This window comes from Brassica napus, chromosome C3, assembly GCF_020379485.1.
Source record: "Brassica napus cultivar Da-Ae chromosome C3, Da-Ae, whole genome shotgun sequence".
Lineage (NCBI taxonomy): Eukaryota > Viridiplantae > Streptophyta > Magnoliopsida > Brassicales > Brassicaceae > Brassica > Brassica napus.
Genome location: NC_063446.1, coordinates 70,532,524 through 70,593,625, shown reverse-complemented (window position 1 = coordinate 70,593,625; position 61,102 = coordinate 70,532,524). Strand labels below are relative to the sequence as shown.

The 61,102-nt window shown below is 37.7% G+C and overlaps 9 protein-coding genes and 1 pseudogene across 11 annotated transcripts; 4 read left to right on the top strand and 6 right to left on the bottom strand.

Moving 5' to 3' along the window:
- Positions 1–743: 743 nt before the first annotated feature.
- Positions 744–1,979, bottom strand: LOC106386350 (phospholipase A2-gamma). Its single transcript, XM_013826203.3, has 5 exons — positions 1,836–1,979; positions 1,715–1,754; positions 1,509–1,628; positions 1,203–1,376; positions 744–1,093 (listed from the first exon to the last, which is right to left on the bottom strand). The coding sequence occupies exons 1-5, from the start codon at positions 1,911–1,913 to the stop codon at positions 945–947; spliced, it is 561 nt and encodes a 186-aa protein (XP_013681657.2). The 5' UTR covers positions 1,914–1,979; the 3' UTR covers positions 744–944.
- Positions 1,980–2,277: 298 nt separating this feature from the next.
- Positions 2,278–3,436, bottom strand: LOC106386270. Its single transcript, XM_013826140.3, has 3 exons — positions 3,295–3,436; positions 2,797–2,994; positions 2,278–2,627 (listed from the first exon to the last, which is right to left on the bottom strand). Exons 2-3 carry the CDS (start codon positions 2,976–2,978, stop codon positions 2,441–2,443), a joined length of 369 nt encoding a protein of 122 aa, XP_013681594.2. The 5' UTR covers positions 2,979–2,994; positions 3,295–3,436; the 3' UTR covers positions 2,278–2,440.
- A 912-nt stretch (positions 3,437–4,348) lies between these two features.
- LOC106390084 lies at positions 4,349–5,597 on the top strand (annotated as a pseudogene).
- LOC106390085 lies at positions 5,487–7,471 on the bottom strand. Its single transcript, XM_048749964.1, has 8 exons — positions 7,393–7,471; positions 6,892–7,301; positions 6,695–6,805; positions 6,556–6,624; positions 6,344–6,475; positions 6,179–6,256; positions 5,946–6,095; positions 5,487–5,854 (listed from the first exon to the last, which is right to left on the bottom strand). The coding sequence occupies exons 1-8, from the start codon at positions 7,469–7,471 to the stop codon at positions 5,681–5,683; spliced, it is 1,203 nt and encodes a 400-aa protein (XP_048605921.1). The 3' UTR covers positions 5,487–5,680.
- A 1,393-nt stretch (positions 7,472–8,864) lies between these two features.
- On the top strand, positions 8,865–9,961 carry LOC125583497. Its single transcript, XM_048750508.1, has 2 exons — positions 8,865–9,457; positions 9,533–9,961. Exons 1-2 carry the CDS (start codon positions 8,882–8,884, stop codon positions 9,728–9,730), a joined length of 774 nt encoding a protein of 257 aa, XP_048606465.1. The 5' UTR covers positions 8,865–8,881; the 3' UTR covers positions 9,731–9,961.
- LOC106385604 (uncharacterized protein At1g43920, Chloroplastic-like) lies at positions 9,792–10,818 on the bottom strand. The gene is made up of 2 exons (XM_048750509.1): positions 10,469–10,818; positions 9,792–10,359 (listed from the first exon to the last, which is right to left on the bottom strand). Exons 1-2 carry the CDS (start codon positions 10,721–10,723, stop codon positions 10,072–10,074), a joined length of 543 nt encoding a protein of 180 aa, XP_048606466.1. The 5' UTR covers positions 10,724–10,818; the 3' UTR covers positions 9,792–10,071.
- A 10,861-nt stretch (positions 10,819–21,679) lies between these two features.
- Positions 21,680–23,848, top strand: LOC106390083 (probable acyl-[acyl-carrier-protein]--UDP-N-acetylglucosamine O-acyltransferase, mitochondrial). 2 transcript variants are annotated; one of them, XM_013830475.3, is made up of 10 exons: positions 21,680–21,934; positions 22,042–22,121; positions 22,257–22,381; positions 22,474–22,582; positions 22,669–22,761; positions 22,845–22,961; positions 23,031–23,111; positions 23,176–23,280; positions 23,364–23,444; positions 23,539–23,848. In XM_013830475.3, the coding sequence occupies exons 1-10, from the start codon at positions 21,847–21,849 to the stop codon at positions 23,656–23,658; spliced, it is 999 nt and encodes a 332-aa protein (XP_013685929.2). In that variant the 5' UTR covers positions 21,680–21,846; the 3' UTR covers positions 23,659–23,848. The 2 variants fall into 2 exon arrangements, with proteins under 2 accessions (XP_013685929.2, XP_013685928.2); XM_013830474.3 differs by having other exon boundaries at positions 21,685–21,934; positions 23,031–23,114.
- On the bottom strand, positions 23,797–26,115 carry LOC106390082. Its single transcript, XM_013830472.3, has 2 exons — positions 25,821–26,115; positions 23,797–25,735 (listed from the first exon to the last, which is right to left on the bottom strand). Exons 1-2 carry the CDS (start codon positions 26,030–26,032, stop codon positions 24,448–24,450), a joined length of 1,500 nt encoding a protein of 499 aa, XP_013685926.2. The 5' UTR covers positions 26,033–26,115; the 3' UTR covers positions 23,797–24,447.
- Positions 26,116–26,201: 86 nt separating this feature from the next.
- On the top strand, positions 26,202–27,823 carry LOC106386268 (venom phosphodiesterase 2-like). Of its 2 annotated transcripts, XM_048750507.1 has the most exons (2): positions 26,202–26,789; positions 26,976–27,823. In XM_048750507.1, exons 1-2 carry the CDS (start codon positions 26,298–26,300, stop codon positions 27,636–27,638), a joined length of 1,155 nt encoding a protein of 384 aa, XP_048606464.1. In that variant the 5' UTR covers positions 26,202–26,297; the 3' UTR covers positions 27,639–27,823. The 2 variants fall into 2 exon arrangements, with proteins under 2 accessions (XP_048606464.1, XP_013681591.2); XM_013826137.3 differs by having other exon boundaries at positions 26,202–27,823.
- Positions 27,824–42,918: 15,095 nt separating this feature from the next.
- Positions 42,919–49,567, bottom strand: LOC125583495 (venom phosphodiesterase 2-like). The gene is made up of 3 exons (XM_048750506.1): positions 49,154–49,567; positions 44,711–44,712; positions 42,919–43,873 (listed from the first exon to the last, which is right to left on the bottom strand). Exons 1-3 carry the CDS (start codon positions 49,547–49,549, stop codon positions 43,075–43,077), a joined length of 1,197 nt encoding a protein of 398 aa, XP_048606463.1. The 5' UTR covers positions 49,550–49,567; the 3' UTR covers positions 42,919–43,074.
- Between the last annotated feature and the right edge of the window lie 11,535 nt (positions 49,568–61,102).

Genomic DNA, 61,102 nt, shown 5'->3' with positions numbered 1-61,102 from the left:
AGTTTGTCTAGAAAATAAAAACGTCATGCATTTTATCCTCTCGAAAGTTTTAAACGAGATAAGAGAGAGTCTTGAGGAAGAAGTTTCGGAACTCAACTTCCCTCGATCTCCGCGAGATTCTCGCCTACGTGCAGCAACTGTTGCGGGAAGTGGGTCTTCTCCGTCTCTTTAAATTTCGCCTCTCCTCTTCCTTCATTTCTTAACTTTTTCCGCATCGAAACCAACAGCAAAAATCCCTTAGCGTAAGTCGTAAATACGAGAGTGTTTCGTAGAGTTTATAGTTCGATAGGGCGATTCACGAGTGAAGCGTGATCGTCTGCCATGGTTGTATCCTGGGACTCGATATTCGTACAGTACCGTCTCACTAACGGAGAAAATATTTAGAGTTAATGAAAGAGATTATATCTCGACTCCATGTTTATTTGCGAATACGATTTCTTATCGTTCTTGTATTCGCTTTACAAATCGTCAATTTCCTTAACATGTTATTTTGTTATATCGTCAGTCTGGTTATCCGACTTCTACAATATATATGCACTCTCTAATAACCTTTTTGATTTGTGCCATGTAGTCGGGTTACGTTGTAATCAGAATTCCGGATGAAATCTTGGACCTTGAAGAAGCAATTAAATATACAAAAGTTATTGGTTTATTTAATCGAAGAGCTTAATCTAGCTCATGGCAAGAGGCTCAAGTGTCAAAGAGTTTAACAAAACTTCGAATCCATAGAACATGGCATCATATAAGTAACATTTCATTTTCTCTATTGTTATATGACTGTGTTAGACATCCCACATCTAAATAAGAAGAGTATTAAAAATAACATACAACATACATATGTCACTCACTCCATTAATTATCAATTAGTGTAACTTGGAAAGCTCATAGTCCTGAAGTTACATAAATATACTAAGTTGGGAGAGAGTTAAGGCCAATGGTTTATCTTAATTTAAAGAGGCAGAGACTTTGGAGCCTTCCTTTTTCTGAATGTCAACTTTTGTTCCAAGACCACCCTTTGTGTCCGCACCACTCTGAGCAAGATTGACCTCCACAACAGGGCCCTTTCCCGGCGCCGGAGGTTCAAGGATATTACCTGCGCAAACAATGTAACAAAGAGAGAGTCATATGGTTTCCCGGATTGACAAGTGATTCGCATTAACAGTTCAATGGCATATTGACAGGTTCAGAGCTTAGTGAGTTACCGATGCCACTGAAGAAAATGCCGTAATCCATTCCATTGTACATGGTTGGTATCACCACCGAATAAGGGCATTGGGTGGAGAATCCAACCTTTGTGCCATTAGATTGTTTGACTGATCTGCTTACCTTGTTTAAACAACGCTTGAATTGCTTATGGCAGTTAACATAAGTCATACCTGCAAATAAATAAAAACCATATTAATACAAAAGTTACATGCTCAAGTCTAGTTTTCATTAAAAAGATCATGTCAAATATTGGCAATAAGGAGCAGATATTCTTATTTTTTTAATTTTTTTATTTGGAGTACCTTTTAAATCAACACAATTGTCATGTGTCAGGCAACAAGCATCAAGACTATCACAAGGTGGCTCTCCACGGCATCCAGTGTATCCTATCCCACAATACTTCCCATAGCGAATGCCGATAGCTGATGGAACAGAGTATTATATAAGAGAATTATCCAAATCCAAAGGGATGCAAGAGAAAAAAGAAGAAGAAGAAACACAATCTTACTAGTGCAGTCCTGCGCAATGCAGGTTTTGCTGCATGGCTTCTGTCATCACATTTTAATTCAACACATCAGAAAAAAGGCTAACAAAATGCACAATAAACTGTTAGTTTGTGTTTATATGACCTGGCTGCGAACAATGGTGAGGAGGAGGAAGGTGGCGACGCTGAAAGTAAAACGTGTCAAAGCACCACCGTTCATCATCTTTCTCTCTCTCACCTCCGGTTGAAGTTTCTTATTTTTGTTGTGGTTTATGTTCTCTTCAAGTTTGAGGCTTCTTTGAACTTGTAAGATCTCATTGTCGTTGGTTCTCCTACTTTTTCGTTCTCTTCTTCTCTTATGTACCATAGACTTAAAAAAAGAATTGAGTTATTTATGTTACCTCAAGGAACCAACGAACACGATTAATTAAACAGAGGATACACAACGGCTAATGCCTTTTTTTTTTTTTTGGTTACAAATAGATTGCAAATAAACTTGGTTCTAGTTTTATATCATTTTAAGACGGACTAATGCTTGTGCGTTACAAAAAAAAAGTAAGACTAATGCTTTTTTTTCTTCAAATAGATTGCAAATAAAATTGGTTCTAATTTGATCAATCTTATCTCAGAGTTTAGCAAAATGTATGTTCTCAGCTCCAAATCTTCAGGAAAAGAAGTGGAAATTTTTTTTGATTCAGAGAATCATGGAAACCACAAAATGTTGTTTCAAGTTATAATAGTTGGTCTCTTTCAAGGGTAATAGCCGGTGAAGGTGAAGCCTCTGCCAGTGATTTCTCCTGCGCAGTACCAGGCAAAGCATTCAAGACCAAACAAAGCAGCGATTCCAGCATCTTCTACCTTCAGATCGCTTCTGTTCTTCCATAAGTTCTTTGCGTAGTCTAGTTCCTTCCAGAAGGTTTCATAGCGTTTTGGAATGCTGTAAAATAAGAGGTAGAAGAGTATCAGATACCACACATAAATGCTTATGCACACTGCCCAAAACCTCTTCAATTCATAGTAATGGACAGTGAAAAGATTAAAAGCCACATGAACGTATAACTCTGAGACTTGGACAAAATATTGAAGGGAGAAGAGAGGGTAAGGACCTAGCAAGACGGGTGTAGAGAAGCTGCTTAGACAACTCTTGGCACTTGTCCACAGTGGCGGGTTCTTGGATAAAGTGATTGTTCTTCTCAAGCAACTGCCTGTAGTAAGAAGTGCCATGCTTCGCCACAAACTTTGAAGCCTCGCATGCCTTTGATTGAACTTGTATCAACTTCGACGCCATCTTCAGAAACAGAATCCTTCAAAAAAAATACATTAAACCCATATGATCACTTAACTCACTCCTTCTTATAGTATCAGATTACATTCAAAGACAGAGACTTTTTCACAAAATTCACACAAATCGAGTTTAAAGACCTAAACTTTAATAAGCCCTCAATTCCAGAGCAGCAGATCGAATGAGCAAATCAAAACTCGAAATCTCTATCGAAAGCAGGTACAGATCAGTGGATATAGGTCTAAAAGTCAATCACGAGATAAACCCAGATCAAAGCGAGAAACTCTCGCGAAGATTAGCGATAGCGAGAAGCTCGCCGTACCTTTTTTGTGCAGTAGAAGTGCGGCGGCGCTGGTGAAGAAGATGAGTTGATTTGCGATTCGAGCTACTCTCTCTCTCTCTCTCTCTCTCTCTCTGAGGAACTGAAACGACGCCAACTCTTACCACGATGTCGTTTCATCTTCTACTCTCGAAAACGACAGCGTTTATGGTATTTCGCGCAATAGTGACGTTTAGTGAACCGCTGAACCGGAAGGATAAAATCTTACCGGTTTGGTATATATAGATTGAAACCGAACCCCTACCGCAGAAGAAACGAGAGCCCCACCTATCCAGACTTCTACTCGCAAAGACCAAAGACTTCCGAGTTCAATAATAAATGCTTGTGTACTTTCCAAAAACCCTAACCTCTACTCTTCGTCTCTAATCTCTATCATCAAACCTCTTCTTTCTCTCTTTGCTCCGTTACTTCTCTCTCTTCCCTCGTGTGTCAAACGTAAGACAAACAATGACTAACAACGGAGACGAAGTTGCACAAGATGAATCAATGTGCGACGCCGGAGAGAGCACCAATGCCTACTTCGATTCCTACTCTCACTTCGGTAACTTCCCTTTGTCATTTTTTTCCAGTTCATGTTGATGTTTTTCTGAAAGCTCAAAATTTTGACTCTGTTTCAACTTTTATCTGTTTTTGCAGGAATTCACGAAGTAAGTATCGAAAAGACAATACTGTTTCTGTTGTTATTACCAGACGGTCCTGGAGACAAAACTTGTTGAATATATTTAAAGTCAATGTGTTTTTCTTTTGGTATCTGTTACAGGAGATGTAATTTACCAACTGGAATCTCGTCTCTCTTCTGTGCCAAGGCTGGAGCCTCTCATGTCTACGCTGTAACGTTCATTACTTTAAGTTTCTTTTCATAAGTTGGAAACTTTGTTCAATATGTATTAATTTGGATGTTCTTTTAACAGGTTGAGTGTTCTGAAATGGCTGATATGGCTAAGGAGATTGTTAAAGCCAATGGATAAAATCTGATGGTTAGTTTATCTTCTTCACTATGAGTTTATATTCAGAATAAAACATCTGTTGTGTAACGATGTTTGTTTTTATCGTTGTAGTGATAACGGTTTTGAAAGGGAAGATTGAGGAGATAGAGCTTTCTATTCCTAAAGTGGATGTGATTATATCTGAATGGATGGGTTACTTTTTGTTGTTTGAGAATATGTTGGACAGTGTCTTATACGCTCGCAATAAGTGGCTTGTAAGTTACACCTCTCCACTTTGTTTATAGTAGTTAAACCGATGAGAGCCTATGGTTGTTATATAAACTTCTTGCTCCTTTGGTGTCTAGGTTGATGGCGGAGGTGTGCTACCAGACAAAGCCTCTCTGTTCCTTACAGCCATAGAGGATTCTGAGTATAAAGAAAACAAAATTGAATGTAAGCACGTATGATTTTACAACGTGTATCTTAGTTTCTATTGAGATTTGCATTTGCTAATTGCGTTTCGTGTGTTTGTGCTTGCACAGTTTGGAACAGTGTGTATGGTTTTGACATGTCATGCATCAAGAAAAAGGCTATGATGGAGCCGCTTGTTGACACCGTCGACCCAAAACTGATAGTAGGCTACTTAAGGTAATAAGATATACACACTGACGATGATTACTAGTATCTCTCTTTTACATGTGGCTTATGCCTCATTTCATTTAATCAGACGATGGATATCTCGAAGATGTCTTCTGGTGATGCTTCCTTCACAGCTCCCTTCAAACTAGTTGCACAACGCAATGACTACATCCACGCTCTTGTTGCCTACTTTGATGTTTCGTTTACCATGTGCCACAAGCTTCTCGGTTTCTCAACAGGTGCAGTTTCTTGCTAGTTCTGAATATGATCTTATGTTACTGAATCACTTTGGTCTGAAACTCTCGCTGAACAACCATGGTGTTATGAAACGCAGGACCGAAGTCGCGGGCCACACACTGGAAACAAACAGTCATGTACCTTGAAGATGTCTTAACCATATGCGAGGGTGAGACAATCACTGGAAGCATGTCTGTTTCGTATAACAACAAGAAGAATCCTCGAGATGTTGACATAAAGCTAAGCTATTCTTTGGATGGTCAGCACTCCAAGATCTCAAGGACTCAACACTACAAAATGCGCTGAATTTCTCGCATATTGTTGTGATTTTACTTTTTTTCCTCCTTTCTAGGTTTGCATCATTCTCTTTGATTCACACGGCAACATTTGTTTTTTATTTATCCAAGTTGAATTCATGATTTTTCTCTAAACCATCACATTATATGTATTGTTCCCCTGTGTTACAGCACTTTCTCTTGAAAAGATAGATAGAACCTAGACAGCTACAATGAAAGCAAGTGTAAAGAAGAAAAGTGCATTAGAACAGACCAATTCACAATCTGTTTCTACAGCTCAGACTTTCCGGATTTAGATTTCTTTGAACTAACTCCTTTCCACCATCTCCGGACCCGGTTGGACACTTTCTGTGCATGTCCCCTCAGAGCTTCACTTTTCTTCTTAAGTAACTTAGTGACTGTCTTCTTCCATTCTTCCTTTTTTGTCTCTTTCAAGACTTTCCCCTGAAACCAACAAAACCATAAAAGTGTTTAGAGAAAAAGAGTAGAACCATCTTGGTTCCTTATTAATGAAAGTTTAAGCTTCTTATGTTACCAAGTTCTTGGGGAACTTGTCATCCTCTTCCTCATCTTCATCATCGTCGTCACCATCTTCATCTTCAGTACCGAACTTTTCCGGGTTTGCTTTGTACTTCTCTAAATCTTCCCTAGAGTATACCTTCATGCCAGGTGCTCCTGGTATCCCCTGATGAAACAAAAACAAAGAGTTAGCTTAAGATGATTACATGGTACATTGATGCTTTCCTTTTAAGTCTCATCACAACTCACCTGCATAGATCTCATCATCTTGTCCATTTCAGCATCTTTTGATGGTTTTGCCACAAATGGTTCTCCACGAACTCGATCCTACACAAAAGATGGAGAGACACACTTATCTCTCACACAAAGTTTCTGTCTTTTCATCAAACACCAAAGGATCGTTTAGGAAGATACCTTTGGAACGGGAGGAGGGTTCTTGGTACAAGCATCGGTCAGGTCTTTGCATAGATGGTTAACAAGTGAAGCAAGATCAGGCTTAGACTTGTATATATACTCGGCAACGTCAGTGTCTGAGTAACCAATTACCTGTAAACAAACATATTAAAAACCACATTCCCCCTAACACCAATTCTACTAGTAGTCGAAAGACCACCAATGTTACTCACCTTTTGACAAGCAGCCTCGATGGTCTTGCACTCAGAATTGCACATCCCTTCTTCTTCTTGTTCAACCAGCTACGAACAAACACTTCTGAGTCAATCATAGTTCTTGCATTGGATCAAACAAGTGAGAGAGATCTATTACCTGTAGCTTATCACCTTTCTCAACAATATCAATCTTAAGCATCCAATCAGCTTCCTCTTTCTTCAAGTTGCACACATTCTCAGCAATCTCAATGATCTCATACTCCGAGATCTAAACATCGCACGCTACCACTTAGACCATAAACATAAAACTAGAAAAAAAACAGCGTTACTAATATCACAACAACACAATCTTACCTTCTTGGGAGAGATCTCTACTTGCTTCTCCTTCACTAGCTGATGCAACCTCGACGCTAGCTTCTCGCACACCTGGCACTTGATATACGGAACATCCTCCTTTCTCGGAGCCGACGACAAGGGCTTCTTCGCGCCCACAGGTAATAACGCCGACGAAGCTACGAGAGCTAATGCTACTACAGCTATCAGAAGAACTCGATTCATCTTCTCCACTGTTGAATGAATGAAAAGACAGAGACTTTCTCGTAAAGCTTGAGACTTTAAGCAGGTTCTAGCACGGATCGTGTATATATAAAGATCATGGGTTTTGCGATCTCTTTGCCGATAAATCTGGGGTTTTGAGTTTTCTTTACTGTGCCGTGTTGTTGAAGTGGAACCGATGTTACGCTTGTTAACGTGTTTCCTGCAATCTTATTGGTTGTTGTAGTGCTGACACGAAGTGGGGACCCACTGGCTCAACCAATAGCATCTGTTGATAATGGGCTTGATTAAGAATATTACTCGGTATTTCACGTACATGTGTAGGTGGAGTTTGCTGAAAGCCACTTAACTGGCCCCTGAGGCGATACACTAGGCCCATTATTTAATCTTAATCTATTTAGGGATGAATAAGGGTAATTTTGTCTTTGTGACGAACAGTTATAGGAAAATGAGCAACAAATAGAATGTATAATGAGAAATCGGCCAAAAAAACACTGAACTTTGCGGGAATTGCCAAAAAAAACCTGTACTCGAACCTGACCAATAAAACCCTGATCTTTTGTTGACTTTTTTAGTTAATTCACAAACTTACGGTTGACTAACCAGATTAACACACCGTTAACCGACAGTTAAAACAGTGTTAGCTCACCGTTAATTATTGCCGTGTAGTGAAACTACGTCGTTTCATTCAGTTGTTTTGTTAAACACAAAATCTCAAGACGACGTCGTTTTGCTTAATTAAAATTGTTGTTGCCTGGACTCGAACCCGTGCACTCGTGGTCCTAAGGGGGTTTTGCCACTGAGCTAGTGGACTTTTCGGAAGATTATCACACATATTTATTTTTATTGATCAAAAGATGTGTTTGATTTCAATCAAACAAAATGAAACCCGTGTTTGAACGTAACCCTAATTTCTCAAATCGATTTGGGGATTTCTCTTGTAATGGTGAGGAGATGGTAAAGACGAAGTTCACAAGGAATGGAAGGGAGGTAATGATTTTCGGAGCGATGAGGAATTTCGATTACGGGAGTGACGAAGCGGTTCAAGAGTCGAAGAAGGGTGGAGAACGCGATGCTTCTGTGAGTTTGTCATCACCGGAGAGATCGAGGATTCGTAAAAGCATTGAAGGGATATCGATGTTGGCATCTACAGAGGTGTCGAAGGCGTCGAAGACAAGGTGGGGAACTTCATATGGGTCGCATGCGTCATCTCCGGAGAAGACCACGAGGAGGGGAACTTCATATGGGTCGCCATCTCCGGTGAAGGCCACGAGGTGTGGTTCAACTCTGTCTCCTAGAGTTTCGAAGAAGCAGAAGGTAAATGTGGCTCCTTCTGGTGATGACAGAGAAGAATGGCCAGAGACTGAGATGTTGGCATCAACATCTGATCTTGTAGGGATTAGTAAAGGCAGTTCATACCCTCCTTCCAAAAGCTGAGCATAGACAGTGTTGTCGCCATATTTACGAGAACTGGAGGAAATGTGGAAAAGATCTAAGGTTACAGAGGTTCTTTTGGTTCATTGCAAGGAGCTACACTCCTGGTATGTTCAACTACAACATGGACGAGCTTAAGAACTATGATCCTGGCTCACATGCATCTCTGATAAAGACAAAGCCAGAGACTTGGTCTAGAGCTTTCTTCAAGATAGGCTCCTACTGCAATGATAATCTGAACAACTTGTGTGAGTCCTTCAACAAGACCATCAGGGAGCCTAGGAAGAAACCTGTGCTAGACATGTTAGAGGAGATAAGGCGCCAATGTATGACTAGGAACTACAATAGGTCTAAGATGGCTAGGGACAGGAAGACTAGGTTCACCCCGAAGACACATAAAGAGTTAGACAGGGTTGAGAAGAAGTCAAAAGAATGTAGTCTGCGTTGGGCATTTGGGCCAGAGACTGAGGTGGATGATAGAGACCAGTCATATGTGGTGAATTTGGAGAATGAGACTTGTGCATGTCGAAGCTGGCAAATGAATGGTATTCCATGCATCCATGCTGCTAAGGTCATCCTTGGCGTGGGAAGAAAACTCTCTAAATTTGTTGCTCCTTTCTACACAACCTCTAAGTGGCGTGAAACCTACAGTTTTGGGATCAGACCTGTAAATGGGATGATAGAGTGGCCTCGGACCAATAGATTAGGTGTGATTCCACCACCTAATCGAAATGGCAAGCCTGGTAGGCCTAAAAACCATGATCGAAAGAAGGGAACCAATGAGACAGTGTCTACTACCAAGCTGAGTCGTGCGAACAGGGTAATGACATGCTCTAATTGCAAAGAAGAAGGGCACTACAAGAATACATGTCAGAAGGTTTTTGTTGAGAGCCCACCTAAGAAACCAAGAGGCAGACCAAGGAAATATCAGGTTAGGGTCTTAGTTTCTATCTCATTGTTTTTTAGCTCTCGGTAATGTGTCTAACAATTCATTTATATGTTGCAGGGACTACACTTTGGCGAGTCACAAGCTCAATCCTCAGAAGCTCAAACCTCACAAAATCAATCCTCACAAGCTCAAGCATCACCATGGGAAGTTCCTCAATCTTCAGAAGGTCAATCCTCACAAGCTCAACCATCACGATGGGAAGTTCCTCAATCCTCACAAGCTGAAGCAGCAGCGTGGGGAAGATGGTTTTTTTAGATTCTTGTGTGTTGTTTATGATGGTCTCTGTCTGAATGCTTTCGTTGTCTGTTGTTTATGATGGTGTCTCTGTCTGAATGTTTTTGGAACAAGAACTACCTTTTTCTTTCTTCTCTTCCTGCTGTTTTAATTTGAAACTCTCAATGAAGATAGTGTTGGTTATTATCTTTGTGTTTTCATCATGTTGTTTATCTTGATGGTCTGTTCATTGGTGTGTTCATTTGTCCTTCTATAAACAATCAAGAAGTATAACATAAACATTACTGAAACATTGTCTTAAAACATAGCCTTACATGAACCATGATTCTTACATAAACATAGCTTTACATAAACAGAGTCTCCTAGTAGCTATTCATAGACAACCCATCTGCTTTGTCAAACATGATCAACACAAGACATATCACAACGCCTAAACAAACCACCGAAAAACCCACTTTCATGATCACATTCAGCTTCTTAAGCTCATTGCTCGCCTTCCTGACATCTTCTTTCAAATCTTCCTCCACGGTTTTCATGCTTTCGATCTCCATTTTAATTTTCATAACATCTGATGCAAAGCACTCAACTTTTGGCAATGCATCTTGAACCTCTTCGTAGACAGCTTCATCTACCCATTTATACAAGTGATCCTAGACACAAATCATGAACACAATCTTTATATTCAAACAATTTCTCACTGACTACCTAGCCATTGAATCTTATGTTCTTTTCTTAAACACAATCAAATTAAACACTTACATTTTGAAACGTTGGGCATCTAAAGAAAGTTTTTCCTGGATTGACCTTCGTTTTTGATGTGTATATCCCAGTTCTTCGACCACAGCCGCATTGCTCCGGGATACCACGAATTCCCATCGTATTCACAGACGAATCCTCACAACCCGAACTCATCATGCGATACTCGAAGAAGGAGAGATGAGAATCGAGATTCTTAAGGACGAGATCGAAGAGAATCGAGCTTGAATCGCGAACTGGATTTATGATTTCGCCCATTTAGGGTTTATACCAATCGGAGGAGAAAACGTCGTCGTTTCTTTTTTATTCATTTAACTCGGATTCAAAGAGAATAAAAGAAACTGTGTTCGTATATCCATTGCAAAGTCCACTAGCTCAGTGGCAAAAACCCCTACCATTAAACCCGAGTGCACGAGTTCGAGTCGATGGAACCCCATCTTTGTAATAAAAAAGTTAATGTAAAACGCGTCGTTCCATTAATTTGTCTTTAACTCGGTTTTGAAGAATAAAAGAAATTGTGTTCGTAAATCTATTGCAAAGTCCACTAGCTCAGTGGCAAAAACTCCTACCATTAAACCCGAGTACACGAGTTCGAGCCGTTGAAAACTCATATTTTTAATAACACAGCTATATAAACGACGTCGTTTGTCTTTAATCAGACAAAGTGATGAAACGACGTCGTATACTTTAACACCCAAAATTAACGTCCGCTTAATTAACAGTTAACTCGGTTAACGGTGTGTTTATCTGGTCAGTCAATCGTAAGTTTCTTAATAAACCCGAAAAGTCAACAAAAGTTCAGGATTTTATTGGCTAGCCCATATGTCCAGGTTTCTTTTGGCAATTCCCGCAAAGTTCAGTGTTTTTTTGGCCGATTTCCCAATGTATAATCGTTTTAAACACTAGATAGAATTTGACTCAGCTAAAAGCGCGAAAGATTTTAGGATACACAATTTTACTAATAACGTTACAAATGTTTTGTTAATTTTTAAGGCTTTTGTCGATTTAAATTTTTTTTTTTTTACATTTTAACCAGATTTTAAAACCCAATCCAAACCCACAATCGACCTATAACTGCGACCGAACTGGTAAATCCAGTAACCCGAATCCAGTTAGAGTTTAAAAAAATATTCATTAATTAAAATTCCGATAAACTTGCAAAAATAGTTAAAATCCGAGGTTATCAGTTTCACTGAAGAATGATCGTTATGTAATGCAATTTGATTTAGCTTGTTATTTTAAAATTTAATTTCAAAGTTTGCATTATTTAAATACTATTTTATCTTATTATATTTTTATTATATGTGGTAACTCCAACTTGTTACAAAAACTGTTTAAATGTTTTTTTATATTTATGTAAACGGATAATAAAGAAAAAAATTTAAAAATTTACGACAATCAGCGTAATTTTTCTTGTATTTCTAATATTGAGATATATATATAATTATATATTAAATTGATTTTTGTGTCATCAATTATATATTAAATTGATTAAACTATTGACATATGGTTTACTCGCATTGAACTCAATAACCTAATGACCGAAAATAGTATGGTTCAATGTCTCGATAAAGTTTTAAAACATTGATTTAAACATATTTTCTTTTTATAATATACATTTTTATTAATTTTTTCCAAAATAATATATGATTTTATATACTAATTCTATGTATGCTGATCATATATCTTGAAAGCTAATATAATTTATTGGTTGTTTGTGATTGTAATATAATTTGAAGACATTAGACATTGAGCAATAATTTTTGATGAATGCGTTTGTGTATCTGTTAATTTTAGTAGTTATATAGGATATTGTTTGTAACCTATAAGACTTCTTGTATGATTATGTGTAATCTTGTGAAATATTTGGTAGTTACCAATTTCTTTTACAGATTATTGACTATACTAAAATTTATCAATTAGTTTTTACGTGTCATGTTAATAGGAAAATAGAATCAAGCAGTATACCAAACTTTCCATATCAATAGTAAACAAACATGGGTTCTTTAAAAAATGAATCAAAATTTTAAGTCAAACACAAAAATAATATATGTTTTTTTTGAAACTTTTTTTTGTCCTATTCACCCTAGAAGTTCTACTTATTCACGAAAATGCTATTATTTTTTCTCTCGAAAATAAGGCTTTTACCTTACCATCCTCGTCTTCACCAAATATTTACAACTTTGTCATTGACATCAATACCTCAACCACCATGAACTACCAAACTAAGAGTGTTAATGCCCTAAAGTTTCGATTTTTTCTCATCCTTTCTCATTTTCTATCCGCACAAACCACATATCTTACACTTTCTCTCAAAATTCATCAAAAAAACTGAAGATTTTGATTACAAATTATGTAAGGTTCATAAGCTCACGATTCTTGGTGTTTAACGAGTAGGTAGCTGTTGTGGTGAAGTTCTGGGTGATTGGAGAAACCACGCAAGTCATCTCACGAGTTCAAGGTATGAAATCGCGAACTACATTTTATTTTTCAGATCTGTTCGATGAAGAAGACTTCTACTTCATCGAGAAGACTTCTTTAGAAGTCTTCTGGTCAATGCATAGGTTAGTTTTGAAATTGACCTTTTGTGTGTGTTTTAATAGAAGACTTCCCTAGAAGTCTTCTAACTTTCCTTTGTAAACAAAAATTTCGAAATTCCCAGAGTTCGTCAGAAATTTGACTTTTTGTAGAAGACTTCTAAGAAAGTCTTCCTGGAGAAAACTTCTACAGAAGTCTTCTGAAAGTCTTCCCTAAGTCTTCTCAATGCCGGAAGATGTCTGCGTAGGTTACTTTTGCAATTGAAAAATAATAGTAAAACATTTAATATCAATGAGAAAACATTTAATATCAATAGTAAAATTTCGAAATTCCCAGACTTCTTTAGAAGTCTTCTCGAGTTTAATTCTGGGTTTTGGTCAAACCTTTGCGCGCGAAAGAAGACTTCTACAGAAGTCATCCGACGGAAGACTTCTCTCGAAAAGTCAAATATAGTCAATTGCAAAAGTAACCCAGCAGACTTCTTGCGACATTGAGAAGACTTCTTTTGAAGTATTCTCCAGGTAGACTTCCCTAGAAGTCTTCTACAAAAAGTCTAAATTCTGACTAACTTCGGTCAAATTCAAAAGTAACCTGTTTATCAGAGAAGACTTATCAGAGAATACTTCTTTACAAAGGAAGACTTCTCTGGAAATTTAAAAAAAAATTCAATTTCAAAAGTAAAGCAATATTTACAAAGGAATACTTCCAAAGATGTCTTCTGTAGAGTAGACTTCTTAAGAAGTCTTCCTTCGTAAATTTGCAATTGCAAAAATGACCTAAATAGAAGACTTATTTTGAAGTATACACAGAGTAGACTTCTTTTGAAGTCTTCCGTGGATGACTTCAAAAGAAGTCTTCTATGTAAATCTTTATTAAACTTCATATTTATCTAAACTTAAAATGAATTTTTAATATCTTCTTGCTAATTCATGTTTATTAGTCAATATTGGGACTACTGAGTCGAATTTATAACTTAATTGGTGATAATTATGAAGTTACAAACATTGATGTTTAATAATGTTTCTAGCTAAACGGAGAAGTCTTCTGTAAGTATTCCTCATAGAAGACTTGTAGAAGACTTCATAAGAAGTCTTCTCCGATGATTTTGTTTTATTAAGTTGATGTTCTGTGTTTGTGTTGTCTTCCTCATAAGATACAATTTTTAACTTCCATGAGATTTTAAATTTCAACTTTCACTTAAAATTCAATTTTGATCTTTTGTGAATTTGACTAAGGTTTCTTGAGAAGTCTTCTCTCCTAGTTTTAGCAAATTTTACTAAGTTGTTGTGTTGTTGTGCTTTGTTATGTATGGGTAGAATGATTAAAATATTTGTTGGTATGTTGCATCAATAACTTTAATGAAGTCAAGTACTTTTGGCAAAACATGAACATATTTACTATTCTTTTGATTAACATCTCTTAAAGTTTACAAAATAATTCACAACTAAAATATTACACATACAAATTATAAAAAAAACCATAAATAAAATTATTACACATCTAGATATTATTCCTCAACATAGATAAGCTTGGACTCCACTTCACATCATCTCTTTGTACCACTTTGGGCAGAAGAGTTTGGAAGACTTTCTGAAGACTTCCTGGGAAGTATTCTAGCATAAAATACATTAGTTTCCCAAGAAGTCTTCCGAGAGTCTTTCGAGAGTATTTCGACAGTCTTCCAAGAATTATCCCAGAAGTCTTCCAAAATCTGTCTCAGATCTGAAAAATCTGCATATTCAAAAGCATTCAAATGACTTCAAAATAGAGAATACTTTAAAAATAAATTTTTAGATAATAAACAAAACAGTCACATTAGGTTGGATCTATAATTTTTTAGAATCTAATATATAAAACACACAAAATACATATCCAAAATACATACCACTTTAGGCAGAAGACTTCGGAAGACTTCGTGGGAAGACTTCGGAAGACTTCGTGGGAAGTCTTCTAGCATAAAATGCATTAGAAGACTTTTTAAGAAGGCTTCTGAGAAGTCTTCCGAGAGTCTTCTGAGAAGTCTTTCAAAGTCTCCCAGATCTGAAAAAACCTGCAAATTCAAAAACATTCAAATGACTTCAAAACAGAGAAAAACTTCAAAAATGAAAATTTCATGCTTACAAAATAAACAAAACAGACACACTATGTTGAATCTATAGATTTTTAGAATCTAACATATAAACACACACATAAATTCATATCCAAAATTTAGAGATTTATCTTTGAAAAAGTGAAAGATGAGAATCATGTAATGAAAAACTTGCAAAAACAAGATAAATTAGTGAGAAGACATAAGAAAAAGTGAGAAATTGATATAAAGTTTGGCTTTTTGATGTTCAAAGAGATTAGAGAGAGGTTGGAGAGTTTTATAGTGAGAAACATTACATTTTTGTTGCAGTCATTTGAGAGGAAAAAAGAGAATGTGTAAATTTTCTTTATATATGGAGACAAAATTTTCAATTAGGTTAAATATTTTCGACCCAGAAGACTTCTGGAAGACTCATGAAAGACTTATGTAAGATTCATGGAAAACTTATGGAAGACTTTGATTTAGGTGGGAAACCTAAATTATTCCAAAATTTAGGCGGGAACCCTAAATTTTACTTAAATTTAGGCGGGATGTGTCGGAAGACTTCTTTTTAAGTTTTCTGTGAGTCTTCTAGACCCTAAAATCAAATAACTATGCAAAAAACATTTTTAAACTTAAAAAAACTTAGAAAGTGTTTAAATCAAATTATTAGATAGTTACTAAACATATATAGGTCAATTTGAAAAATGAAAAAACTGAAGATAAGATTTCAATTCTAACCCTAAAGATACCAACAATACTATAACATATGTTACCAAACCCTAAACCAATGACTCATGAACCAATCTACATTCACTCATCTATGTTGAAAATAATTCAATTTCAAATAAACTAAAATTTACATCATTGAAAAATGTTTATTATTACATGATTTCAAATTTTAACCCATGAAAATATTTTTTATAAAAAAAATTAAATTATTTTTAAGATCTAGTCCATGAGAAGACTTTCTCTGGAAGACTTATGGAAGAATTCTGGAAGTCTTATGGAAGACTTTAATTTAGGCGGAAAACCTAAATTATTCCAAAATTTAGGTGGGAACCATAAATTCTACTAAAAATTAGGCGGGATGTGTCTGAAAACTTCTTTTTAAGTCTTATGTTAGTCTTTCAGACCCTAAAATCAATTAAATATGCAAAAAAACACTTTCTTAAACTTAAAAAAAAAAAACTTAGAAAGTACAAGTTATTGATAGTTACTAAACATATATGGATCAATTTGAAAAAGAAAAAAAAATGAAGGTAAAATTCCAGAATCTAACCCTAAAGATACATACAATACTATAACATATGTTACCAAACCCTAAACCAATGACTCATGAGCCAATATACATTCACTCATCTATGTTGAAAATAATTCAATTTCAGATGAATTAAATTTACATCATTGTGAAATGTTTATTATTACATGATTTTAATTTTTTACCTATCAATTTTTTTTTTAAATTATAAAATTTTTTTTAAGATATACTGAACGAGAAAATTTACAAAGAAGTCACCATAGAGAAGACTTACAAAGAAGTCTTCTCTAACGGAGAGTTATAATGGTAAAATTGAATGCATGTTTTTTGTTTGTTCATAAGGAGGCTGTTGTAATTTCACTAGGCTTTTGGGTTACTTTTGCATTTGATTGAATTTGAAGTACAATTTTGTATTCAAAATCAAGTTCTGAGTCATTTTTGGAAAATTCCCCTGGTAAATATTTGTTTCTTTGCTCAATTTAAATAATTACCATAATATTTGTTTTTATAATTAAATAGCAGTTGCAATCCTGTAAAAACTTACAAAAACAAAGGAGACCTCCAAAATAATATTTTAATTTTAATAGTATAGATTTATTATCTTTATCTGATTCAGTGAAATGTAATTTAGAAATGAATAAGGGTACATACGATGGTTCTACTTACATCAGAATCATATTAGGCATTGCCATATGATCTCCATTAACTACTGAAGATCTTTATATATATAATAGGCTTTGATTCTCTCCCAGGGTGTCCACCTCAGCTGCCAGCGCATAAATTCGAGCTCTATGGTGTCGACATGTGTCCTGAAAATACAAAACGTAACACTTCATCGAGGCTTCTTCGCTGCACACCGTTTCATTTAATCGCTTTTTATGTTTGTTGGGCTTATTCATTTGTCCGTGTATCTTTTACATTTTTATCCCAATGGGCCCGGTGGACCATTATCGATCGTCAACCCTAATTGTTCTTACGGGAGGAATCTAGGATCAAGTCCGTCTCTCATTCTCTCTCCTCTTCTGTTCTGCTTCCCCGATCTCTGAAACGGCCCGATGGCTTCTGTGATTAATTCCATTAACTCGATCGGCCATGATGGGGTCTCTTAAATGTGTGGTTCACGTCGGCAGGCCGGTGTGTGTTTACGGTATAAATAGTACTTTAGCTCTTCGAATCATCTTTTCTCTCATCTCTTCTAGTACCAAGTAAATTACTCTAATTGAAACGGCCTTTATATATATATAGGCTTATAGTTTTATAGATTCTATTGAAACAGTCTTTTATATATATATGTGCTTAGAGAGTTTTATTGATAGATATTGTTTTATCCATATGATGTACTAATAGCGGTTATCTTCTCACAGATGTTATAGAAATTACTGCAGTAAAAATTATTGGTGAAGCGGCCTTACGACCACTGCCGTTCAGTGTGAAGCGGACTTCATCGGAAGTGTATGGCGAAGATTATCTGGGAGGAGATGGAGTTGAGATGAGGATGAGAGCTCCTACTTCTCTTTGAAGAAATTGATCGACAACTCAAGACTATTACTCGGTTAGCGCCGGTGCTCATGTCGAAGGAGCTTTCGTGATGTTTGGTATGCTCGCTGGCGGCTTTAAAGAAGTTCTATTTTTCGGCACCGTTTGTGACTTATGTGTTATCCCGAGTTGGTAACACGTGTTTTAAGAGGTGGCTTCATTTTGCTAAGCCTTATCAACTTCTGATGGGTTTCTTTTAGGCGTACGTAGTTGGGTTTCAACATCAACATTTGTAATCGAAAAGGCGACAAAAACGTATATCTTCTCACCTGAATGCAGTGCCCGACTAATCTCTCTCAATCTATATGACTATCTCTCAATCTCTCTATATGATTATCTCTCAACCTCTTTCCCTTTAACTCCATCAATGTCTGCTTTTGTAGGAAACCCATCACTTAATCTAATTGAAAACTGAAAAGATAAGTTTTTAACATCTCCTCCAATTCTCCAATCAAAAGAAAGCATGGTTTATTTTCCTCTGTTATGAAAACTGGGTTATTAAATCATCTATGTTTTAACAAGATAGTGGAAGACTCCTCTCTTTATCTCCCTCTTGAAAGTTGGTCAAACTATTAACTTATTACAAAAAATTCCATTGTAAAGAAGACAGAATGGTGTTTCAAAACTAAAAAAGACAGAATGAGAAGATGACTCGAGACGCCCATTGGTATACCACCACTAGAACCGATACACATCCAATCTTGGATCTTTTCGATTTTGAAACAAAAAAACTCGCCCAAAAGTTCCTACATACACTAGGAGCAGTGCCGTGCGAAGGCTATTAGGGGCCTAGAGCAAAAATAATTTATTTTATATCAAATATGCGTATTAATTTTTTTTAATACGAACCAGAAAATAAATTGTTTTCTTATCTTATATTTTAAAATTATTTTTAAGAAAAATTAATCTTATGAAAATTAATGGCAAAAGTTATATTTTGGTTACAACTGAAAATTGTATATACAAACTCAAATTATATGCAGGAAAATGTTTTATCAAAATGTACTAATGTGAGAGGGGGCCTGGGGCCAATGCCCCAAAATTGATAAGGTGAGCACGGCTCTGATTAGGAGACGAATCAGAGCCGAACACCTGATAATTTTTAAAATGATTCTACCATGGAAATTATTTTATCAAAACCTTAACAGCCTCTTGGATAAAAGAAAAATAATGACCATTCCAAAGATCTCATGTAATTTTGGTATATCTAAATTCGGGAACTAATGTTTCTTGGTATACCTTACAAGAATGATAAGCAAAACAACACATGCCCTCTCAACTCTAGAAAACGATTACCTGTCCGATGATGTTTGGGTTTTCTTTTTTCTTTTGTCAACCTCATATGTTTGGGTTTCCAAACGTAGATTACATGAACATTTTAAAATATTAATCTTACAACAAACAAATGAAAAATAATACAATAGAAAGGAGAGACTACCACAAAATTGTTTACTTACAAAAAGAAAGAAAAAAAACATTGAATTAAAGCATAAAGAAAATACATAAAAATTGAGAGTGAAACATGGCAGCATTAAGTTACAGATAATTTATTAAATGTTTGACTCAAGTTTAAGTTAGTTTTTATGAGTTACGTGATGTTTCGGATTGTGCCTGAAATAAACGATTATTGGGCTATGCATCTATCAACCTAATCTTTACTTTCTACTGGAGACTCAGACGTTCCAGTTTTAAGATCATCGCCAGCAAAGTGGTTACTCTTAATACCACTACCATAAAATCTCAGAGGGTGCTTTGTTTAGTGACTGTTTTTTGACATATCCCGGTGAACCATAGCATATGTGTATTATCCCATGTATTATGCCATTTACTGACTGTTTTCTATAGATTACATTAATTTATATATTTTTTATTTTGAAAATTTGCATGTTCATTCTACTTTAATTATATTGATAAGTAAAATAAAATAAGAGTTCGGCAAAAATATGTTAAAACATAAATGATGGATTAGTTATCGGCTTTATACATTTATAATAGTTATGATAAAAGTTCACTAGAAACTTCATACACATTGTCTTACCAATACTACGAGGCAAGAGAGATGTGTTAGGCAACATGTATTAATGTTAGGCAACATGTATTAATGCCGGTACATTTTGAAGAAAAACATATATTAGCTTTACACTAATCAGTTTGTTATTAGGGTATGAATAAAAAAGTTTAAATGCAGCCGACTAAAGTATTGTAAAAGATGATTAACCGAAATAATACTCGCAGACCCACCCACTCTTACTAATATGTTAATTCATAGTACTTCTCAAATTTAAACTAATATGTTTTTAATAAACAAACTAGAGTTTATCCCGCACATAGTGCGGGTATATTTTCATTTTATAAATATTTAATTTTAATATTATTATATAAATTTAAATATACAATTTATATTTTAGTGTTTAGTATTTTATAACTTTTTAATTTTATTGTTTAAGTTTCTTATTACTTTATTAATATAGGGGTTTGTTTTATACATTTTACCTTTTTTATTACGTTTTCGAGTTTTCATAATTTGAAATCATCAAATAAAAAATATTCTTCAACATATGATTTTTGAAAATATATAGCTGTAGAAATAAATTTTTAACATATGTTAATAACTTCATTTGTATAAAACAAATCTGACATGATTAACAAATTTGAACCCGTTTTAGTGGTAGATGATAATTTATTTAAATGAAAGCATTATATTATTTAATTACGAAATTAATTAAACAAATATTAAATAAAAATTATTTAAAATTTTAGTAGGATTTTGTTAGATTTTTCTCAACAGATTTTGTTATAACTGAAAATAAAATTCAAATCTATAGTTAAAATTAATTTATTATTAATATTCCTATTAATTATTATATCATATTATGTGATTAATGAAATGGTCCTAGTAGACTTCTAAATAGTAGATAAAAATGGTACTTCTCTTTTAATAGAGAAGATACACTAATAACAAATTAAGGTGACCAGTTTTTTGTAAACTTAATTAATCTCACTATCTTTCGGACTCACTCAGACCAAAATAAATTACTCCCTCATTTGGTCCAACAACAATCAACTTATGTGAATGAAGTTTTCAAAACCTAAGAACATTTACATGATCAATAAATTCAAATACAAACAAAAAATCTTCCAAAAGTATATTTTAAACAAAAATATACATCACATTCTGCGCGTAGCGCGGACCGACCCTAGTTTTATGTAAACTATTTGCATTATGTTAAAGATATTTGTAAGCTTTTCTATCAATTTTCATAACCAATAATTAATGTTTTTTTTAGAATTTTAATTCCAGACTCTTTTTAATTTAGGAGAATTAATAACTCCTAATTGAATCAACAATTTTTATAATTTATAATAAAATAAAATTTGAGAAACAGATTTTACCAAAATTAGTATAAACTAGGGCAAATTTTCGAAAAAGATCCAAAATGTTTTTTTTTGGATAAAGAGTACACAAGGTTAAAATACGTTTATTAAAAATGCAAATGTAAATTATAAATTTCAAACTTTTTTCAATTTTTTGAAATCTTATTTTGAAATATGAATTTATTTTTTTTTCAAATTTGTTTTTCAAATTATTATTTTAAAATTTTATATATTGAATCTTAAAATTTTAATCCTAAACTTCACTCCCAACTTAAATAATAAAGTCTAGATTAGTTAATACTTTGGATATAAATATTTTTAGTTTTTTTGATGGAATCTATTTCGATGATTTTGATGTTTAGAAGCTATTTTGTGATAACACAAATTTTATAGTTATAAGTTATCCTAGGATATTTTTTTATAAATTATAACGATATTTTTCTATAAATTATAAACTAAGGGGAGTTGAAATAACGGGCTCAACTGGGCGCGTGCGTGCGATTTCATCCCACTGCGTTTATTTGTTCTCTGAGGCATTTCGTCGAACACAACGGCATGTATGCAACCGAACTGGTTTGTCTTTGCTCTACTTAGACCCCCGCCATGATTTCTCTCCTCAAAGCTCGCGAGAGGCTTCTCTCTCCTCTCCTCAGCTCCTCTATACGCCGTCGTCTCTCCTCTAACCCCTCCTGTAAACCCCTCTCCCTCTCTCTATCTATCTCTTCTCGCTTGTGCTTTATGTGATTAACGTACTTTAGTATCTCTACCTTCTGTGACTAACTATGTGGTTTGGAACAGATTCTTGTGAAGACACGAGAGGTCCTGACGTCTTTATACACCCAAGTGCTGTCGTCCACCCAGATGCAGTGATTGGAAAGGTTTGATTTTTACCCAAAAGTAGTCATTTTGAAATGTGGAATAGTGGGTTTACTTGGAACCTGGCCAAAGTGTGATGTTTTAGTTTGAGACATTGGTCATAATCAGACAAATGGTGTTTCCAATTCTTCTTACAGGGAGTTTCAGTTGGTCCATACTGTACAGTTGGCTCTTCAGTGAAGCTGGGCAATGGCTGCAAACTCTATCCTTCTAGTCATATCTTTGGAAACACAGAGTTGGGGGAATCTTGTGTCCTCATGACGTAACTCCCTTTGATCTCTTAGATTATATTCAGTACTTATACAATCCTTGACTGATCTTTGTTGTGTCTGCCTTGATTTTTTTGTCAGCCAGTGGTGCTGTTGTTGGCGATGAGCTTCCTGGTTCTACAGTCATAGGAGGCAATAACATAATAGGTCACCACGCTGTGGTTGGTGTTAAATGTCAAGACTTGAAGTACAAGGTGTGTGTGCGCGTCTGAGACTCTCATCACTTCTTTGGATTGTTCTAGTCTTAATCTTAGTCATGTGGTTTGTTTTCTTGTTTTAGGATGGGGATGAATGCTTTCTTTGCATCGGTAACAACAACGAGATCAGGGAGTTCTGTTCTATTCACAGGTCATCAAAGGCTAGTGATAAAACGGTATGCCATTGACCAATATGATTAAAAGGTTTTGGGATGTTTTCTTGTGTGTTTGAGCTCTGTCTTTTGTTGGTTTTGAACAGGTGATTGGTGACAATAATCTAATCATGGGCTCTTGTCATATCGCACATGATTGCAAGATTGGTGACCGCAACATATTTGCCAACAATACGCTTCTTGCTGGCCATGTGATTGTAGAAGTAATATCTTCCTTGTGTCTATACTTCAAACCTGGATTTTTCAGCATGGTTTCATTTGGTTTAATGCAGGACTATACACACACAGCAGGAGCCACGGTCGTCCACCAGTTCTGTCATATTGGTTCTTTCTCTTTCATTGGTGGTGGTTCTGTGGTATATTCTCATCCCATACTCTCAGTTACCTGTGGATACGTACTGATTCTATTGTATATAGGTTTCACAAGACGTTCCAAAGTACATGATGGTGACTGGAGAAAGAGCCGAACTTCGCGGTTTGAATCTGGAGGGACTTAGACGTAATGGATTTACCATGTCGGAGGTTTGAAACTGTGTCACGATGTTAAGTCACTTTGGAATGTTACCAAATAATCCTGACTTTTTTTTTTTGCTTGGCGTTGGTAGATGAAGAGCCTGAGAGCAGCCTATCGTAAGATATTCATGTCTACCGAGACATCAAGTCTTGAAGAGCGTCTCACGAAGATGGTACTTGTTATTACTTAAACTCTTTTCAATGTTTTTGTCTCTGAATCTCTATGGCAGAAACATCTGGACATATTGTTTTTGATGCTTAATACAGGAACATGACCCAGAGCTGTATAGTGTTCCTGCGGTTGGTGCCATGTTGCAGTCAATCCGAGATTCTTTCGCAGAAGGTCGTCGTGGGATATGCAAGTTCAGACAGTGGCTAGGTTCTTGAGTTTTCACAGCTTCGAGACTTGGATTAGGCATTCGTTGATCAATAATGGCTCAACACTATCTTTTCACTGAATCTGTAATGTCTAATAGATAACATAAAACAAGTGTTGTCAACATTCGAGTGGATAAAAAAGATCCGTTGGTAATTTTTGGTATTTATTACAATAAGTTGAAGATGTGTTCACTTACAAGAGTGATGACAAAATCAGGTGTTCCTATAAAGATTTACACTTTCTGTATGTAGCCAGTTAGTCTATAGCCAAGCCTAGATCTCATGTCTATTTGTGATCTTGGATTGAATCATTTTTCTGGTCTCTCACTGTAGAAGCTTTTTTGATGATACATTTTGTTGCCTCTTTCATTCCAGGAACGGTGAACTGAACTTGAGTTTGTTTCTTGAATCGTTCCTTTGTAAAATTGCGACTCGTGAATGGAGCTTTGGAGGAGTAATAGCGGTGAAGCATGAAGTAGACTGTCAATAGCCAAATCCTACAGTTTTGCTGCTGATGCCATTATATCTCCAGCTTGTATCTGAAGTTTTCTTCAACCATCAAGTTCAGAGACAAGACATGTGTTCTGTTCATACATGTCACCATGTTATCCAACAAATGCAAAATGCTACTCTAGTGCTCATCTTGACTGAGATAAGCCTTGATAACACTTTCAAAACCCCTAATGAAGCCCTTCTGAACTACACATCTCGTTCAGTCTCATACCCTCTCTCCCAAGTGAAACCTAATACCACCATAGATGAAGTGTATATACCAAAGAACAGCCTATGATTATGAAGCTACAGGGCGTTGAGTTTCGACAGGATAGACTTTGTAACCAGACTGTTAGTGCACTTAACAGATTCAATCAGCGGATACTTGTGAGCATGTAGCATCGTAGCACATTTGGAGATAAAATGTAGCAAGAAGTTTCCAAATTTTAGCGACTTGCAATACCTTTCTGCCATCTCCTGGACCTTAGAAACAAGACAATCAACGGAACCTTGAGTCAAAGGGACGTCGTGTGTCAAAATGTTCTGAAAAAGGATAAACAGTGATTCATTCCACGTCAGGTCATCAGATATGAGATCTCTGTGGCAAGGAAGGAGCAGAAACTTCCTCTCTTCTGTTCTTCCACAAAGCAACTTCTGGCAAAAAGCAGAGATATGGCCCAAGTGCCAGCATTCTTTCAGAACTCTTGCAATCACCTCACAGATGAAGCTGTTGATCCCTTCTTTCCTTAGTATCATAGGGAACACTAACCCATACTCACCTGCTCTTTGGTGGATCTTGCAAAACTCGACTGTTGCAGACATCAACACACGAGAGGCGGATTTTTCAAGAGCCAGAAACTTGGGAAGCACGGTTGAACATAGAATCTGGCTTGGCCAACCAATCTCTTCTTCCTCACTTCCACTATGCAGATTCGAAAGCAAAACCGCAGTAGTCTCGTCCTCTGCATTCCAAGGCTCAACCAAAGCCAAAACTCTTAAACAGTCCCTACCTTTCCCCAAGCAAAGCTTCCGAATTTCATCACACAAGGCTAAAACTTCAGAAGTAGATTCACAGCTCTTAACCTTAGCTCTAAGATTCACAGCCATTTCGTGAACATCAGGCTGTAACGCAACATTTATCTCATGATCATCCTCATCCACAGCTTCTCGATGATCTACTTCCATATTCTCTCTACCTTGACTCATCAAATCCTCTTCATTACAAGAATCAACAACCAGCGTCTCTGAACCTACATCAGCGCATGATACTGGAAGCCACGGAAGAATAGCACCAATACAACCACCTTTCTTCTCGGTGAGCCAATCAGGTACAGAGTCAAACTCCTCCACGATACTATCCTCATCAGCTGAACCCAAATCGAGACGAGATATCCAATCGAATTTTCGTTCAGGCATTGTATCGAGCAGGTTCTGTGCAGCTCTCTGAACCCAAAAGTCAACACCTTTACCACCACCCAGCATTTCCCTCGCTAGCCAAACCAGATCCTTACCGCAAAACCTCTTGTAATCGTAAAGAAGGAACGACAGAATCCGAGACTGGACCATGTTTGGTAACGTCTCAATGAACATAACCCTGAAGAGAAACACTTTCATCAGCAAGAAGCTAAATCGGTTCCATAAACATGTAAAAAAATCAAATCTTTCGATCTGGGTATTACTTGTTTGAAGACGGAGATGGGCTCTGATCGATTGGTTCGCATTGTTTCTTCAGCAGTGAAACAAACGAGCTCCGGTTTATCGGAGATGAAGAAGAAGACGAAGACGAGGAGGAGGAGAAAGAGATGGAAGCTTCGTCTAACCAGAGCGACGCTTCAGTTTCCGGTGAGGGACTCTTGAGGAAAATGTCGAGAAGCGGAATCCACTCCTCCATTTTTGTGTTCCCTCTCTCAACGGTGGCGCGTGGAACATTAAGACAATTTGAAAACAAGCAAGACACTTTAAACGTTAATTAAGAGATCACTAAAACGACAGCGTAGAGACGAACCTCAGAGTCCTCAGATCAACTTGAATCACTTTTTTTTTTTTTACCGGGAAACCGGACGTGGAAGTCACTCAAAGACCAAGACCAAAATACTCAAAAGCTAAGCAGCTCTGATCAAAGTTTGAGGTTTAAGCAGAAGAGAGAAGAAGAAGCCATGATCTCCTACGCCACAGTATCAGCTAAAAAGCCCATCTCAAGCTGCTTCATCTTCGCCTTCATCTTCTTCTCTTCCCAAAACGCTGTCGTTTCTCTAAACCAAGTCTCAAAGTCACAACCCGTGGCTCGCCCACTCAAGAAACTCGACAAGCACGTGGTTCTACTAATCTCCTCAGACGGCTTTCGTTTCGGGTACCAGTTCAAGACCAACCTACCGAACATCCACCGTTTGATCGCCAACGGGACAGAAGCCGAAACAGGTCTAATCCCCGTTTTTCCGACAGTAACTTACCCCAACCACTACTCCATCGTCACGGGCCTATACCCTGCGTACCACGGCATCATCAACAACAACTTCGTGGATCCGAAAACAGGAGACGTTTTCACTATGGCCAGCCACGAGCCCGAGTGGTGGCTAGGCGAGCCGCTTTGGGAAACGGCAGTGAACCAAGGGCTCAAGGCGGCTACTTACATCTGGCCTGGCTCTGAGGTACGCAAGGGCTCTTGGGATTGTCCTAAAGGTTTCTGTCAACACTACAATAGCTCTGTTCCTGATGGTGATGGTGATGATGATGATAGGGTTGATACCATCTTGAGATATTTCGATTTGCCTTATAGTGACATCCCTAGTTTCATAACGATTCATTTTAACGATCCTGATCCTCAAGGTCACCAGGTTGGTCCTGATGATTCTCTGATCACTGAAGCTGTTGTTAACGTCGACCGGTTGATAGGAAGGTTTATCGACGGGTTGGAGAAGAGAGGGGTCTTTGAGGATGTGAGTATGATCATGGTTGGTGATCATGGAATGGTTGGGACTTGTGATAAGAAAGTCATCGTTCTTGATGATTTATCTCCTTGGATCAAGATCCCTAGCGGATGGGTTCAGAACTACACTCCGTTGCTAGCGATTAAACCGCCTTCAGGTCACGATGCTAAGGATGTGGTGGCTAAGATGAACCAAGGCCTGAGGTCAGGTAAAGTGGAGAACGGGAAGTACTTGAAAGTTTATCTCAAAGAGGACTTACCAAAAAGGCTTCATTACGCAGACAGTGATCGTATCGCACCTATCATAGGACTGGTCGATGAAGGGTACAAGGTTGAGCAGAAGAAGAGTAAAGGCAAGGAATGTGGTGGAGCTCATGGGTATGACAATGCGTTCTTTTCGATGAGAAGTATATTCATAGGGCATGGTCCTTTGTTCTCAAGAGGAAGGAAAGTGGCTTCGTTTGAGAATGTTGAGATATATAATCTGATATGTTCGATACTTGGACTTAAGGCTGCTCCTAATAACGGGTCTGATGAGTTTGCTTCAAAGGTTCTCTTGCCACGCAAGTAAAGCAGAGTAAGGGTATGTTCATCCTTATTCCAATAAATAAGGCAGCCTATAATCTATGATTTGCGTTTTCAAGCAGATTGCAGACACGTACGAAATATAAACGCGTTTTGATTTGTATTTTTGTTTCGTACGATTATAACAAGATGTTCTACTAAACTTATTATAATATAAACTAGATTTGGACCCGCGCGGTTCCATTTTTATTTACATAGCCATTTTATTTTTATGTCAAAAATGATGTATATTCAAATGGTTATATGATTTTTTCAAACATAAGTATGTGATTCAATTTTCTTGTTTTTCATCAAATTAATCATTTATAACCGTAATATGTATTTGTATCTTCTTTTATATATTTTTGTTTGTTGAATTAGTATTTGATTATTGAACTCATGAATTTTTAAAATCTAGTTTGGTAAAATATAAATTATTTTTATTTCCAAATATATTGAAACATTTCACAAGAAACTAAAGTCAACATATATTTTTGTTTGTTGAATTAGTGTCTGATTATTGAACTCATGAATTTTTAAAATCTAGTTTTGTAAAATATAAAATTATTTTTATTTCCAAAGATATTGAAAAATTTCACAAAAATATAAAGTCAAACAAAATAAAACTTATATCTCTTGTATTAAAATTATAAATAAATAAATTAAATATCTATTTTGTTTTTGTTTTTGTTATTTTTTCAAAAAAAAGAACTATATTTTATTCAACAAATAACATTGACATATATTTTAAATGACTTATAGATATATCTTAAAATACATTAAAAGATTTTTTTTCTATAATTTTTAATAACTTATCTTCTTAAATTAAATAAAAAAATCAATCAAATTCAGAGAATAAATTGGAGATTGTAATATGGGCCACAATAGTCTATGATCCAAGTAATGAGTCCATTAGATTTCAGTTACCTATTTTTTCAAGGAACAAAACAAACTTTTTGTGATAATACACGCGACTTAAGCTTCGTTCAGAACAAACCTAATCCCAGAATCTGTTTATGTCTTCCTCACCAAATCGTTAAACATATATACAGATCACTTTTCACTTGAATCTAAACGGAAGAAGTTTTTGAAGATCATCACTAACTAACGCTTATCTACAAAGGTTTAGAGTTTATTTTAATTTTATCTAACAACCGATTTCTATTTTACATGAATTTAGGGTTTTGTTATGTTGAATCGATATTTGATAGATTATATCTAAATCATACATATCGGCGTTTATATGAAATTGGAGAAGCAACAACGAAGATCGGCTACTGGGTGATCAAGCTTAGTTCCTGAGATCAAAAATCTGTTCAATAAAAGTCTTGGAACCTCAATTGTGTTCGGGGGAGAGGAATAACAAAGACGTTGACAAAATAGACAGGTACTTTAATATACTAAGTTGATATTGATCTGTTTTGGAGCTTGAGCGTAGGATAATTTCAAGCAAATGACGAAATATATTAGTTGAGCTCTGTTTCATATTCTTGAGCTCTGTTTTGTTCACTCTGCAGAGAATCATCTTGACGATGACGGAAATGGAAGATACAGCAAAGTCCTTCCACTACAAGAAAACATCAAGGATTCTGAGGGAAAAAATAGTCGGAATTTCGTCGGAATATCGTTATTCCGACGAAATTCCGACGAAACACGTCGTCGGAAATAATTCCTCGGAATTTCTTTTTTCCTCTGAAATCCCTCGGAATTTTCCGACGGAATTCCGAGGAAATAAATTTCCGAGGAAATTCCGAGGATCCCTTGTTTGTCGGAATAGTCCTCGGAATATACCGAGGTAGAACTTCGTCGGGATAATTCCTCGGAAGTTCATCGATCGATGCGTGTTTGGACATATATACATCGATCGATAGGAGTATACCGACGGACTTTTTCCTCGGTTTATTCCGAGGAACTGTTCCCTCGGTATATTCCGAGGGAGTTGTCCCTCGGAAAATTCCGAGGGAAATGTCCCTCGCTATATTTTTTTAAAAAAACGGATCGATCGATGCGTTTTTGTTCAAAAACGCATCGATCGATCTAGTGAAAAATATAATTAATTTCTTCGGAATGTAAAAAATATTAATTTTTTTGAAAAAATAAAATTTCTGAAATTTAAATTCAAAAATATGAAATTAAAAGTAAAATTGAAATCATATTAATTAATATTCAAAGTTTCAAAAATAAAAATAAAACATTCCGAGATTGGGGAAAAAAAAAACTACGGGTCTGGCACGTCCGGGAACACCTCGTTCGGGTACATCCTCTGCATCATCTCCATCATTTGCTGGTTCAGCCTCCTCTGTGCCTCATAGCCCGCCTGTTGAACCGCCATCTGGGTCTCCAACAAAGATATTCGATCATCTTTGTCCTTCAACTGAGCCGTAAGTACTTCTGGATCAACAAAGGGCGGTGGTGCAGAAGAAGGAGGAACCGACCGGGTGCGACGACCCAAACCGAACAAACGTCCCTTCTTCTTTGGAACCGAATGAATAGAAAAAAGCCAAATTTAGAAATTTAAACCAAGAAATAAATGAATTGAACTTTAAAAAAAAAGAACTTACGGATTCAACGATTTCGTTGATTCGAAACCGGGACAAGTTGGTCGAAGCCGTCGAAGCGTCATCCTCGGTTTGAAGCTGAGACACTTCGTCTACCACCTGAGTTTGGACCAGGTCGACCACGTCCCTCACAAGACCGTCATCAATCTGGCCGGTCTTCTTGTTGGTATACGCCCTCCTCATTAGGGCGAGATCATCGACCGGCTCGCCATCATTTTCTTCCGCCTTGAAAAAAAACATAAAATTAAAGAAACATTAGAAATTAGAAGAAATGGACAATAAATTTAAATTCTGAAACTCAAATAATTGAAGAAAAAGCGGTTGAACTTACCATGCGATCTCCGAGAGTGGCAATAGATTGAGCACCCAAGTTATGCTTGTAGATGCCCTTCCCTTTACGGTCGCTCCTGCGGTTGGTGGAGTTGGTGGAAGAAGTTTCTTTCGTCTCCTCTTTATCCCAATGCGCACACAACTCCTTCCAGACCGTGTCGTTCATCGACTTTGAGACCTTTTAATTAAAAAAAAAAGAAAAAGTTTAATAAATTAAAAAATAGTTTAATAAATTAAAAAATTGTTTAATAAATTTAATCGAACCTTATTGATTTCTCACTTCTTCTTCCACTCGTGGATCTGCTTCCCATAGTTGTCCATTACTTTATGGACGAAGTGGTGATAGATAAAGAGCGTCTCATCGGAATTCCAGTTGAACTCTTGCTGAAAAAAAAACACAATTAGTAGAAAATTTATATTAAAGATTAAAAATATAAGTAAAAAATTAGAATACTTACCGCAAACTGACGAAACCACAGAACCTGCTTGTCGGTTGGGAAGTGAGTGAAAGTCGGATGTCCACTGTCGAGGGCCGAGTACATCATACGGTTGATCTATGCGCTGATCCCGTTCCCGGATCGGTTGAACCTTATTAAAAGAACAAACGGTTAATAATGAATCCAAATTTAAAGAAAAAAAAATGTTTAATTACCATGTTTGACCCCGTCCATGTGGATACGGAGTGAGATACGGAAGATGGTCACGACCGGGCTGTTGAACCAACTCCGCAACCCTCATCACTCCCGGAGGACCCGGAGGAACAGGAGCGGATGCAGCAGCGGGAGCGAGAGGAGCATGAGCGGGTGCAGCAGAGGGAGATGTATGGTTGGAGCTGTGGGGCGAAGGAGAATCCTGAAAATGGCTGGAATCCCGAGACTGGCTCCCCGTACCACCACGACCACGACGCTGTCGAGGCCGGGTCTGATCATCATGAGACCTGTAAATTAAAAAAATATATTTAATAAATACAGAAATATATAAATTAATTTTTTTATTAAAAAAAAATCCCAAATAATTTAATCACAGAAAAAGATTTATATATATTAAATTTTTTTAATAAATATATAAAAATAGTTCTAATAAACAAAAAATAGTTTTAATAAATAAAAATTGTTTAATAATTACAAAAAAATAGTTTTAATAATATATATATATGAAAAATATTTTTAAATCCCAAATAATAGTATTTAATCACAAAAAAAGTTTTATAGATATTTAAAATGTTTTGTAAAATCCAAAAAATCGAATTTATATAGAAATTTTTTTTGTAAAATCCAAAAATTCGAATTTATATAGAAAAATCGTTTTGTAAAATACAAAAATCGATTTTATATACAAAAATCGATTTTATAAATACAAAAAATAAAAAAATTATAAAAAAATTCTAAATCAATTCAACAAAACAAATTATTCAACCAAATCACAATTCTAAACCTATTATACAACCAAATCACAATCCTAACCAATCACCCTAACAAAAATCTATCAAAACTACACAAAAACCTAACAAATAGAACCTAAGAGAGTGAGATAGGGTCCTTACATGATTTGTGTAAGAGAAGAGGGAGATCGCCGGAGATATCGTCGGATTTCAGGGGGAAATTGCCGGAGAGAAAGAGAGGAGTCGCGCAGAGGAAGAAGAGAGAAATGGGGAAGAAGAAGGGGCTCGTGGTTATAAAACCTAGGGTCCGACGGAGATTATCCGTCGGAATTCCGTCGGAATTCTAATTTCAATTTTCGCGAAATATTTGCCCGGTAAAATGAAAATATTCCGAGGAAATTCCGACAGATAGTAAAATATCCGTCGGAATTTCCTCGGAATATTCCGAGGAACTAGTGTTTGGGGTTTCAAAACATCAATTTTTTTTGCCGTATTTGATTTCTTATACAATTGTAATGCATACCATTGAGGATTCTTTGTATACATGAGCATAAACCATAAAATAACAAATTTCAAAACTAATTGAAAGTATTCCCTTTACCGTTCATTAAAAGGTATAAGTGTTTCTCTTATGTTGCGAGATTTCGTTCATACAATCGGAAAAGTGTTAATTATACGGTAAGGAACAAATTTTTGACTTCATAATGAACGTAAGACACTTAATAAGGGTTATATAGGTGTTATTCAAACGGCAAAACGTTGTTTTCGGTTTAAAAACCCTATTTCCTCGGAATTTCCTCGGATTATTCCGAGGGAACTCCGAGGAAACCCTCTTCTTCCTCGGAATTTCCTCGGAATATTCCGAGGAAATTCCGACGAACTAGTGTTTGGGGTTTCAAAACGTAATTTTTTTTAAAAAAACGCATCGATCGATGCGTTTTTGAACAAAAACAAATCGATCGATTACTAAGATGGCCCGGGCCGTAAGATTGTGATCGATCGATGAGAGTATCCCATCGATCGATCGACAATCTGAATTGTTCCTCAGAATTTCCTCGGAAAATCTTGTATGTTTTTTTTAAAACGCATCGATCGATGCGTTATAGAACAAAAACGCATCGATCGATTACTAGGATGGACCGGGCCGTAAGATTGTGATCGATCGATGAGAGTATCCCATCGATCTATCGACAATCTGAATTGTTCCTCGGAATTTCCTCGGAAAATCTTGTATGTTTTTTTAAAAATGCATCGATCGATGCGTTATAGAACAAAAACGCATCGATCGATTACTAGGATGGACCGGGCCGTAAGATTGTGATCGATCGATGAGAGTATCCCATCAATCGATCGACAATCTGAATTGTTCCTCGGAAAATCTTGTATGTTTTTTTAAAAACGCATCGATCGATGCGTTATAGAACAAAAATGCATCGATCGATGCGTGTTTGGAAAACAGAATTATAAGGCAAAACCCGACCTTTTTTGGATCTAACCCTTAGAACTCTCATCCCCTCCGATTTCCCCTATAATTCGCCCCCCCTTTCTCTCTCTATAATCATCCGATTTGAACAATTTTGGGCTCTATTCCACTTGATTTTTCGAGCTCTACCTGATTCCTACACTCGTCTTCACCCTAAGAGATCAGAGCATAAAGACAAACAATGACATGCTACACAAGATCTGGGCTGCCATTTCACGTATCAGGCCGTGTCGTTGCCAAAAGGATGATGTAGTTCATCGGGACAACTCTCCATCCAGCTCTGGTTCGGGTTCGAGTGGTACACACAAGGTAAGAAAGAGGTCCAAGAGACCCAACGATGCAGGAACATCTGGAGCAGGAGACGAGGAGTAGGAGCTATCACCGGCTATTTTATTTTCTTTTCTATTCTAACGTTTTATGGTCTTATTTTCTGTTAATTTTGAACTGAGTTTTTTTTAGGTTTCTTAATTATGAGTTCGTATTTCTTTTACATGGTTTCTTTGTTTTATTTGGTTGTGTTTTGTGTAGCTTTTAATTTCGTATTCAGCTTTGCCTTGCTAGATAAACCAAATCACTATTATCCGAGGAAAGAGGTTATATCAAGTGTTCCTCGGAATTTCCTCGGTATTTCTTAAAAAAAAAAAAATAAGTTCAATGGTAGTCTGTTTCCGAGTCATCATCACCAGATGAATCTGAATCTGGATCTTGGTGAAACTCTCCAATCACTGGTTCATCCTCAACGTGAACGACGGCTTCCTCTCCAAAGTCGGTTAAATCGACTACAAGGCCAACTCCAGCTAAATCTTCTGCTGCACTACAGTTGCCGGATGTGCTTGGTTGTAGTGGGTCTTCCAGCTCAGAACTTCCCTGAACTCGGCCTCTCGGGTTGAGTCTTGTAACAGTAACCCATGGATCATCTCTGTTCCTTACCCGGCGGTACTTGATATAACAAACCTGTAACATTTAGAAAATTTATAAATTAATACACATGATGATGAATCATTCTGAATAATTAACATTTAATTACCTGATCGGCCTGGGAAGCAAGAATGAAAGGATCATAACATTGCAGCTTTCGCCTCGAATTTACTGATGTAACACCAAATGCATCTGTTCTCACACCTCGATCTGGGGTGTTGTCGTGCCAATCACAATAGAAAACAGTACAGCGCAATCCAACCATGCCCAAATACTTGATTTCCAAAATCTCATGTATGTGTCCGTAGTATACATCATCTCCTGATGCAGAACAAACGCCAGCATCATAAGTCGTACTCAAACGTCTCCTCTTCTGAGTTGTGAATGTATATCCTCGAGTACAAAATCTCGGATATGACTTCACAACAAAGTTTGGTCCAACGACCATCTCACGTATCCAATCGTCAAATGTTTCACCTCTGGCCAAACCAGCAGACACCTATTAATAGCACATATATATATATATTATATCAATAAATGTGAATTAGTATAAATATGTGATAAAATATATTTTAATTTGTTTAAAGCACTCACATAAGTAAACATCCATCCAGTAAATTCTCTCTGCTTCATTTCTTCTAGTTCGTCCTCTCTGGCGTATCTATACTCGAACCGCTTTTCTGCCATGAAAATCCTGTATATGATGACAATAATGTAATTAATTAAGATTTAAATTTCAACTTGTTAAAATAAAAATTTGTAAGCTCATTTATTTACCTCTCATATTGAAGAACGTCTTCGCAGTTGGTGAGCAAATATGTTTGCAAATGACTGCGCTCCTGCTCAGTAAGTCGACGGTCCTTTGGTTTTCCGCTAAGTCGTCCAACGTCTGTGAAAATGTCTGGAACCGTAACATGATATGTTGCCCGTTCGCCTCTATCATCATGCCGAGCAGGTCTTCTGTTTTTGGTCTGAACTTCTGCTGGAAAGTAGTACTCGGCAAAGTTTGAAGTTTCTTCATTGATCATCTGTGCGACTATAGAACCTTCCACCCTACTTAAATTTTTCACCATCTTCTTCAAATGGAACATATACCGCTCATACAGATACATCCATCTATACTGCACAGGACCACCAAGTTCCAATTCTCTTGCCAGGTGAATAACAAGATGCTCCATAACATCAAAAAATGAGGGAGGAAATATCTTCTCAAGGTTGCACTGAATCACGGCTATGTTAGTCTTCAAATTTTCAATACCTTCAAGAGTCACCGATCTCGTGCATAAATCGCGGAAGAAACCACTTATCCCTGCAATTGCTTCATGAACATTTCGTGGTAATAGTTCCTTGAAGGCGAACGGAAGGAGGCGCTGCATCATTACATGGCAATCGTGGCTTTTCAAGCCAGTAAACTTTCTTTCCTTTCTGTCGATACAGTTACGCAAATTTGATGCGTAACCGTCTGGAAATTCCACATCGTTTGAAATCCAATCAAAGAACGCATCTTTTCCCGCTGCATCAAGTCGGTATATGGGAAAAGGAGCCCTACCATTCTCATCAACATGAAGTTCTGAACGAGCACATATATCGACTAAATCCAGTCTTGACTTCAAATTATCCTTTGTTTTACCTTGAACATTAAGGATCGTGTTCATGGGATTGTCAAAAAAGTTCTTCTCAATATGCATGACATCTAAATTATGCCTTAGCAGATGATCCTCCCAGTATGGCAGATCCCCGAAAATACTTTTTTTGTGCCAGTTATGTAGTTCTCCAACAGCATCTACCGGAAAACGCTCATGTCCACCGACTTCTGGCGTCCTTTCTGCACCAAAATCTCTTAGTTGTATCTTCAAATCTTTCCCACAAATTTCCGGAGGTGGACTGTCAAACACCCTCTTGTTCTTCGTAAACAAATTCCTACTCCTACGATATGGATGATCAGGTGGTAGGAATCTCCTGTGACAGTCAAACCAACACGTTTTCCTTCCGTGCTTTAGTTGGAAAGCATCAGTGTTATCTTGACAATATGGACATGATAGCCTTCCATGCGTTGTCCATCCAGACAACATACCATATGCTGGAAAATCACTTATTGTCCACATTAGTACTGCCCGCATTTGAAAGTTTTCTTTACACGAAACATCGTATGTTTCAGCACCTTGAGCCCATAGTTGTTGCAACTCATATATTAGTGGCTGAAGAAACACATCAAGTGATCTCTTAGGATGCTCTGGTCCGGAAACGAGAATCGAGAGAAACAAAAACTCTCGTCGCAAGCACAAGTTTGGGGGGAGGTTGTATGGTGTAAGAATGACGGGCCATAGAGAATACTGTCTTCCACTCTTGCCAAACGGACTGAAACCATCAGTACATAATCCAAGGTAGACATTTCTTCTCTCATACGCAAAGTCGGGATACTTTGATTGGAAATGCTTCCACGCTTTTGCATCTGAAGGATGTCTGATCTCACCATCTGTTGAGTGCTCCGCATGCCATCTCATTGGTTGCGCTGTGCGTTCAGACAGATACAACCTCTGCAACCTTTCCGTCAAAGGTAAATACCACATCCTTTTATATGGCACTGGAACTCTTCCACTCGTATCTTTATAACGAGGCTTTCCACAAAATTTGCATGTAACCCGCTGTTCATCCGCCCTCCAATAAATCATGCAGTTGTCGCTGCATACATCTATTACCTGATACGATAAACCAAGACCAGCTACGAGTTTCTGAACCTCGTAGTATGAACCAGGAGCTACATTATCCTCGGGTAGAATACCTTTTACAAAATCAGCAATCGCATCCACACAGTCTTCAGCCAAATTATAATCTGTTTTAATGCCCATCAATCTTGTAGCAGATGATAAAGCTGAATGACCATCTCTGCAACCTTCGTACAATGGTTGCTTTCCAGCATCCAACATATCATAAAATCTCCTAGCTTCTGCATTGGGTAAATCTTCCCCTCTAAAATGATCATTTACCATCTGCTCAGTACCTACACCATAATCTACATCCGTTCTAATTGGTTCTTCTAATCTAACCGCTGGCTGAGGTTCACTAGTACTACCATGTTCATAATCAGTTTCCCCATGATGATACCAAATTTTGTAACTTCGTGTAAACCCACTCAAATATAGATGAGTCCAAACATCCCACTCTTTAATAACCTTTCTATTTTTACAATTAGAGCAAGGACATCTTAACATACCTGTTTTTGCTTCCGGTTGTCGGTGAACTAACCCCATGAATTCAGTTATACCTCGTTGGTATTCTTCCGTAAGCAATCTCGTGTTCGGATCCAAATGAGGTCGATCGATCCAAGAACGAAAATAATTTGAAGAAGACATATTTTTTATGAATCAAATTCGTGTGTAAATAGAGTAAGAGGGAGGATGAAGATATGAAGTGAATGAAGAGGAAGAGGAGTGCTTGTATTTATAGTTTAAATCCTGCCGACATACCGAGGAAATTCCGACGGAATTCCGACGGACAAAACTAGTTCGTCGGAATTTCCTCGGAATTTTGTAAAATCCCCCAACGGCTCTCCAACGGCTATAATATTTCCTCAGAATTCATCGGTTTTTTCCGAGGAACACAGTTTTCCTCGGAATTTCCTCGGAATATTCCGACGGACTGTAATTTCCTCGGAATTCCGTCGGTATATTCCGAGGAAATTCCGAGGAAACCCAATTTTGTGTTTCCTCGGAATTTCCTCGGAAATTCCTCGGTATATTCCGAGGATTTCATTTTCCGTCGGAATGTCCGTCAGAATATCGCTGTTTTCTTGTAGTGTTCTATTGCAGAGGAACTGTTGAATGATCTTCAGATCAAGAAACATAGCTCAACATCTTACCCACTGGAAAGTCTCGTACATGGTTTAGGCGTGCAGAGGAACTCTTGAATGATCGTGAGGAATGATATTCTGAGGTGTAGATATTAATTTATCGAACTGCACAACCGATTGATTTTGTCATTGAACATTTTGTGCACAACGGATTGATTTCGTCAAGCTAACAGAAATATATTATACAAACTGTCTCGCAGCATGCGGTTGCGCGGATGAACAATTGGGAGGTCGATAGTAAAGAGGCTCCAAGGAAAGGCAAGGATCATTACACTATGGTAAATATCGTTATCTCCACAACCAATATCTGAGCTTTGAAAAAAACATTTACTTGGTCTCTTTCGTTGCAGGAAAGTTCTGCATGATCGGGTTACTGGAGAATGTTTAATGGAAATCACCAAGTGCTGGGAAAATCATGCTACTTGTCACTCAATTCATGAAAACATCAGGTGAACTATACAAATTGTTTTTTCATTATTTGTTGATTAATTATTAAGACAATATAGATTAACTACTAAGATTAATTACTTAAATAGTAGATTAAATATTGATTAATTAGTAAGACAATATTTCTTTGTTTCAGGAATGATATTGATAACAATGAATTGTAGAAAAGCCTCCATCATAACTCAGCCATTTGACTCTCACTATTCGATAAGTCAGGTTAGCTTTTTAGAACCATTTATCATTTGCTAGTATATCTAAGTGGTTTGGTTAGATAAGAAGGGAAGCGCGGTTAGATTAGAACCATTTATCGTTTGCTAGTATATCTAAGTGGTTTGGTTAGATAAGAAGTGATGTACAACAGATTCTTTGCGTTGATTGTTTTGGCTGTGAATTGATTGAAGGTTGCATATCTTGGTTTAATTGTTTTTATTTCTTTGCTATAGTTTTAACATCTAGAAAATATATAGAAAAATGATAAGTTATATCAAAAACAACACAAATCCATAAATAAGTTGAAAACAGCTTGAAGAAATTCAATTAAGATAAAGAACTTCCTCCTCTCTTCTCATGAAGTCCATAAATCTGAAAAACACATCACGTTTCAAAGATATTTTTAAAATATGATGTTAGCATATAGTAATAAACAGTAAATGATGGAGAGCTGTAAATGTGTCTATGAGTCGCCATTCACCAAGCCGTATTTTACTCTCTGTTTTTTTTATGAGAGTCTTCCTGGCCGAGCAGCGTATCTTAACACCCTGAAACAAAACAGATCATAAAACTTAGTACATAGACATAGTTATTTAGTTCGTAAAGTACATAAACAATTGCAAAAGTGATAACATAAAACGTATAAAAATAATCTCACAGTTTCATCTTCGAAGATCATCTCAAGGGTATCTCCTCCATAATTGGTTTTCTGCCTCCAGGAGTGAAGCAACTTAACTTGGACTCGCCAGCCCTGTTTGTAGGGCTTGACGTCTTTTAGTAACGAAAATGCTTGGATCATAGACATAGCTCAAACTGATTTAGTTTAGGTGATGATTGAGCTTAAGTGTGGTGAGATCGATATATATATATATATATTGCTAGGTTTGTTAGGGTATTTAGGGAGAATATGCCATGACTTTATTCGCAAGGAAGAAAATCAATTGTTGAAAATTTTGGATCGGTTGTTATGGTTAGTTATATCGTAGATAATGATATCTTGATATATTAGAGGATATTCTTCAACTTTATTTTGATATTTCATCGCAGAAATTTAGGAAACAAACATGAGATTTGGTTGTTTCGATATAATCTTAGTTTTGGCAAGTTCCCGTTACTGTTGCAACAAAATCTTAGTTTTGAAAACTCTTATTATATTGGTTTTAAAGATAAAACCATGATTTGAATTTTGATTGAATTATATTAGCAAGTATATGAACAGGTTTTGTTTTAACCGGCACATCTATGTGGCATAACCGGCAGATCTAGGGGCACAACTATATATAAAATGTAAATCGTGTTGGTTTTGTTTATTACATGAACAGCATGTATAACATACCCGAACTCTAAAACAGTACGAAAATGTATTATTCTATGAAATGGTTAAAATGGTTTATGTTTATACAGCTAGTAAAATGCAAGTATACGATGGTCAAGATCTATGAAATGGTTAAAATGCAAGTATACGATGGTAGCTAGGTGGAATCGATTACCAATCATATGTCAATCAGCTTCAATTATACCACGCTAGATCTAATGTAAATTTATTAAGAAATCTAATGTTGGTTTGTTAACCAGCTCGGTTTTGTAGGAGTCATTTTATTAGCAATGATATAAGTTAAGCCATATAATTAGTAATAAATGAATGATAACTGATTTCTAGTAAGCGTCCATATTTTAAAAAATCACACATGAATTAAAGTCATGACTTCTGTTTGAATATATAAGATGTTATTATTAAAGTACTTATAATCATTCCAAAAAATGAGCACTTGCAGAGTTATAATCTTTCCTAGGTGCATCTATACCATTTATGTCAGTTTCTCTCCAGTTCTTAGTTTCATCCCCTGTACATGAACATTGTACAAGCCTTGAGAAAAGGTGATCGTACGTAGTCTTCAAGAACACTAATATCTAATACAAAACTATATACATTCCAGATTTTTTTTTACGGCTCAAGCAGTTTGATAACTCTTTACTCTTCCATTACTGCATCAGTTTTGAAGTTATATCATTCGAAATTTGAACTATCCAACAAGTTATCATCAGCTTAAGCTTAAAGTGATAGCTAAAGCACTTAGATGTGCAGAGTTAGACATTTTACGTGATCAATCAGTCTAATAAGTAAGCTCTTGTGTCCTACTCAAGATTATAGCCCTGTTCGTAACTCAAACGCTGCGATCGAGATGAGCGTCACAAAATTTAACGGAAGCGAGGGAAGAATCAACGAAGGATCCGCTGCTTTTAACCGTTTTTCAGCCGCAGAGGAGAGAAAATAGGGACAAAATGAGACGTTGTTATTTTTTTGCGTCACCAGCGTCACCGGAGCTCTTTAATTATTTGATCGCTGCGTTTTCTATTTTATTACCGCCGAAACCAATAAAACAGAAAACTGTGAAAAAATGCAGTCGCAGGTGTTGATCGCAGCGTTACCCAAACGAACAGGGCTTATATATATTGTTGTACACGCTGACGATCAGCCCAGCCTAAGCACATTTAATTTTTCTTGGAAAGACCCCAAGTCCACCACATTGTTTAATCTGAGTTTGAAATATTTTTTGACTAATGCGAAAGAGTTTCCGGACCGCATGTTACCGAACTACAAGATAAACTGTCTAGATCGAAACTCAAACCTAGCTTTTCTTGAGATAGTTGTGATTTTGTTTAAAGGGAAACTCGAATCCGGAGAGTATTTTTTTTTTAACACATTTCCTATTTTCTTCGACCACTTTTTTGTTTCCGACCACTTTACCACAGTCATGTGGGTAAGATAGCCTTTTACACAAACAACACAAAAGCCTTAACAACGTATTAAACAACTGATATATAATTGTATTGTAGTACTCCCTCCGTTCATAAAAGATCTATGTTTTAGAATTTTCACAATTTTTAATAAAACATATTAAAACTTAGCTATAAATGCATAGTTTTTTGTAATTTTATATTTTCTATATTTTTAAACCAATAAAATTTTTTAAAAATGCAATTAATGTTCTTGAACTTCACAATTTTTCATTATTAGTTGAATAAAATTACATTGAAAATATAAAATATGTATCTTTTTGAAACAAAAGTTTTTTCTAGAACATGGAAAGGGGAGTGTTATAAATCTTTTGTTACAGATTTGCATCTCGAATTCAACGTTGCCCACCGCAATAATAAGCGATTAGATTAATTGACGTTGATAATTGCAAAAAGAAAACAGATCATGTGATTCTATGCGATATGGCCAGATGGTGCACATATTTTCTTAGAAAAACTTCTGATAAAGAAGTAAGAGACCACATTATTCACATTAGTGTTTATTGCTACGGTGCAATCATGAACTCGCCGGAGATAAGTTCAACTATGGCCTAGACCCAAAATGGTGGTTAGGTGAACCGTTCGGGAATTTTGAGATATATAATCTGATTAGTTCGATTCTTGGACTTTAAGGCTGCTCCAAACAATGTGTCTGATGAGTTTCTTTCAAAGGTTCTCTTGCCACACAAAGTAAGCAGAGGAAGGTTAAGTGCATCCTTCTGCCTATAAAAAGGTAAGCCTTATAATCTATGACTTCCAAACAATGGAAGTTATAATTAAACATGAAACATAAACGCATTTTTATGTGCGTAAACCATTCGGAATCTGAATTATCCAACTAAGTGGTTATCAGCTTAAGCTTAGCTAAAGCAATTATATGTTCACTAAGAAGTATTATATCTTAGCCTTACAGTAATAAGTCTACAAACTAAGCTCTTATGCCCTACTGACAAAATATTAAATATGTCTTAGTCTTTTACTAAACAAACAACAGAAAAGTCTTAACAACGTAGTAAATAATTGACAATTATTTTATCATTTTTTTTTGTATTGTAGTTTTTTATAAATCTTTTGTTACACATTTGCATCTCGAATTCAACATTGGCGACCGCAATAAGCCAATAAGAAGTGATTAGATTAATCGACGTAGATAGCAAAGAGATAATAGATCATGTGATTCTATGCAATGTATATGGTCCCGTGGTGCACAGATTTTCTTTGAAAAACTTCTAATAAAGAATTAAGAAACCACATTTTTCACGTTAGTAATCAAAGAGTTCTTTTGAGTAAAATGAAAATTGGAGTAAAAAGGAGGTTATTCAAGAACATTTATTTATTTATTATTCGTTTCCAGAGTTAACACATAAAAAAACATCACAAGCTAAATCACATTGATCAATTAACAAAAACACACAATTATCAGGTTATTATTCATGAATGATCTTGAACTAAGATGCTTGTTTAGCTTCATTCCACTTCCCCTGTCTCTCCAGAGGACGAGAGAATGCTCCTAGTGAACAAAGAAGAACCATTGTTGGAAGCTGGTCTGAGTCCAAGAATCTCCGCAACAACATTATAGATCTGAACATTTTCGAAGGACGGCACTTTCTTTCCTTGCCTAAACCTAGGACCATGTCCAATAAAGATAGATCTCATGGAGAAGTACTTGTTGTCGTATCCGTGATCTCCATAACATTCATGAACACCTGTTCTGTTCTGTCTAACAATTAGACCTTCTCCGACCATTCCTACAATCGGCGGAATCCGAGAACTCTCTGAATAGTGCAGTCTTTTAGGTAACTTCTCCTTCAAGTATACCTGCAAAAACTCACCGTTCTCTACTTTCCCTGAGCTCAAACCCTCGTTCATCTTAGCCACGAGTTCTGCGTTCTTCTCGCTTGGATTCTTGACATCTTTACCCCACTTAGGGTTCATCGCCAGCACGGGGCTATAAGCATTGATCCAATCCGCTGGTATCTTGACCCACTCTGCTAAATCATCAATGTAAATTGTTTTCATGTCACAGTTTGTCACCATTCCGTGATCGCCAAGCAATATCACATTAACCTCATCGAAGATCTCCCTCTTCTTGAGTCCTTGAATGACCCTACCGATCATTCTATCGACCCTCCCGACCGCAGCCGTAACACGAGGATCATCAGGACCATACTCATGGCCTTCCTTGTCCGGTTGGTCGAAATACAGCATCAAGAAGTCCGGTATATCGCTCTGTGGAAGATCGAAGTAGCTCAAGACCTTATCGACCCTTGTTGGTGTTTGTTCTTGATGACTATTAGTATATCACTCGAGTGTAACTTCGATCGTTCTTGTATGTTTGCAGGTTAATGACGAAAACGTAAATTGCAAGCAACACACACAAGATTTGTTCACCTGGACTTCGTTTCCTACTGTCCGGGAAGAGTACGATCACTCTCAACTGTCACTATAGCTCAGGATCAATACAAAGTCTCGGTATCTTTCAACGCATACAAACAACGGATCTCACCGAAGCAAATGCGTAAAGACTACCTCTGAAATACACCACCGGTAATCAGAATCTTCCGCGGTTCCGATCACGGCGAGCTCTCCACCTTCACCGTTGCGATCTTCACCAAGATAAGACTCTTTCTCTCTGCGATTCTCTGAGCTTCTGTTTGTAACAGAATCGTAACAACTTCTTCTTTTCGAGGAGGAAGATGATGATCTTATATCATCATTAACTCTAACGCCGTCGTTTTAGCTTGACAGGCTTGATCTTCTGATCAATCTCCGAAGTCCAACTAAAACCCGTTAGCTTCTCGCCCAAGTCAACAATAACATCTTTGGTATGGGCCTAGACGTCTCAAGCCCAGCTCCAGCTAAAGCTTAGTGAAACACGACAAACACTCACAATCTCCACCTTTGTCGGTTCACTTGTCTGAAACCCTAATCCCCTTTTGGCGATTTCTGAAACCCCGAGAACTGCACTTCTCTTTCAACCAAAACCCCACAGCTGCGACTCCACCTAACCAGATCAATCCAACTGATGTCCGACTGCTCATCTCAGATGTCCAACTCTCTGTACCTCTTTCAACTCTGCCTAGTCGAACGTGTTCAACTTTACCGCTGATTCATAATAAAAGCAGATCCCTTTCCAACCCACTTCCGACTTCACGCATGCAGAGTAAGAATCCCTCTCTGCTATTTCTTCCTTCAATCGTATTTCACCATACATTTTTAGGAACTGTCGATTTCTGTAACCCATAAACTAATCTTAGTTTCTCTTTCTCCTGAACGAGGTAATCAAATCGACAAAATCACCTCGAGCTCCACCTCAACCAATCAGGCGAGAATCTTGGCCAGCTCCAAACCTTTCTGAAACGCCGGACCAGGTAAACACTTCGTTAGAAAATCAGCTGCATTTAGAGTAGTATGCACCTTGATTAGATCAACGGAACCCTCACGAACTTTATCCCAGATGAAATGGTACTTAGTATCCATATGCTTCGTTCTGCCATGATGGACTGCATTGTTAGCTAGACATATTGCACTTTACGCATCACCGTATAACTTGTAGCTCTTGAAATTGAATCCCAATTCACTGCAAATCATCATTAACCATTTCCCCTCCTTAGCTGCTTCAGTGAGAGCCATATACTCAGCTTCTGTGGTTGACAATGCAACTACAGACTGTAGTGTGGCTCGCCATCTGACAGTATTACCCCCAACTTGAAAAAGATAAGCTGAAACTGATCTCCTGCGATCTAAATCTGAATTGTAGTCTTAATCACTGTATCCAACAATTTCAAACACTTCTTGCTTAGTGAACGTTAGACAAATATCCAGAGCTCTTGTTAGGTACTTGAAAACCCATCTGACTGCATCCCAGTGAGCCCTTCCTGGTTGAGACATGTATCTGCTGATCAGACAAATAGGAAATCCCAAATCAGGTCGAGAACCAATCATTGCATACCTTAGGCTTCCAACCGCACTAGCATACGGAATCTTGTCCATGTAGTTAGCTTCCTCCTTGATCTCCGTATCAGTTAACTTTCTCAATTTATGCTGGGAACTAACCGGTGTAACAACTGGTTTTGCTCCCTGCATATTGAAACTTTTCAATACTTGTCTCAAATATTTTTCTTGCGAAAGCTTTAAAATCCCGTTCTTCCAGTCACGTATGATGTCCATCCCCAAGATACGAGTAGCTCTTCCCAAATCTTTCATTTCAAACTCAGACTTTAAGCTTTCGTTCAACATCTGAATCTTCTTCATATCTTTTGATGCGACTAACATATGATCCACGTAAAGCAATAAGAACACTTTCTCCTCCAAAGTCTTTCCTTTAAAGTAAACACACGGATCATGAATACACTGAGTGTAGCCTAGTCTCTTAATAAACTCATCAAACCTTTGATTCCACTGTCTAGGAGACTGTTTTAAACCATACAAAGATTTCTTGAGCAAACACACTTTCGACTCATCTCCTTTCCTAATGAATCCTTCAGGCTGACTCATATATATCTCCTCATCTAGAGTTCCATGTAAAAAAGTTGTCTTTACATCTAGCTGTTCTAGTTCCATGTCACAGTTAACAACCATTGACAACAACAGCCGAATTGACACATGCTTTACCACTGGAGAGAAAATTTCGTTGTAATCAATACCCTCTATCTGAGTGAAGCCTTTAGCCACCAAACGAGCTTTGAACCTTGGTTCCACTCCTGGAATTCCCTCCTTGTATTTGAAGATCCACTTATAACCAACAATTTTCTTCCTTCCTGGTTTATCGACAACCAGCCATGTATTGTTCTTAGCCAAAGAATCAATTTCCTCTTGCATAGCTTTCTTCCAATATATCCAGTACTTGCTTCTCATAGCTTCTGCCACAGTTTTAGGTTCTTCTATGTCAACATCTTTTGCGCACATCAACGCATAAGCAACAACATAATCTCCTCCTTCCTCGTACATTGACGGTTTCTTTATGGTTCTCTTAGCTCTATCTCGAGCCAAAACATAATCACTTAAGTTCTCTGTAGAAGTTTCCCCTGGCGTATCCTCTGTTTCATTATGTTCCTCTATTTCAGACTCTTCTGACTCTGAACTCGGAACTTCATTCACTTCTTCTGACAAAGCTCCACCTGAACTAGAATCCTCAAAGGTCTTGTCAAAACTGAATGAAACTTTCTTTCCCTTCTTCGCTCGTGTAGCTTTCTCAAGGCTCTTCTCAGCAGAGTCTTTAAACACCTTATCTTCATGAAAAATGACATTTCTGCTAACTGTACACTTACCATCCTCTGGTAACCACACTCTGTAGCCTTTTACGCCTTGAGGGTATCCCACGAAGTAACCTTTTAAAGCTCTTGGACTCACTTTGTCTTGAACCACATGAACATACGCTTCACAACCAAACCTCTTAAGATGATCAAAAATCACTTTCTTTCCTGACCAAACTTCTTCTGGAATCTTAAAACTCAATGACGACGTTGGAGATCGATTAATCAGATACACTGCTGTTGACGCCGTTTCTGCCCAAAACTGTTTTCCAAACCCTGTCTCAGCTAACATGCTTCGAACCTTGTTCATAATCGTTCTGTTCATTCTCTCAGCTACTCCGTTTTGCTGCGGAGTATAGGAACAAGTGTTGTGACGTTTAATCCCTGAGCTCTTGCACAATCCATCGAATGCCTTGTTAAAGAATTCCAAACCATTGTCTGTCCTTAGACATTTCACACGCTTTCCTATTTGATTCTCAACAAGTTGCTTCCACTCTTTGAAACTCTGAAATGCTTCATCCTTAAATCTTAGGAAATTAATCCAAACCTTTCTTGAGTAGTCATCAATGAACGTTATGAAGTATTTACAGCCAGCAAGACTCTCTTCAACACTTGGTGAACCCCACAAATCTGAATGAATGTACTCCAATGGCTCTTTAGTCGTGTGCTTTCCTTCCTGAAAACTCTGCTTCTGTGCTTTTCTGAGAGCACATTCTTCACAGAAGTCAAGCGTATGAACTTCTTTTCCATCAAGATAGCCACCTTTGACTAATTCATTCATGCACTTTAACCCCATGTGACCCAGCCTCGAATGCCATCTCTTTGTCGTATCAACTTCTGGTCTAGCAACTGCAGCAATTCCCTTTTGCACACTTCCATTTAAGAAGTACAAACCATCCTTGTATGTTCCTGTGATCACCTGCTTCCCATCTTTAGAGAATGTAACATTGAATCCAACTCCCTCGTAACTGCACCCACTCTTTTCCAACTGTCCAAAAGAGATCAGATTTCTATCCATTGTAGGCATGTACCGCACATTAGTCAGAATGACTTCTGTTCCGTCTGGATTCACGATCTTCAATTTTCCAATTCCTGCCACTTCACTGTGAGTATTGTTCCCCATTAGAACTTTCCCACCATCAACTTCTTTAAAGTCAAACAGAGCTTCTTTATCTGGTGTGATATGAAATGTGCAACCAGAGTCCAGAACCCATTGATCACGAGTGTCATGTATACTTGCGGTTAAGATCATAGGTTCCTGTCTCTGAGCAACATTTGCATTCTGCTGCTTATTCCCTTTCTCTCGGGGCAATCCCTCTTGAAATGACCTTCTCTGCCACAGACCCAACACTCTCTTGGTTTAGCTGGTGTCTGTGACCTAGAGCCTTTCCTTGAACCGTTGTCTCTATACTTCTTCCTCTCCCTTGCTTCCTTCCTTGAAGCTTATCACCTTTTCCTTGAAAAACCATGAGTCCTTCACCAGCTGAACTTGACTTTCCAACGAGTCTCTTTTCTCTTAACTCAGCTTCCTTTGAGTAAGCAGAAGTGGTGACTTCCTTTAAAGTCAGTGTCTCTTTGCTGTTCCCATACTTCAAGGTGTGAACCAGGGAGTCGTATTGAGTCGGTAAGCTTGATAGCACTTGTATGGCTTGATCTTCATCAGATACAATGATGTTAAGACTCGCCAAGTCATCAACCAACTTTAGAAATCCATCCAAATTTTCTTCAATCGACTTCTGCTCAGACATCTTGAAGCTTGCAAAGCTTTGCTTCAGATAGATCCTATTTGGCAGAGTCTTGGTTTGATAGTCAGCCTCCAGTGCTTTCCAAACCCCCATGGCCGTCTGCTCTTTCATCACTTTCCTCAACATGATATTAGTAAGGCTAGAGCATATTAGATTCCTCACTCTAGTATCCTTTTCTTTAGCTTTGGGATCAGGTTCCTTCTTGGCTTTCAGCTTCAAATCATCATCATCTATCTTCGATGATCCTTCATTTGATTCAGCTTGAAGCACCTTACCGAGTCCTTGTAACTCAAGCTGCATCAGCATCTTGAACTTCCACATCCCAAAGTCACCTTTACCATCAAACTTCTCCATTTTGAACTTCGTAACAGACTCCATCATCAAGATCCGAGCTTGTCAAACACACAGATCGAAAAAACACTTAGGATCGACTAACGCCTTAGATCACGATCACTCGCAATCACCTCCTGCACAATAACCTTGGGCTCTGATACCACTTGTTGGTGTTTGTTCTTGATGACTATTAGTATATCACTCGAGTGTAACTTCTTCAAAAGAAACCGAAGAGTTGTAATGAGGACACAACTCTTTAGGACAAGTCCAAGAATCTTTGGGGACTTCAGATCCTGGCCAGAAGTAAGTGACAGCCTTGCGACCTTGGTTTGCTGCGGTTACCCACAACGGTTCACCTAACCACCATTTTGGATCTAGACCTTTGTTGAACTTATCTCCGGTTACTGGATCGGTAAAAGAGTTCATGATTATACCGTGGTAAGCCGGGTAGAGTCCGGTCGCGATGGAGTAGTGGTTTGGGAATGTCATGGTGGGGAAAACCGGGATTAAACCGGATTTGGCTTCGGTTCCTTCGGATATGAGTAGGTCGATGTTTGGTGTATCGGTTTTGAATTGGTAACCGAAACGGAAACCGTCGCAAGAAATCATTAAAACCACCTGTTTGTTGAGTTTCTTGAAGGGCCAGGGACTTGATGTCTCGAGTTTTAACCCGATTATCTAACTGCAAGTGCACAGTAAAGTACGCAGTAGTAATGCGGGATCGAATCCACAGGGACCGATGATCACACGTAGAGTTGCAGACAAGTTAATAGCTACAGCGAATCAAGATATATTTTTGATGGTTTTTATTTAATTTTCTTAGGTGTCACAAAACATAAACAAGCTGTAAAAAGATGATTTAAACGATTTGAAAACTATTTTAAAACAAACGTTGGGCATTGGGAATTCTCAGGGATTTCTTTTTATTAAGATACAATTAATGGCAGACACAGGGATATATTAAGAACCGTCTAGAACTCAAACACGATATTAGAATTAACCTACTTCCGTAGCGCTAGTTCTCTATGTTATAGAAATCTCCACACTAACTTCCGCTGAGTTTCAATTTCTAAACAAGCATTAAGAACAGGTTCAATATGTTCACAAAGCGCAATAACATCAACTTCCGAGGGTTAAGGACACTTTGCTCATCTAAAGTATTCTCGGAAGTTCAAACAATCACTTTCGGTGCATCAAACAATCTGATATCATGAACTAAGTGATCAATTCAGTTCAAGCAGTAAGAAATCCATTAGATGAAGAACCAAAACGTAATCCCTTAGTCTACACACGTTTTATGAATCAAAACATCAAGAAATCCCCTATGAGAACCCCTAAACCCAACTAGATGACTACTCACACATAACTAAGCAAGAACAAAACGATTTTGATAAAGAAAACATGATAAGATTGTATTAAAACAGAGTAAAGGTTCAGAAGATCTTCTCCAAATAGTTTTGAGATGAACTCCTTTACAAATCTTCACAAATCACACAAAAGATGAACAAAACTCTCAAATCTCTCCCAAGAACTTGTAAGTCTCCTTCTTGGTCACCCCTGGTCTTTTCTGAGTCTCAAAGGTCGAGTTCTTTTCTCCATTATTGAGGGGAGTGGGTAAAAAAGAGTGAAAAGCTCGTTTGTGCGTGTGGAGCCCGTAGAGCCTGAGATCGGTCGATCCACATAGACCGGATCGGTCGATCTAGTGTATGAAAGCATAGGATCGGTCGATCCACATTGACCGGATCGGTCGATCCCACGTCCTGTGCGATCAATACTTCATTCGGTCCATTGTTCGGTCTATCTTGCTTCTGAATAAATCCCGAATGCGTTCTTTTCTTTCAAGCTATCTAGTAACCTGCATATTACACTTAAGAACACCAAAACGCATCAAATAGACCAAAACATTAATTAAAACCGATCATTTAATTGCTCCAAAACGAGTTTAAAACCGTTAAAAACACGGAATATCAACTCCCCCAGACTTGAATCTTTGCTTGTCCTCAAGTAAAGAGGATTAAAATTTGGGAGCTCACTAACCCTCAGTAGACCTTACCTTGTGATTTCGCTAACCACTTGAATCAGAGACTGTCAAGGCTTTCATTCCAAATCCCTACCAAGACCTCGCAAACCTTCCCATATTTCAGACCTGCAAGTCTCAGTTTCAAGTAATCAACTCTTTACATTCATTAAAAAGGGCGTGACCTTTCCACCAAAGATATCTCCATCAGGTATAACGGGCTCGGTGTATGGGAGGCTGTTTTAGTGTTTGTGGGTATCAGCGATAACAAAAAAAATGCAAAACATTATGCAAAATCGCTGGAGAGACCGAGTATATTGATAACCATGTTTTCGAACTGCTCAAGTCTCAAATGATCAAAACCCAACAAATCTCAAACTCTAACCCCAAATTTAAACAAAGCATCATCTCTAGTACATAAAATAAAAATAAATGTCTAAATCAAATATACTGAATGAGATATAAACATGAACTTTTTTTTTTTTTGGACCGATTACTTGCAAATGTTTTGTGGTAATCGATCGAATAATATCTATTTTTTTTTTTTTTTTTTTTTTTTTTTTTTTTGAAGAAAACATATTCAAACCGAAATCGAATATATACACTGCGATGCAATCACACACTTACAACACCCAATTTTTCTATTTACACCTCTAGACACACAGGTCCGTGTCTAACCACCTAAATGTTCCGATCCTACCTAAGCAGTCGGATGAACCATGTCTACCCTAATCTTTCCATTGTTTTTGCACATGTATGCACATATAATCAGTGTGTAAGAATGCATGGAGATGAAATAAAAGGGTACGGTGTAGATGTGGTACCAAACTATTGATGAGTCTGGCCATTCAGGATTATTAAAGAGTGGTAAAATGTGGTAAAGAAAATCCTGAATGTGTATATGGTGTACCGTTTCCTGATGTTGATTCCTGGTCAAAAGAAATTAAATTCATTAATGGTCAAAAATATTTGAGTCGATTACAATTCACTGAGACTTGATAAAAGATTTAAGGAGAGGTTGCTTGGTCAAGTGGTTCCTCGGTTTGTCTGCGCTAACAGTCCTGAAAAATGGTCAATATGAAATGTAATGCACAACACACAAGGAAATAGTCTAATAATCATCATAGGGTCTGAGAAAAATACGTAGAGAGTTTTTTTTTTTTTTTTTTTTTTTTTTTTTTTTTTAAAACACAATCAAATCCGATAAACTAAGAAAATAAAAGAAATAAAAGCAATATGGTACATAAGTAGCATCCTCCCCCAGACTTACTTCACACCGTCTCGGTGTGAAAATAATTCCAAGAGAGATTACCGATCAGGCGTTGCGGTCAGTACGCCTCTTGGAGCGCCTCTCCAAGGCTCCATCATCATCAGAGTCCTCCGCTGCCTCAGGTCCAGCAGCGGTGTCGTGAGCGCCTGAGTCGTCATCGCTATCTCCAGAAACAGCTGGCTGTGATGCGCATCCCTTCTTAATGTTGCAGATTCCCTTCCACATCTTCAGCAGTATGGAGTTGTTGGTTTGATGGCTCTTGATGCACCAAGCGTTGATCTCAGCAGCGGATGCAGTAGCGGGAGGTGCTGGTGGCAGTATATACGGAGTGAAATCCGTGGGGAAAAGACTTTCCTCATCTTCAGGTTCCTCCTCTATATCATCATGTGGTGTCTGCTGGTGTGTCGATGATGATGCGACTCCTTTCTTCTTCAGTGTCGCGGGTCTGGTGCAGAGAGATGCAGGCGGTGGTAGAAATATGATAGCACCTGGATCAGTCAGCTCGGTGATGGCGGTATCGGGTAGCTTGACAAATTGCTCTCTCCCTTGTTGGTTCTGGAACTGGTAGATATGAGGGGCGGACTTGTCGATGCTTCCTCGCCAAGGGCCGGTGAGGTAGTGGCTGCTAATGAGTGCTCTCATGTCGAAAAAGTTCTGATACATCCCCTTCTTATCCACCACTCTGTCAACAGGTGGAAGAAACACTCCACAATGCCTTAAGATCTGTGTGATAACCGCTCCAAACCCACATCTCTTCGTATCTGAAACTTTGAAGTACGCAAGCTTCTCCGCGATCACAGCTCCTATGTTTATGTCCTTCCCGCTAACATAGGTAATGTCCGCGCCTTGAGGCCATAGGTGTCCAGCCCCGATGAACAGAAGAGCTAGCTCATCTTTTGTCACTGCAGCGGGTTCCGTCTTCCCATAGATAACACTGCTGATCACTCTCACTGCATATCGCAGAACAGGGCTACGTATTCTCGCTTGCTTGGCCTCTCGAGAGATGAAGTTTCCTGAAGCGATGAATGTCCAGAAATCATTGTGTTCCGGGAAGTCAGGAACACAAGATTGACGTCCTTTCCCGAACCCAAAGACGTCGCACAGCTGAAAGATGGTCATGGAGTGGTACTGCCTGTTCACAATGAAGGAGAACATCGCCTTATCAGCAACTGGGTTGTCCTCGTCAGGATGGTAGAGGCGGGCTGATGCGAGGAACTGCCTGGTCAAGTCAGCATAGCAATCACAGTGAAGATCGAAGATGTATCCCAGGCCAATCTTCTCGAACAAGGCTTCAATATCCTCGGTTATCCCCAATGCATCTGTAGTGTCTCTGTGAGCGAAGCGCGACGGACATATTTCCACTCCCCTCATCTGCTCATAGAAATCATCATCATGTATATCCCACTGCTGGGTTATCTCTCGATTCGCAGGATGAGACCTATCCGTCTTTCGGAACTTGCCCTTTGTGCTGAGCCTAGCAGTCTGTACCGAGGAATCCCCACGCCCACTCTGCTTCTTCTGTCTCTTAGGCATTATCTGCAAAATTAATTCATCAAAACCCAAGTAAGAGACATATAGAAAAACACTCTTATATAATCATTTCTGATCAACCTCCTAAACATGTAAAAATTTAGCACACATCTCTTCTCTAAACTCAAAATAACACATCACACTCCATTCCAATTTTCGTTTTTCAATTAAACTCGAAAATTAAATTTTTTTTTTTTTTTTTTTTTTTAGGCAAAATCGCAATTCATCCTACAAATTGGCAATCTAGGTAACCCATGAGTATAATCATCACAAATAAACCATCCTAGATGCTATTCCATTTAGAATTCGGAGATTCCCCTAAATCCAACCCTAGGGCGATTTTTGATTCTAAAATTAGAGAGTCATACCTGTGTCTTGATGAAAACTGATGGTAGAAATGGATAGAGCTTGAAAAACTAATGAGTTTAGCACCAAGAATTACAAAAATCGGTTGAGATATGATGAAAATCGATTTGCATGTTCTTTAGAGGTTTGAGAGAGTTTGAGAGGAGAGGAAGATGAAATTATGAGTGTTTTGATCTGATTTTCGCGAGTGGGATCTTTTGTGGGTGTTTTCCGGTTTAAATTGAGTGAAATCAAACCGGGCAAGACTTACCTTAGATCGACCGATCCGTACTCTTAGGATCGACCGATCTTATGCACGGATCGACCGATCTGCGTATACCGGATCGACCGATCCCTTACCTGGATCGCCGTTCTGTTTCTTTCGGATCGATCTATGCCTGATCGTGATACATGCCTAAAAATCATCTAAAAACACAACCAAAAATCAATTCACACAAGAAAACATAATCACAAAAAGAGAAAGAAAATCAAACCATGTGGGTTGCCTCCCAGTCAGCGCTTGTTTAAAGTCGCGAGCCTGACTATTTTGTTGTCCTTAGGCGAGATCGGGTTCCGATAAAGGAATGTTGGTTCCTTCTTCGGGTTTTGCATCTGTGAAGTAAGGTTTTAGCCTCTGCCCATTGACGGTGAATTTCTTCCCATTGTCTTCCAAGACAACAGCTCCATAAGGTCTAACCTCTGTGATGGTGAAAGGTCCGGACCAACGAGACTTAAGCTTTCCAGGAAATAGCTTGAGTCTAGAGTTGAACAGAAGGACTTTGTCTCCAGCAGCGAAGTCTCTCGGGATTATCTTTCTGTCATGCCATGCCTTAGTTCTTTCCTTGTAGATTTTGGTGTTCTCATAGGCGTTCAACCGAATCTCGTCCAGCTCGTTCAACTGAACCATCTTCCTTTCTGCTGCGGTTTTAATGTCGAAGTTCATCAACTTCGTTGCCCAAAAACCACTGTACTCCAATTCCACAGGTAGGTGACAAGACTTTCCATAGACCAGATTAAAAGGAGTGATGCCCAAGGGAGTCTTGTAGGCGGTTCTATACGCCCATAAGGCGTCATCAAGCTTCACAGCCCAGTCTTTCCTTGTTTTGCCTACAGCCTTCTCCAAAATCCCCTTGATTTCTCGGTTCGATATTTCAACCTGCCCACTTGTCTGAGGATGATAAGGTGTAGCTACCTTATGCTTTACTCCATGTTTCTTCAGCAGTTTATCGAACGTCTTGTTGATGAAGTGAGAGCCTCCATCACTAATAACCACTCTCGGGATCCCGAATCTTGGAAAAATGACTGTCTTGAACATTTTCTTGACAACACTAGAGTCATTTGTCTTGCTGGCTACTGCTTCCACCCACTTGGAGACATAATCAACCGCAACCAAGATGTACTCATTTCCATAAGAAGATGGGAAAGGGCCCATAAAATCAATTCCCCATACATCAAAAACTTCAACTTCAAGGATGAAATTTTGGGGCATCTCATTTCTCTTACTGATGTTACCCTTCCGCTGACATGCATCACACTTTGAGACAAACTCATGGGCGTCTCTGAAAAGTGTAGGCCACCAGTAACCAGCCTGCAGGACCTTAGAAACCGTCTTGAATGTTGCAAAATGGCCTGCGTATTCTGAACTGTGGCAGTGGAAAAGAATCCCTTGCATCTCATTCTCCAGAACACATCTCCTGAATAAACCATCTGAGCATCTCTTGTAGAGGAATGGATCATCCCAGTAGTAGTGGTTCACATCCACTACAAGAAAACACAGTTTTAGCAAGGAAATTTAACGAGGAAAACTATTCCTCGTGAAATTACGATGACTTAACGATGAAATTGCGAGGAAATAAAGTTTCGTCGTAATGGCCTTGTAAAATACCGAGTAAAGATTTTCCTCGTAAAATCGTCGTAAGTTAACGTGGTTTTTCCGAGAAAAATGTGTTTCGTCGCAAATTCGTCGTAATTTTAGCATGATTTTTACGAGGAAATAACTTACGAGGAAAGAACGAGAAATCCACCAACTTAACACGTTTTTTTTGCCACCAACCTAATTTTTCGTCGTAAATTCCTAGCAAAATTCAACTACCAGATTCGAAAATTTTCTATATATATGGAGGTTTGAACATAATTTTAAGCACACCAACAAGAAAAAAAAAGTGAAAAAAATGTCGGGCTTGGGAAATATTTTCGAGTTGCGGAGGTGGATGTATATGCATAGAGATGCTAACGGGAGAGTGACGAAAGAATATCTTGCTGGGTTGGAGCGTTTTATGCATCAAGCAGATTCTACACCGCTCGCCCAAGAAAGCGGTAAAATATTCTGTCCTTGTAGGAAATGTAACAATTCAAAGTTGGCAAATCGTGAAAATGTTTGGAAGCATTTAGTAAATAGAGGTTTCACGCCAAATTATTATATCTGGTTTCAACATGGAGAAGGTTATAGTTATGATCAGAATGAAGCTAGTAGTAGTAATAACAACTTTCAAGAAGAACCGGTTGATCATCAATTGCATAATGCACATAGTTACCATCAGGAGGATCAGCCGATGGTAGATTATGATAGGGTTCATGATATGGTAACTGATGCATTCGTAGCTCATGATGATGAAGATGAAGAACCTAACATAGATTCAAAAAAGTTTTATGAAATGTTAGATGCGGCAAATCAACCACTTTACAGTGGTTGTAGAGAAGGTCTCTCTAAATTGTCATTGGCTGCTAGAATGATGAATATTAAAACTGATCACAATCTACCTGAAAGTTGCATGAACGAATGGGCAGATTTATTTAAAGAGTATTTGCCGGAAGACAATGAGTCTGCTGATTCTTATTATGAGATTCAGAAACTGGTTTATAGTCTTGGGTTGCCTTCGGAGATGATAGATGTTTGCATCGACAACTGCATGATCTACTGGGGAGATGATGAGAAGTTGGAAGAATGTCGATTCTGCAAGAAACCACGATTCAAGCCGCAAGGAAGGGGACGTAATAGGGTACCGTACCAAAGGATGTGGTACCTACCAATTACAGATAGATTGAAAAGATTGTACCAATCGGAGCAGACTGCTGGAAAGATGAGGTGGCATGCCGAGCATACTCAGACGGATGGTGAGATGACTCATCCATCAGATGCAAGAGCCTGGAAACATTTTAACAAAGTACATCCGAATTTCGCTAGCAATAGCCGGAATGTGTACCTCGGATTATGCACAGATGGATTTAGTCCATTTGGAATGTCAGGGAGACAATATTCATTGTGGCCTGTCTTTCTTACGCCATACAACCTGCCACCGGAGATGTGCATGCAACGGGAGTTTTTATTCTTGACCATATTAATACCCGGTCCGAAGCATCCAAAAAGGTCACTTGATGTTTTCCTACAACCACTGATAAAAGAGTTGAAGGATTTGTGGTCAACAGGGGTGAGGACGTATGACTGCTCAACGAAGAAGAATTTTACGATGCGAGCTATGCTTTTGTGGACCATAAGTGACTTTCCTGCCTATGGGATGTTGTCTGGATGGACTACACATGGGAGATTAGCTTGTCCATATTGTAATGGAACGACAGATGCATTTCAACTGAAGAATGGTAGAAAGACAAGTTGGTTCGATTGTCACCGTCGATTTCTTCCAGTTGGCCATCCGTACCGAAGAAACAAGAATTTGTTTAGGCACAAAAAGGTTGTGAGAGACACTCCTCCTCCATATCTAACTGGAGAACAAATTGAAGCGCAAATCGACTACTACGGAGCTAACGAAACAGTTCGCTGGGGTGGTAATTGGCATGTCCCTCGTAATATGCCTGATTCTTACGGTGTTCATCACAACTGGCACAAGAAGAGTATATTTTGGGAGTTACCATATTGGAAGGATCTCCTTCTGCGCCACAACCTTGATGTGATGCATATAGAGAAGAATTTCTTTGAGAACATCATGAATACAATATTGAATGTCCCAGGGAAGACAAAAGACAACATAAAATCGAGGTTGGACTTGCCGGATATTTGCTCAAGAAGTGAGTTACATATAAAAAGCAATGGCCAAGTTCCCGTTCCAATTTTTAGATTGTCTTCAGAAAAAAAGTCGGTTTTGTTCAATTGGGTGGCATCAGAAGTGAAGTTCCCTGATGGGTATGTTTCAAATCTTTCAAGATGTGTTGAAAAGGGTCAAAAGTTCTCCGGGATGAAGAGTCATGATTGTCATGTCTTTATGCAACGACTTCTGCCATTTGCATTTGCGGAGCTACTTCCAACAAACGTACATGAAGCACTTGCAGGTAGTTTACAATAGGACAATAATATTAAATTGGTTTAGTTTACAATAATAGTATTTGACTAACAATGTGTTTAATTGTTTTTGGAATAGGCATTGGAGCATTTTTCAGGGATTTGAGCACACGCACTCTTAAAGAAGAAGTCGTAGAACAGCTTCAGGAGAACATTCCTATCTTATTGTGCAACTTGGAGAAGATATTTCCTCCAGGCTTTTTTGACGTGATGGAGCATCTAGCTATCCACCTCCCATATGAGGCATTGCTTCGTGGACCGGTACATTACGGATGGATGTATCAGTACGAGCGAGCCATGAAATATTTGAAGGGAAAAGCAAAGAACCTCGCCAAAGTTGAAGGTTCTATAATTGCTGGAAGTTTGACAGAAGAAGTTTCTCACTTCACATCGTACTACTTTGCGTCAAAAGTACGTACGTTGCGCCCACATATGCAGTTGTTGGTGTTCCAGAAATCTTTAGCCAGATTGGACGACTTGGTGGGAAATCAAAACAGGTTTGGTGGTCGAGTGAAGAAGACGCTCATAGTGCACACACCTATATTCTACTCAATTGCGAGGATCCATTGATGCGTTATTTTGAAAGGTAACTTAAATTGAGTATACATTATATAATTGAGAGAGATTAATTCATGTAAAATGTGAATTTACAGCATGTTTGTTTCACAAGTCGAAGAAACATTTCCTGGTATATCCACAAGTGACGTAGACAAAAGAAAAGATCAACACTTTGTTAAGTGGTTGAAGAATCAGGTATTAATCAAATACTTTTAAAATTTTCATACATGAATGATTTGTATTTCAACGTTCTTTTTATTTTTAAATAGGTTGATTATGACGACGATGCAGATTATCCTAAGTGGTTACACGAAGTAATTCAATCTCCACTTGTAAAGGTCACCACATCACAGATGTATTTCACACGAGGCTATACTTTTCACACATATGAGTATGGTAAACAGCGGGCAACCAGTAACTATGGAATTTGTGTGAAAGGAGAAACAGATTTCTACGGAATCTTGACGGAGATTATTGAAGTCGAATTCCCAGGGATATTGAAGCTAAAATGCGTCCTCTTCAAGTGTGAATGGTTCGACCCCGTCGTCAATAGAGGTGTTCGGTTGAACAAATTCGGTGTAGTAGATGTCAACGGTGGCCGGAGGTACAACAAATTCGAGCCCTTCATCTTAGCTTCACAAGCAGACCAAGTTAGCTTCCTTCCATACCCACGGATGAGAGAGTCGGGTATAAATTGGTTAGCCGTGATCAAAGTTACACCTCGAGGACGAATCATCGTAGGAGAAGAACCACCATTGCAAGAAGAACAAATAAATGAAGTTCATGAACCTGAACAAGAAATTGATGACATCCTTCTCATTGATCCGCATAATCACGAGTATGAAGATCTTACCGAAGATCCCACGGAGGAAGCTGTTGAAGACGAGTTTCATGTAAATGATGATGTTTCAAGTGATGACGAGAATGTCGATGAATCCGATTAATGTATTTCATATTTGTATGAGTTTGATTTATTATATATAATTAAAGATAATGGGAGTTTATTTATAAATAAGATATCGACATTAATTATAAGTAAAGGAATTGTGTTTTTATAATTTTCGGTTTGGATTAGAATGAATTGCTTGAGGTTAAAGGATAGAAGTGTTTGATATATGAAGTAGAAGATAAAGAAGATGTGGTTTGGGATTTGGGGTTTCGTTTTAGGGGTTTAGAGACAGTCGTCGTACTTTCCACGTTATCTCACGGGAATTTTACGACGATTTATAATACATTACCTCGCATATTCCACGGTAACAGTAAACGTCGTAAGAGCCTCGTTAACTTACGTGGAATAAGAGACGATTTATAATTAAAAAAGCGGACCTCGCTTATTCCACGTAAGACTAAAACGTCGTAAGAGCCTCGTTAACTTACGTGGAATGAGCGAGGTTAGCTTTTTTATTTTACTTTTCGTCGTTAATTCGTCGGTAAATATACTAAAATGAAACCCAAATCCCTAAACCCCAAATGTGCAAACCCTAAAACTCCCCATCCTACTTCATATAAACTAAAAAAAAATTAATTTTCAATTTTTTTTTTATGTTTTTAAACCTTTCATATATGATTTGTAGAGTGTGTTTGATTTGTTGTGTGATATGTCAAATTCAAAATTTGTAAAATTGTTTTCCAACGTATTAAACCTTTCAAATTCAAAAAATATATATATTGAAGTTAAAGGGTTAGAAATATATGAAGTATAAGATAAGAAATATAAGGAAGATAGGGTTTGAGGTTTGGAGATAAGAAAGATAGGGTTTGAGGTTTGGGGTTTAAAATTTTAGGGGTTAGCAAAAAAAGCCTCGCTATTTGCACGTAAAATCGATGATAAAAACAAAAATCGTCGCAAGAACGACGTTAAATAAAACACGGGCCTCTGTATATCCTCGTTAATTTGCTTGGGCCTTGCGACGAAACAAAAGACGGGCCCACGTAAAATCGATGATAAAACAAAAATCGTCGCAAGAACGACGTTAAATAAAAGACGGGCCTCTGTATATCCTCGTTAATTTGCTTGGGCCTTGCGACAAAACGAAAGACGGGCCTCTGTCTTTCCTCGTTATTTTGCGACGAATTGTCGACGAACACTAATCCTATATATAGGCGAAACCGCAGCCCTCTTCATTTCCTCTCTAATTCCTCTCTACA

What these genes read in the sequence shown, in the direction of transcription:
- LOC125583497 (XM_048750508.1), top strand. Translation starts at nt 8,882, where the DNA reads ATGGCTAGGGACAGGAAGACTAGGTTCACCCCGAAGACACATAAAGAG. An exon ending in GCAGACCAAGGAAATATCAG is followed by an intron (nt 9,458 to 9,532) that starts GTTAGGGTCTTA and finishes TATATGTTGCAG; the next exon opens with GGACTACACTTTGGCGAGTC.
- LOC106386270 (XM_013826140.3), bottom strand. Translation starts at nt 2,978, where the DNA reads ATGGCGTCGAAGTTGATACAAGTTCAATCAAAGGCATGCGAGGCTTCA. An exon ending in CTCTACACCCGTCTTGCTAG is followed by an intron (nt 2,628 to 2,796) that starts GTCCTTACCCTC and finishes CTTATTTTACAG; the next exon opens with CATTCCAAAACGCTATGAAA.
- LOC106390082 (XM_013830472.3), bottom strand. Translation starts at nt 26,032, where the DNA reads ATGGAGGAGTGGATTCCGCTTCTCGACATTTTCCTCAAGAGTCCCTCA. An exon ending in CCATCTCCGTCTTCAAACAA is followed by an intron (nt 25,736 to 25,820) that starts GTAATACCCAGA and finishes GTTTCTCTTCAG; the next exon opens with GGTTATGTTCATTGAGACGT.
- LOC106386268 (XM_013826137.3), top strand. Translation starts at nt 26,298, where the DNA reads ATGATCTCCTACGCCACAGTATCAGCTAAAAAGCCCATCTCAAGCTGC.
- LOC106390083 (XM_013830474.3), top strand. Translation starts at nt 21,847, where the DNA reads ATGATTTCTCTCCTCAAAGCTCGCGAGAGGCTTCTCTCTCCTCTCCTC. An exon ending in CAGATGCAGTGATTGGAAAG is followed by an intron (nt 22,122 to 22,256) that starts GTTTGATTTTTA and finishes TTCTTCTTACAG; the next exon opens with GGAGTTTCAGTTGGTCCATA. An exon ending in GTCAAGACTTGAAGTACAAG is followed by an intron (nt 22,583 to 22,668) that starts GTGTGTGTGCGC and finishes TTCTTGTTTTAG; the next exon opens with GATGGGGATGAATGCTTTCT.
- LOC125583495 (XM_048750506.1), bottom strand. Translation starts at nt 49,549, where the DNA reads ATGATTTCTTGCGACGGTTTCCGTTTCGGTTACCAATTCAAAACCGAT.
- LOC106386350 (XM_013826203.3), bottom strand. Translation starts at nt 1,913, where the DNA reads ATGATGAACGGTGGTGCTTTGACACGTTTTACTTTCAGCGTCGCCACC. An exon ending in TCACCATTGTTCGCAGCCAG is followed by an intron (nt 1,755 to 1,835) that starts GTCATATAAACA and finishes ATGTGATGACAG; the next exon opens with AAGCCATGCAGCAAAACCTG. An exon ending in CAATTGTGTTGATTTAAAAG is followed by an intron (nt 1,377 to 1,508) that starts GTACTCCAAATA and finishes ATTTATTTGCAG; the next exon opens with GTATGACTTATGTTAACTGC.
- LOC106390085 (XM_048749964.1), bottom strand. Translation starts at nt 7,471, where the DNA reads ATGGGCCTAGTGTATCGCCTCAGGGGCCAGTTAAGTGGCTTTCAGCAA. An exon ending in ACATGTACGTGAAATACCGA is followed by an intron (nt 7,302 to 7,392) that starts GTAATATTCTTA and finishes ACAACCAATAAG; the next exon opens with ATTGCAGGAAACACGTTAAC. An exon ending in AGAAAGGTGATAAGCTACAG is followed by an intron (nt 6,625 to 6,694) that starts GTAATAGATCTC and finishes GTTTGTTCGTAG; the next exon opens with CTGGTTGAACAAGAAGAAGA.
- LOC106385604 (XM_048750509.1), bottom strand. Translation starts at nt 10,723, where the DNA reads ATGGGCGAAATCATAAATCCAGTTCGCGATTCAAGCTCGATTCTCTTC. An exon ending in GATGCCCAACGTTTCAAAAT is followed by an intron (nt 10,360 to 10,468) that starts GTAAGTGTTTAA and finishes ATTTGTGTCTAG; the next exon opens with GATCACTTGTATAAATGGGT.